We start from the raw sequence: 72,089 nt of genomic DNA, 5'->3' as shown, positions 1-72,089 counted from the left end.
CACATAGGTGGGCCCTCTGCCTGTCTCACCAAAAATCTACTACGCCTAAAAAGACGCGAAATTCGGGTAGTGACAGGTCTTCTAACCGGTCACTGGCACTTAAGAAGCCATCTCCATACTATCGGTATTGCGGACAACCCGGAATGCCGATGGTGCTGTGAGGAGGATGAAACCGTTGACCATGCAGTCGGGGAGTGCCCAGCACTCACGCGCGCCAGGTTGAAATACTTGGGTAACACTTTCAGTATACCGAGCGACTTTAAGTCCTTCAGACCAGAGAGCCTTATAGGTTTCTCTAAGGCCGTTGGGCTCTGGTAACCCCCGGTGGGGCATGACGGGTCCATCAGGAGACCTATATGCACAACTGCCTTGGCAGCCCACTGTTTCGTCAATTCCAATGCCAACATTGGCGGAATAACTCTACATTCTGCTCTGTCCTTACCAGTTAATCAATACGATGATGACTTGATTCCTTTAAGCCATGAAACAGTCAACACAATCTATTTTGCCTTATGTGGACTTAAACTAATGATAATTGACGAGTATTCCATGGTTGGTGCCAAAATGTTTGGACATGTAAACAGCAGATTGTAGCAAATCTTCAAATCTGATGAAGCATTTGGAAACATTCCCATTGTCATGTGTGGCGACAGTCGTCAACTACCACCAGTAGGAGATTCCTTTTCATTTTTGCCATCAAAGAAGAATCCCTACAAGGAAATCTGTGGCACTTATTTATGGGACCTTTTTAAGTACTTTGAATTAACCGAGATTTTGAGACAAAGTAACGATAAATCATTTGCCATCGCCTTAAATAATATGGCCTGTGTTGCGATGACCGACGACGATGTGAAGTTAATTAAGTCGAGAGAGGTTCCTACTGACTTCCAAATACCAGAAGACACCATCCATTTATTCAGTTACAATAGTGATGTGTATGCATACAATAACGAAAAATTGTCTACGTATAACACAGAGCGGTCGGTGAGTGAAGCCAAAGATGTAGTTAAAGGTAGTTGCTCTGAAAAACTAAAAACATTATTTTTGGAGCATGCGAAAGATTTTAAAAAATCTGAGAGTTTTGGCTTGATGTTGACTTTAATTCTACAAGTGGATGCAAAATATATGATCTCTCTCAACATAGATACCAAGGATGGTTTAGTCAATGGTGCAACAGGTGCCCTTCGAAAAATTGAATATGACCACAATCAGATTCCAGATAGGGTATGGATAGAATTTTTCGATAAAAAAACTGGCATAGATTGTCGAAACAAACGTAAAGCTCATATGGAAGCCAAGAACATACCGACCACTTGGACACCAATACTAAAAACTGCAAGAGCGATCAAAATCCAAAAAGGGAGTAACGTCCACGTCGAAAGGCTACAGGCTCATCAGTGAGGGATCACCATCCATAAGAGTCAAGGTGCTACCTATGAACAAGTGGCTGTTCATATAAGTAAACGAATGTCCAGAAGCAGTGTGTATGTTGCCTGCAGCCGAGTTACCAAACTTAGTAGATTGTACATCATTGGACAATTCAAGGATAATTGGAATAATTTGTTACAAGAAAAAATATTTAACTGCAAAAATAAGTTCTATAACTAAGTACACTAAAAATTTCTCAGGAATAGTTTTTCAAGCTGTAACATTTCTTTTAAATGATATTTTTGTTATGGTAGTATACAATCCTCCAGTTTTACAATTTTACAAGCCCAACGTGGTTTAAGTGACATTATTTTTGGTCAGCAAGGACGTATATTAATTATTGGTGATTTTAATATTGATAATTAATATTGTGACCAACAAATATTTTTAAAATCATTATAATTTGTTTCTATAATACACTATGATTGTCTTATAGCTTAGCTACAGCGCCACTTGACATTAATAGCGACATAAGTAAATAAAAAGGCTTAAATAAAAGTACTAAAACAGCTAAAAATGCTAAAGTACCAAAAAGCCCAAAAACATTACAAGCAGCTAAGAAATGCCCAAGTAATATTGTGCTAAAATATTAATCCAATCAGGTACAAATACTAATATTTTTTCGTTGGGTTGGTTAACCTTATTAAAGATTTTTGTTTGGCATTACTAGTTCTATACGGAACTAAAAGTTTTTCACTTGGCTTTATAAAAATGTTTATTGAATATCAATAATTACATCTTTGCAATATATTTAATGTTATATTAACAAAGATATAAATTTTAATAACTAAGGTGCAAGGAAAAGAAAAGAAAAATACCTGATAAAAAAATTGTAACATATGTTTTACTGTTACATGCTTTAATCCTTTTAAGTAACTACCAAAAAAACCACAATAATATTATACATATAATGGTCAACAAATAACAAACCTATTACAATAATTGGCATTTAGAGAATTAGAGTACTACATAAACGCTGATACATAAGTACCAAACTAGCTAAAAAAAGCTTACATCATTGTACATCATTGGACAATTCAAGGATAATTGGAATAATTTGTTACAAGAAAAAATATTTAACTGCAAAAATAAGTTCTATAACTAAGTACACTAAAAATTTCTCAGGAATAGTTTTTCAAGCTGTAACATTTCTTTTAAATGATATTTTTGTTATGGTAGTATACAATCCTCCAGTTTTACAATTTTACAAGCCCAACGTGGTTTAAGTGACATTATTTTTGGTCAGCAAGGACGTATATTAATTATTGGTGATTTTAATCAAGACATAATAAATGAGACCCAAAATGGCCTTAAAATGACTTTGAATTTCAAAGGTTTAACATCTAAACTTAGTGTAGATGAATCTACTACAAAATCTAATACTCAAATTGATTGGCTTTTCAGTAACTTTAAAAAATTTACAACATTTTATATATAATACCGTTTATAGTCATCATAAAGCCATAGTGGTTAGTATTTATGATAAAGATTTTATTTCAACATTGCCAAAAACTGTTAATGAGTTTAAAAATGTATCTGAAAAATTACACTTTAATGTAAAGAATACTAATAATAATAATCAATATTTAGCAACCCAAGCATCCTTACAGGAAGATGAAGAAAGCATTAATAATAGTGATGACATCATTTTAAGTTCTGATGATGAGAGTATTCCTAATGTTTATAGCACACCACCTTCATTGATGAATAGAGATAATGTTTCGTGTTATGCTAATAGTGTTTGACAGTCACTTTTATGTTCACCAGAAATTCGTGATTCAATTTCAAAGCGAAACACCAACATTAACTCTAGGATTCATGACATTTTGCTAAAGAGAACAAATTCTGCAATGGCAGTGCGACAATAACTAGGAGGCATATTCCTACGGCAAGAGCAACAAGACGCTAAAAAATTCTGTAGAAAATTATTGAGAAAATTGGACGTAGACGATGTTCAAATCTACATTAATGCTCGAGCCCATCTGGATGTAAAACATTGTGAAAACTGCAACATTAATGAATATGGAACTAACGATATGGTCAGTATATACATATATAGCATATCTTCCGGAAAACTGTGGAAATAATATCAATTCTGAATTGATGTTTATCCCTAGACAAAGTGAATTAATATGTCAAAATTGTAGTAATAATTTAACAACATTCTTCAAACTTACCTTTGTTTCTAAATATTTAGTTTTACAACTTCAAAGGTCTCAGATTAAAAATGGTCGTTCAGTTAAAATAAAAACCACCTTCTCAAATTTTAATAATCAAAATGTAGTTTTAGATAATTTCAGATTTAAGGTGAAGTGTGTTATCAAGCATCATGGTCAAGAGATTACTTCTGGCATTTATACATCCGTGGTCAACATTAACATTCAATGGTGAAACTGTGATGATAATAATATAGGTAAAGTATCTAATTTTGATGACACATTAAAAGATGTCTATTTGATGATATTAGAATTAATTACAAACTAAGATTAACTAATGCTTATATTATATTTTTTTAATTAACATATTTTAATTTTTTGCTTCTTTTACATTAAAACTCTTTTGAATTAAACAAAATTATATGCAAGCATTTCATAATTTTTAATAGACAATGTTCATGATGAAATAATAGATACTTTGAATAGAATTTTTTCTATACTGTATTTATCAAGTCATATTTATTATCACTGATTTATTGTTTAAAGTAAAAAAATATAAAACATATTGTAAATATGGAATTTCAGATAGATATTCTAGAAATAAATTCCGTATTTTGAAATAAAAAACGTTTTTGGTAAAACTAAATAATATGAGAAAACGAACAAAATAAATAATAAATTTATTCATTACATAGAATGTATAGAAACATAAAAAATTAAATAAATTCTTTGGTCCATATATTTTTTGATTATATAATTAATATTTATGTATTGCAAAATATTGATATTTCAATTCGAAGTTATACTCTCTTAACAGTTTTTATTTTTTAAACTTCAGTAATTTCAAGTAAAGTCTTAATACAACACATTTATTATGTTGCAAGAAATAATAAACCATTTTGGTATTCGTAATATGATTGAAATTGCATTAATATGTCCAAATGTTTCTATTTGTTAAGATTGTTTTACTTATTTTCCAACAACAAAAATAACAGGTTATTAATGATAATATTATTGATAATTAATATTGTGACCAACAAATATTTTTAAAATCATTATAATTTGTTTCTATAATACACTATGATTGTCTTATAGCTTAGCTACAGCGCCACTTGACATTAATAGCGACATAAGTAAATAAAAAGGCTTAAATAAAAGTACTAAAACAGCTAAAAATGCTAAAGTACCAAAAAGCCCAAAAACATTACAAGCAGCTAAGAAATGCCCAAGTAATATTGTGCTAAAATATTAATCCAATCAGGTACAAATACTAATATTTTTTCGTTGGGTTGGTTAACCTTATTAAAGATTTTTGTTTGGCATTACTAGTTCTATACGGAACTAAAAGTTTTTCACTTGGCTTTATAAAAATGTTTATTGAATATCAATAATTACATCTTTGCAATATATTTAATGTTATATTAACAAAGATATAAATTTTAATAACTAAGGTGCAAGGAAAAGAAAAGAAAAATACCTGATAAAAAAATTGTAACATATGTTTTACTGTTACATGCTTTAATCCTTTTAAGTAACTACCAAAAAAACCACAATAATATTATACATATAATGGTCAACAAATAACAAACCTATTATAATAATTGGCATTTAGAGAATTAGAGTACTACATAAACGCTGATACATAAGTACCAAACTAGCTAAAAAAAGCTTAAGTACTAAAAGCGCAAACAGTACGAAATTTACTGAATCATGCCGATTTTATTGTGTCGAACGATTAAATCAATTATGTGCATATTTATTTAGAAGCACTTTTTCCAGCATGACCAGCTTTGTAATATTATGGCAGGTTTTAGAAAAGGAACAACATATTGATATGTATATTAATGAGGATATTTAATGATTCTCTTTTTGGTAAATAAATACTTGTAATAATAATAATATTTTCTAATATGTATCTATAAAAAGAGAATATAATTGGACCATAAAACATATTTTTATTTTCACACATAAAAATATGTTTTGGCAAATGTTGGCTCGGTGACCCCGCAGCAACAATTGTCTATTGCTTCCGAAAAATAAATTATTTTTTGGATATGCAATACTGATGAGTCCATAATGAGGACGAAACAATATGTTGCTCATCAGATGGCAATATGTTTTTCTTTAATCAAATTTTCTTACAGGCACCATTTTAATCGCGGCCAACCAGGTGATTGTAACCAGATTTCAATTTGAAGGAAACACGTTTAAAGGGCTTGACAATGACAAGTCCATACACCAAACTTTGACCAGAAGAGTACAGATTGAGGGAAAAATTACATCTTCCTGGAGTTTCGGATTGCTCAAAATTTAATTATTGGTAAATAATTATATTTACTTGACATTTCTTCTAATGAATCTTACTACCGTTATAAAGTAACGTAAAAGATTTTATGATCCCAAATTCTTTCTTCTATTTATTTGTTTATATTATTTCAGGTCATTAAAATGCAAGTAAGACATAAAAATTACACCCGTTCTTAAGGAATAGATGTACAAAGATGTCAGCAAAGCAGATATTCTCTTTTTGTTGCACAATATTTGGTAAGTTTGTTGTAATAATGTTAATAAATTGTCTTAATATTATTTTTTATTGAAAACCTAAGTTACATTTTCGTTTCGCAGCTTGGTCAACTGGTGCACTATGAGAACCGCAGGGGCATTTTCTGTTCACAGATTTATTTAACATAATATATATTTAAACTTTTCACTTAATAGTTTCTCGATTATAGAGCGTTTAACGTTTTTTTTAAATTCATGTTATGTTAGTTTTCTTCGTTCCGGTTGGTACCATTCTTTTGTTCGTCATTTTATCAAGATAATGCATCTACTAAATTATCAGGAATAGATCGAGAGGGGTGGTTCACCCTTATGAATTTATAAATAATATTTTTTTTCTAGTAGGCAGAAATCGAGTTGTATAATTGTATTAATTCATAGACTTTCTTTAACATAACGAATTTTTAATCACCATCTTCTGCACATCCATGAGCAGGCTAGTTTATTTATTATGAACCGAGCTATTTTTTATGCAAATTTATCTAGATATAAACATGTAGGTATAGTAGAACCACAGATCTAAGAAATTGATTATAAATGGTAATCCCTAAACCCACATTTTACAACCTACGACTTATTGTAAAATGTGAAATTCGATCCCTCCGTGGCCGACGTGGTGAGTTCTGGTACGGACCTAGAAAACTTAGAAACGGGTCCGTCCCTGTCACCATTTTGTCCAAGCCTGAACTTATCAGTACTTCCTGAATATGAATGACTCTTTTAGATGTATGGCTATACTATGGGCGGCAGACCTGTGATCTACAAAAAATACAAATGTTAAAAAATGCAATAAATGAAATTTGTATAGTAACCTAAATTGTCTTTATACAATCTTTTTAACCACCGTTTGCCCAGACGGCTCCGTGTCTCGTCTATGAGACAGGTAGGGATGCATATTTTCCCCGGATACCAATGATACAATACAACCAGATGACAATGTTGACCAGCAGAAAACAGTTGTTCATAAAACGTTGTTTATGTTAGTCCTTCTTTTAAGACATCGGAAAAATTGACAGTGCTAAAATTATACATAAATCAAGAATACTGCTATTTGGTGAGGACTGTGTGCATTTCTGGATGCAGAATAAGCGCGTTTCTGCTGCAAACTTTATACCTGGTGATGGTAGTGATATGTGCAAAACCTCAAGTAAGTGCAAATTATTTATTAGTTTGTGGCTCTAACTTTCTTTTAGCTATAACTAGTTTAGTAAGAAATTTTTATTCTTTATCATTACATAATTTTTTCATAAAGTGCATTTTCTATGTTTCCACTGTAAAATAACTAGAATCATTTTACTGTTATATAAGAAAATGTGGTTTATTTAGTATTTTGAAGTACACACCTATCCATTAAATGACAAACATTTTTCTGCAGAAATCCATCCATCATTTTCCAGCTACCTTTTTAATAAAATTGAAATTAGTTACATGAATTTTTGATTCATATTATTTATATACATATATTATATACATTTTTTTGAAATACTTGTTAAACATTTTACAAAATGCATAATTTTTTCATAAATATCAAACAATAAAACAATAAAATATGTAAACAATAAAATTAGGACCCCACGGGATGGGAATACCGTGGGTTGGGTCATATGAGCCGAAAATTATGTGTAATTTAAAATTTTAAAGTATCTTTTTTTTATTATAGATATTTGGCAAATTTTTTGCTATCCTTTTAACCAGAAAATGAAAAGGATATTTTTAAGAAATGTAGAAAATATAGTGGGAAAAAGGCATTTAAATGTTCGATGGACACAACATTAATAGCGCTAAAAACATAGAAGAAATTAATAAAAAATGTAGCTTTATTACTAGTAGTAGATACTTAATGTATTTATTTATGTGAAATTAATTGGTGTACAAGAAATTAATTTAGCCGCCAAGTTACCCTGATTTACAAATCACCAAAAATGCGGAATAAAATTTCCAAGCGTGTGGCATTTCAAATTATTTCAAAAGTATTCTATGATAAAGAACCAGGGAACCATTGGTAAAATTAAACCAATGAAATAAAACGTGATATTTTGAACGAAATTTGTTTGAAATTAATTAATACTAAATATGGTTATAAGTCAATTATACTTAAAATAATCTTTAAAATAAAATCTTTGGCTAAAAATAAAGGCTTTGAGGAGCCCTTCAGTGTAGAGCAGTGCATGGTCTCTGGGGTGCCCACTGCTGAAGACTGGGCAAATCTTGAAGACCCAACTCACCAAATAGCAGATGTCAGATCTGTCCTGCGAGTGATTAGATTCATCGCATACAAACTAGGAGCACAGCACACACTGTCCGGTCTCGATCTTTTAGTGGGCACTGTCATTTCTATCGCAAAAAGAGGGACTGTGAGTTTAGAGTTCATTCAGAAAATCAATCTCGGGATGGAAACAGATATTGGGCAGACGGCAAAACTGACCCCAGAAATTGTGTCAAGATTTTACCAGCATTTTGGGAAACACATAAATGATGAGAACATTCAAACTAAAATATTTTTCACTAATGGCAATTTTTCCTTAGGGAAAATATTGTCTCAGCTTCAGAAATTAGCTAGTGAAAATAAAATCGAAAAAGTGAAATTAAAGATAAATGACGAAATATTTAACACGTATACGATAAATGATTTTAAATTAATTGGACAAGATTTCCTAGAAAGTGCAACTATATATTTATACAGGGAACCAGAAAAAATTACTAGCAATGAAGAAAAACAAAAATTAATTCAGCAATATCACGATGATCCATTAACAGGAGGACATTGCGGCCAAAAGAGACTTTTGAAAAAACTTAGGTTAAATTACCGATAGGTAAATTCTAATAGCCATCGCCATATATGGATTTATTTAAGTTCAGCTTTTTTTTAATATATTCATAGAATGCACCCATACCATGTTAATTTACATCAGGCATTGGAAGAAGCAGACTTTGACCGTAGGTTGGACTATTGCCATTGGATATTAGGCATGATACGCGAGGACAGAGATTTTTTATTTAAAATTCTTTGGACCGATGAAGCCACATTTAATAGTGACGGTAGAGTCAACCTGCATAACATGCATTATTGGTCTGCAGAAAATCCGCATTGGTTGCGTGAAGTTCAGCACCAAGGGCGCTGGAGTTTAAATGTGTGGTGTGGTATACTTGGAGGCAACATTATTGGACTATATTTTTTTGAGCAATCTCTAAATGGCAATGTTTTTTTCGACTTTTTGGTAAATCAATTACCGTTGTTGCTGGAAGATGTGCCACTGGAAGTCCGGCAAAATTTGTTTTTGCAGTTGGATGGTTGTCCAGCACATTTTGCTAGGAATGTGCGAGAGCATATTAATAACATTTTTCAACAGCGGTGGATTGGAAGAAGAAGCCCGTTTCCATGGCCTCCGCGATCCCCAGACTTAACCGTCTTGATTTCTATTTATGGGGGCGGTTAAAGGACATTGTATTTCAGACTCAGCCTACTACTAGAGAAGATATGAAAAACCGCATTCGTAATGCAATACATATCTTCTACTACTATCTTCTAGTTCTATCTACCCATGAGAGAGGCTTCAGCAATGCATAGAGCGTGATGGTCAGCATTTGGAGCATTTACGGGGGTATTAAAACCCTTTCTTTTTAAAATCGGTCCTTTATAGGGCCACAACTTACATTATAAAACAAATTCGAAATAAATTATTTTGTAGTTTTTATAAATATTAAGGGATTTCCATATAAAATTTTCTTTGGCCTAAATTTTAGGTTAGGAAGAAGATATTAAGATGCGGTTTTCGCAAGCATATTTAGGCGTCATTAAACTATTTTTTTGTATAAAAAAATTTATACCATTGCATTTAAGTTTTTTGAGAAAATTAGTCATTTGTGTCAGAAAGCCGAAAAAAGCCCTCTAGCGGCGAGACGTAAAACTAAAAAAACATGAAATATAATAATATTCGTAGCTTAATAATAGCTCTTTTCAACTAGCCCAAGTTTGATAAAATCGGCTAAGGCGTTTTTAGTATACAGGGTGTGTTTTAAGCCAACTTTTGAACACCCCCCACCACTTTATTTTTAGAGATACAGCAAAACTATTCAAATAAAAAAGGTTCGGATTAGTCTCTACTTTAATAATCAGCTATTTTTTTGTTAGGTTAATTCAGCAAAATTTACAGAAACATTAGTTTTCTAGATTCAAGATTGCAGTTGCGCCCCCCTAGCGGCCATTTTAGAGACTTGAAAATATTTTCCAGGGACCTGTTTCATAAACCATACTGATAATATTAGCTATTAATATTAGTCTCATAAATTAATAATATTAGTATGCTTTTTTCTGTTTCATAAAAATATATATTAGACTAATAAAAGTGAAGACTAATAATATTATTTTACTAGTCAGCTGTTTACAAGTTAGTGAGGTTATGTCATAATTTGCGGTGCGGTTCCATTAAGTGGCGTTAAATTTGCATAATGTCTAAAATAAGAAGTAAAAGATCGGAAAAGCAAGTTAAGCAACAAAACTTTCTCCGAAAAATTAAAGACATGAAAGATAGTCTATTTGGACAGTTTTCTACCACACTGACCAAGGAAACAAAAAGATCCGCATGGATGGAAGTTAGGGACTATGCGGTTTCTATTGGATTGATTACATGCGAGAAAGACTACACCTACGTGCGTGATGCTACTTGGCCTAATATTCGGAACCGAACAATGGTAAGTAACTTATTACTTCCACATTATAATCCGTTTGTATACAAACGGATTATTATAGTGTATTAAGATACACTATAATAATCCGTAACCATATAAGTGGTTTAGATATCTCACAAAGTCCTAAAACGTCGTAAAAGTCGGTTTAGAGGAAAAAAATCGTGTCTGTTTTTTTCTAAAAATCTAGTATGTGCGTGTTAAGTAATAACTTTTAAACGGCTTAATATTTTGCGTTGCCTATGAGTAAAATCTCAAAAGTGGGGTGAGTCGAATCAGATCCAGTTCATGAGCTTTACGTACTAAACGCAAGGCGCAAAGTTTATGAATTGGGCTTTAAGAGGAAGAGAGGAAAAATTTATTTTATTCATGATAAATAACGAAAGTGATAATACCATTTTTACCCAAAACAAAAAAAAATTGTTTTTTGGTCCAAAAAAACGGGAAAAAAACAATTTTTAAGTTATTTTTGGACAATTTTGTATATTTTTTTTATTTTCTTATTTTGAAGGGATCGCATGATGGTATTAATTTCATTAGCATCCGTTTTTTTTCAATGTAGGCACTTAAAAAAATAGAACTTTATTACTCTTGCTCAGCAATTTTATTAAAAAAATATTCATGCAATTGTTTTATTACGCTACAATGCAGTGCTAACGCTCTAATTTAAAATAAAAACTAATATACTTTGTATTTTAATTGAAGATATTTTTTAGATCAAACTTGATAACGCAAAAAAAACTGGATCAGATGGCGGCCCCGATTCGAAACTTGATGACACCGACAAGCTAGTAATTGAAATAATTGGAAAAAACTCTCCAGTTATAGAAGGAATCGGGGTCGCGGATTCAATGGAGGAAGAGGTTGTAACCCAAACTCTACCGACTAATACTGAGACATTACCTGATGTAACAGAAATAAAAGAGAATGTGGGAAATACATTTGAAGATGTCGTAAGCCCACCGCTGAAGTCCCAAAAGTTAACAAGAGGTTATTATCGATAGTTCCTAAATTAATTTTCAATTCCAGCTGGCTTTGGATAGAAGGCTACAGCTGGACAAAAATACATTTCCATTAGATAAATACCTCGATAAAGACTGTCCTCATAAAAAGATTATTACTTATATTTTTTATTTTTCCACCAAAAAACTCGTTTATTTTTGTGCATAGAAAGTAACCTTTCCAAGTAAGTTTTCCAAGCGTGTATTTATCATTCCCTACACTGTCCTTTTTCCATCATTTGATTTGACCTTTTTACTAAAATTAATTGTTTTCGGTTGCAGGATGTCTTAAGAGAAAAATCATTGTCCAAAATTCCAATGAAACAAAATACCTCGAGGACCTCAAGAGAAAAAAACTTGAACTAGAAGTCCGAAAATTGGAGTTGGAAGTGTGGGATAAAGAAAGGTCACTTAATGTAAGTCACTGTAACCTTACAAGCCATATTGAAGAGCAAAAGGACACACAAAATATTACTGAATATATTTTAAATGAAGAAGGTGATGTAATCGGTATTAATGAAAAACTATGACTGATTTAAAAAAAAATGTTATCTATCTAAATAAAAAAGGTAAATAAAGAACAATTTTGCATTTAAAAAAATATATTGTAGTTTCTTTTATACGTCCTAACCTTTCTTTTATTGTCCTATATTTTAATTAATTATTACGAAAATAATTGTAAAAATAGTTAAGTTTCTCCTCAGTTCCTATATCTATTTCATCTTGTTCTTCTGCATCTATGTTGTCATCATTGGCATTTTCTTCCTCCTCTATGTTATATTGTTCGTTATCTGCTTTTGATATGTTGCAAAGAGTGACGCAACATTTTATTATTTCGCAAGCAAACACTGTATTTCTCAGTCGAACATAATTGAGGCAAGGAAATTTTTCTTTTAAAATGCCTATAGCACATTCAACTACTCTGCGAGTCGTTTTATGAGCTCTTAGAAATCGCATTTGCGAAGCGTCACCGTCATTTCGTAAAACAGGTGGAATAAGCCATGATTTAAGTGGATAAATGGAGTCTCCCAGCAATACAGATCCTGGAAATGGTCGCCAACCGTTTTCCATTCTTTGGAATAATGAACTAGTTCGCAGAACTCTCGCATCACTTACGCTACCAGGCCAGTTAGCGGAAACGTAGTAAAATTTTAACGAAGGACCACAAACAAGCATAATATTTAAAGAGTGGTTTCCATGGCGATCAACAAAAGCTGGTTCATGTAAACTAGGTGCATCAACTTTAATAAGTGTTCCATCAACTGCTCCACAAACAAGCGGCATACCAGCAATTTGTTTAAATTGATACATAACTCTTCCAATATCATCGGGCCAACAAACGGTTTCTCTAAGCATGGTTCTGTTAATAGATAGAACAACTTTGTGAACTATACGGCATACTGTAGCTTTTGAGATGCCATGCATATCTCCTGCACTGTGATACTGCATGCCACTTCCAAGCCAATGTAAAGCAACCATTAGTTGCTGTTTCGGCGTTAACGCGTAATTTCGCCTTGTATCGTGGGCTAGTTGTTGTTCTATTCTGTTTAAAATTACGTAGAACTTCGCACTAGGTAACCTAAATCGTTCATTAAATTCATAAGTATCTTCTATATAAAAATAGGAAATTCGTTCCCTAAATATTCTTGGTCTTCTCACAAAAACTCTCTCTTCCTCGTCACTTGATTCAGAATCGCCCATTTTGTAAACTTTTGCAAATTAACTCTATTATTCTAACTCACATTATTATGCTAAAAACACTCATAAAAATACATCAATTTTATTAGTAAAATTTATGAAGTCTAGGTATTTATGAAACAGTTCTCAAATTATCCTAATAAAATGTACTAATTTATTAACCAATACGCTAATAATTAATAATATTATCTAATAAGTTTATGAAACATAAATTGATAATGTAAACTAATATTACTAGATTTTTGCCAATAATATTGGACAAATATTTTTTATGAAACAGGCCCCAGGTCATTCTCTTGGCCATTTTAGTAATAATTTTTTTTATCGCAAGCTTCTACGATGAATAGTTTCCCAGATACAGTACCTCGCATTCTTATTTGGCCACCCTGTACAAGTTAATATGCATGTTTTTTTATTTTTTCAGTATTAGCAAATAAAAACAAAATATAAACTGTAATAAAAAACTTAACTTAATCCGTGACATGATAAAAAGGTGATAAACAGGGTGGCCAAATAAGAATGCGAGGTACTGTATCTGGGAAACTATTCATCGTAGAAGCTTGCGATAAAAAAATTTATTACTAAAATGACCAAGAGAATGACCTGGAAAATATTTTCAAGTTTCTAAAATGGCCGCTAGGGGGCGCAACTGCAATCTAGAAAACTAATGTTTCTGTAAATTTTGCTGAATTAACCTAACAAAAAAATAGCTGATTATTAAAGTAGAGACTAATCCGAACCTTTTTTATTTGAATAGTTTTGCTGTATCTCTAAAAATAAAGTGGTGGGGGGTGTTCAAAAGTTGGCTTAAAACACACCCTGTATACAGAAAACGCCTTAGCCGATTTTATCAAACTTGGGCAATTATTATATTTCATGTTTTTTTTTAGTTTTACATTTCGCCGCTAGAGGGCTTTTTTCGGCTTTCTGACACAAATGACTAATTTTCTCAAAAAACTTAAATGCAATGGTATAAATTTTTTTATACAAAAAAATAGCTTAATGACGCCTAAATATGCTTGCGAAAACCGCATCTTAATATCTTCATCCTAACCTAAAATTTACGCCAAAGAAAATTTTATATGGAAATACCTTAATATTTATAAAAACTACAAAATAATTTATTTCGAATTTCTTTTATAATGTAAGTTGTGGCCCTATAAAGGACCGATTTTAAAAAGAAAGGGTTTTAATGCCCCCGTAAATGCTCGAAATGCTGACCATTACGCTCTATGCATTGCTGAAGCCTCTCATGGGTAGATAGAACTGCAGCTTCAATTTCGGGTCTCGGTATGGTATGTATTGCATTACGAATGCGGTTTTTCATATCTTCTCTAGTCGTAGGCTGAGTCTGAAATACAATGTCCTTTAACCGCCCCCATAAATAGAAATCAAGACAGGTTAAGTCTGGGGATCGCGGAGGCCATGGAAACAGGCTTCCTCTTCCAATCCACCGCTGTTAAAAAATCTTATTAATATGCTCTCGCACATTCCTAGCAAAATGTGCTGGACAACCATCCAACTGCAAAAACAAATTTTGCCGGACTTCAAGTGGCACATCTTCCAGCAACAACGGTAATTGATTTACCAAAAAGTCGAAAAAAACATTGGCATTTAGAGATTGCTCAAAAAAATATGGTCCAATAATGTTGCCTCCAAGTATACCACACCACACATTTAAACTCCAGCGCCCTTGGTGCTGAACTTCACGCAACCAATGCGGATTTTCTGCAGACCAATAATGCATGTTAAGCAGGTTGACTCTACCGTCACTATTAAATGTGGCTTCATCGGTCCAAAGAATTTTAAATAAAAAATCTCTGTCCTCGCGTATCATGCCTAATATCCAATGACAATAGTCCAACCTACGGTCAAAGTCTGCTTCTTTCAATGCCTGATGTAAATTAACATGATATGGGTGCATTCTTTAAATATATTTAAAAAAAAGCTGAACTTAAATAAATCCATATATGACGATGGCTATTAGAATTTACCTATTGTCCTTCAAAATATTTTGAATCGTTCTTGATATGCCTAATTCAAGGGATAATGCTCTTGTGCTAACATGAGGATTTCCTTTAATATATCCCAGTACGCTGTTAATATTGTCCACATTTCTTCTAATTCTTGGCCGTTGAAACCTAGGCCGAAAACTACCATTCGCCGTAAGTTCGCCACTAATCGGGGAAAACGGGGAAATCGGGGAATAACGTAAAACTTTTGACAACTTACTATTGACAATTTGAGAAATGTTTATAATTTGAGTAGACATTTGTTTTGTTGCATTCCATGGCCTGCTTTCTAATAATTATTTTTTTCGTATTATATCCATTGTGAATATATAACATAAAATAGGTCTGATTTTTGATATAAGCATTATTAATACTTACCTTTTAGTGATATTAGGTAATATTTTCAAAAATGGTAGATTTTGTTTTCAAAGGTAGTAAATTTTAAAAAATTCCAAAATAATTAGTATAAAAAAATTAAAATTTAAGGGTATAAAATATTCTTTGGCCTATATTTTAGGTTAGGAACAAGATATCGAGTTGCGGTTTTCGCAAGAATATTTAGACATCATTTAGCTATTTTTCTATGAAAAAAAAATCATATCAACGCATTTAAGTTTTTTGAGAAAATTAGTCATTTGTGTCAGAAAGCCGAAAAAAGACCTCTAGCGGCAAGATGTAAAACTAAAAAAACATGAAATATAATAATATTCGTAGCTTAATAATAGTTCTTTTCAACTAGCCCAAGTTTGATAAAATCGTCTAAGGCGTTTTTAGTATACAGGGTGTGCTTTAAGCCAACTTTTGAACACCCCCCACCACTTTATTTTTAGAGATACAGCAAAACTATTCAAATAAAAAAGGTTCGGATTAGTCTCAACTTTAATTTTTTTGTTAGGTTAATTCAGCAAAATTTACAGAAACATCAGTTTTCTAGATTCAAGATTGCAGTTGCGCCCCCTAGCGGCCATTTTAGAAACTTGAAAATATTTTCCAGGTCATTCTCTTGGCCATTTTAGTAATAAATTTTTTTATCGCAAGCTTCTACGATAAATAGTTTCCCAGATACAGTACCTTGCATTCTTATTTGGCCACCCTGTACATATGAATTTGTGTTATATCTAGTCATTATTAATTAATTTATTCATAATAAGAAGCCAGATTTATTTCAAGAAATAGGTACAGTTTCTGTTGTTATAAGAGTTTATATTTTGTTTTCTATAATATGTGGATATATATTATTTCGTTACAATTGTATAGATGGTTAAAATATATATATATATATGTTTAATTTTTTATTTAGGTATGTTTGTTATATTATACATGTTTCTTATAATGTTTTAAACACTTAAGGAAACAAAAAAAAGCAGGTATTTTTTTTTCTGAAAATCCAAAAATTATTAGGATATTCAGTTAAAATATACTTTATACCTGCAACAATTCCATTTTTTACATAAAAGGTCTTATTAATACAGTACTTACAGTTAACTGTATTTAATTTATAATTTATTGTAACTATTTTTATGCATTTTAAAAACCTTTGTTAAATTTATTTTAATTCATCTTAAAATAAAATAATTAAAAGACAATTTAGCTTTTTTTTTATTTGAAATTTGCTCCCATACCTATCGTGCCAATTTGAAATTCTTGGTAAGTATCTATATCTAAAAATCTTAAATGTCCTAAATAAACAATATCTTGAGAATTAAATTTCAATCAAACAGTATTTTAGTTGATGTGTTAATTCTTGAATAAAGTGATGAGGGATGTCTAATAAGCAATATTTATTTTTTTCCAACCTTAAATATAAAATAAAACTTTTTTTTTCATTAAAAATGGGTATGGTAACATTTTAATAAAATGTGGGTATTTTATTAAAATTGTTTTTAATAAAATATTCACATTGAAACACAAACTGATAAGCGTATTGTTAATTTTAAAATAAAATTCTATTTAAATATATCTCTCATCACTCATCAGTTAACGCATCAACTTCTGTAATTCTGCAAATTACTTTAAATTTAAATATCAACCAATAAATCATGCTTAAATTTCCCGCCATATGCCACCCAAGATGGTCCCCCCCGTCTTTGTCAACAACGTCAATATAGCTGTCAACAGAATTTCTGTCTGTTTATTAGGCAACACGCATTTCTCTATATTTGTGTTCTGTGGCAAATAGCTCATATTTGGGACTTTAGTAACGATGCCGCAGTACACGGGAGAGCAGCGTGCTTTTTGCGTTCGGGCGTGTTATGAGAATAATCATGCGTACGTAGTTGTCCGTCGAATTTTCCGTCGACATTTTAGACTGCATGACATTAATGAGGCTCCCAGTTCAAATCTAATTAAGCAGTGGGTTAGAAGATTTGAGAGAACTGGTTCAATACAGAGTTTTAGAGTAGTTTAGTTATTTATAGTTAGCAATTTAGAGTATTTAGAAAATGAAATCAAAATTACCAGCCCATTTTCACGATTGTAAAGTACTGCCAGCTTATGTTGAAAGTGCGTGGATTCAAGTACAAGTCAACATACTTTCTACCGGCAGTCTTTTTTATATTAGCAATGTTATAAATATTTTAAATATCTAGAGCCAGCCCGTTTTGACGATTGCATCATATAAAAACGTCAAAAATGTCATTCCTGTAAGTGCGAGCGAGACAAACTTACGTGGATGCGAGCGCGCGAGAGAGAGCGTATCCACGAGCGTCGTTCATATGCTGTCTCTCTCGCACGCGCTACTTCTACGTTTTCTCTAGCATTTTTGAATGGTGATTCATCAGTGACCATCTGCCTGCAATAGGGACGGTCTTTCGAGGACGGTTCTTCGGAGGAAGGGTATCTCGATCTAAAATAAGGGGTCACGTGTACGGTTAGTTCTTTCCACAGTGTTGGCCAGTGAAGACTAGATTATTTTTATAGATTATTTTGCTGTTATTTAAAAATGGAACGTTCATTCCCATGCGTTTTTTGTGGCGACAATCGTACAGGCGATAAAGTGGTGCCTTTTACTGTACAGACGTTACAAAAGTGTCTGAATGTGTTAGCTGCTCGCAAACAGTTTAATTTAAAATATAACGACGTCGCTTTACCCGTGTCAGAATGTGATGGCAGCTATCATGTGAAATGCCACAAAATCTTTCTCGCGGTTATGAAAAAATATTATGAAAGAAGAACGTCTACATCATCGGAAGTAGTTTCAGTACAAACAGGTAATGAAAATATGCAAAATTGAAATGAGACTATAATACTAAACTGCTGGTCAAATGAAACGCAAATGCATTTTTTTAGGCAATTTTTGACTTTTTATTTTTCATACACGGTGAGCGAAATTAAAATGCGTTTCATTTGACCAGCAGTTTATAAGATTTGTATTTTTTTTTGTATTTAAATATATTTTCACAGATGAACCAACACCAAGTACTTCATCTGCACACGAAACAGAAGAAACACCTCAAGAATGTGCATCTGATACATTGGATCCTTCAGGTGAACAAATATCAGAGACAGAGTTAAGTGTGAGCCTGGATATTTGTATATTTTGTAAAAAAAAAAATCAAAACTCACAAAGGACGCCAGGTACTCGTGGAAGCCTTTGCAGAATATTCAGACTCGTATAAAAATACTGATATAAAGAAACTGAAATTTTGAAGACACTCGAATCTCCGGAGCCTCCGTCTCTTTGCTATCATAAACTCTGCCGTGTTAACTATTTTGATAAATTAAAATCCAATGTAAGTCCGACATCAAACAAAGTTCCACATAAATCGAGAATTACATAAAAAAGCTGATGATGAATTTAAGCAGTTCGTCCAAGACAATATTATTGTTCGTGGCAATTGTTACTTTTTAATATCTTTGGGTGAAATTTACAATGATATCATGAAAAAATTGTCTGAAGCCGAAGGCCACAATTATGATAGTTGATGCAACCTTCACCACATGCTCAATAAAATGCTCGAAAAATTCGGTGATGAAATTAAAGTTGCAGCTTTCCAGAATAAAAATATCATTTTACCGAAAAACAGGACAATAGATGATGGCCTTTTTTTGTTATTAGAGGAAGAAGAAATTCTTCAAAGGGCGGCATTCATTTTACGAAAAAGAATTTTTAATAGAAAAGAAGCCTTTACCAATGAATGTAAAATTGAAAGACTTGATGACACGAGAATGTACGATACAAAGTGATCTGCTGAATTTTTATGTCACATTATTAAGCGGTGCCCGAAATCGACGTAAAAATACTTAAGATTTGTACAGAAAAGTACATTCAATTTCGGCTGATACAATTTACGCTGTAACCAATGGGAATATTAAGCCTGGAAAGCATATTACATTGGAAATGGCTAAGAAAAGTTTGACCAGTAGCCGTAAAGTCATTGATATTTTCAACAAATATGGTCACTGTTGCAGCTATCATGTTCTCGAAGAACTGGAAACAGAAGCTACATTTTCTTGGATAGGGAGAACTCAAGAATGCCCGGAAGGTATCACTTTAGTACCAAACTTAAATACTGAAGTTGCATTTGATAATTTCGACAGGTTTGTCGAAACTACCACTGGGAAAGATACCCTGCATGATACAGTTGGTATCATATATCAAAATTCTGTATTTGATGATAGCTATGACTATGGTGAATGTCAACGTGATACTACTGCCGAAAAATTATCTAAAAGAAGACGCAAATTTGATGTAGTCAGTACAGAATTGACACCATATACGAAGAAGCCGAAACTCACTAACATATTACAAACATCTGGTGATAACCAATGTACAATAAGTTCATCTAGTCTACAGACAGTACAACAATTAGATGCCCTTTGGGTTTTGTCACACGCTTTGAATTTTCCAGATGCCCCTATGTAGGTAGGATTCAACAGCCGATATTCTGAAGACATTAATGATACCAAACAAAAAATTGTCTATCTCTCACCAATCAATGTATCGCCAACTGATATCTCCGTTGTTGTGGAAACAATGATCCGCAGTCAAAAAATAGCAGCTGAATTTCAACAACCTCATATTGATGTCACCTACGATTTAGCTATAGCTAAAGTAGCAATGCAGATCCAACCCACCGAAAAACCACGATTTGATTATTTATCCATCTAGGTGCCTTTCACATCATGCTCGCTTATTTTAAAGCCATAGGCAAATACATTACCGATTGCGGTCTCACGGACGTTGCCGTTGAGAGTGGAATTATTGCCGGTGGTTCGGTAAATAGTTTTCTAATCGGAAAACATTTCAATAGGTGTAAAAGAATACACCCAATGATGGCTCTGGGCTTGGAGTGCCTTATGTTCGAAGCATTTGTGAAGCACGAAGCTATCAATAATTGTGATGAAGTACGTTGCGCTTTAAATGTATATGTCGTAGTCCTATTGTGAAATCCGCCTTTTTGCGAAGATCCTAGGACCTTCATGAAGTGCCGGCTGATAGTGAAAAATGATCATTTTACACAATCAGCCGGGCCTTTTCCCCCATATAGTGTAATTTCGCTTGTTTCCCAATCAGACTAACTTAAATAGACGCCACTTCACGAAGAGCCGGCTGAATATGAAAAATGAGATATATTATTACAATTAGCCCAAATATTAATGTAATAAGGTGATCCGTCTGGAATTAAGCTTTATTTAATCTGATACAGATACGTGCGTGTATTTATAACAAAAATATTTATTTAAAAAAAATAACAAAATAATACTAAAATATAGTAAAACATGAAGTGTAAACAAAATTTACTTATTTATTCGCACATGGACCACTTTTGTGACACCGTGAATTACATTGCATATTTGCTTTAAAGCACTGACATCTTTTGCTTTTACATTGAGTTTTAGATGGTTGGCATGAACATTTAACGTAACCTTGTCCTTTAAAAAGAGATTCTAAAGATACTGCCTCCCTTACTGATATAAACTTATTTTTATTTATTTGATCCAAAGTAATAAGCCCAGCTGTTGCTTTTTTTATATCTGGTCTATTTAACCACGATTTAATAATACCTCTGACAGTGTCAACCTGATACACTCCATTTTTAATGTCCGTTACGACAGTAATAAGGTTTTGAGGATCCCCTGGACTGCGATCAACTTTATCAATGTTAATAAGGACGCATTCCCCACATCAACATTAGGTAACATTTTTTTTGTCGCAGCTGCCATTTGATCAGCCTGGCGCTTTTGACCTGCAAATGCTGATAACTGTTACGCCTCGATTGTTTTCGAATTATTACATATATTACACATCGTTTTATTTATCGCGCATGAAAAATTTACAGTAAAATTACACATTTCACATACAATTGCTGGCGCATTATAAATTAGCTCTTGACATTCTACACATAAATCAGAACTCTGCAATTCACCAATTTCGCTTCTCATTGGAATATCCGGTTCTTCGGGTATAAGGATATCATCGCAAACTGTGTGTTCTTGACTGGTAATATTAAGAGTAATTCTGATAAAATATCATTCATATTTTTCCCATTATTTTGATCATATAAAGCAGTATTATTTTCAGTTTTTTTTAAACCATAATCTGAATCTGCTTTTCCAACGTTTCAACGTTTTCAACCATCGGTTAAAGATGTGAAAACTGCCCGAAAAAAACGTGTATGGAGCCCTTAACGCGGTAAATTCAAATTTCACCTCGTGATCTCGGCTCCGCGGGCTAGCCCATCGGTCGTATTCGGCTTTCAGCATTTGGGCCATTTGACGGGAAGAGTGAGCGTCGTTGAAACTTTAAACCTTGCCTAAAGACATTTTCGCGGTTTCGAGTAGTTTTTTTTTTGTAGGTATGTAAATTAGAATAATTATTATTAAACTATAATGGCAGATTTAAGTGCAAGTGTAAGTGTTCAGCCGCAGCCAAGTTCTGTTCGGGTCGCCGTAAGTAATAAAGTGGATTTGGTTGATTTTTTGCTGAAGTGTAAATTTCATTTCCTTAATTTAGATGATAAATTATTTGTTCACAAATTAATGCCGCGGCCGGGTATTAAAAATTTAATTATGAACTATAAAACAAGGAATAGATCATTTAATACCTCTTGGTTCTATAAATACGAATGGTTGACGGGTAGCGAGACAAGAAATAAACCATTTTGTTGGAATTGTTTACTTTTTGCGGAAAAAGCGCAAAGTCCGTGAAATTCGACGGGATATAATGATTTAAAGCATTTAGGTGTATCCTTGCAAAAGCACTGCCAATTCGAAGACCATACTTTTTCATCACTTAAATTTAAATTATTTAGAAAAAATAATTATAGCATACAGTGCGCTATAAATTCAGCATATCGCGAGAATATATTGAAACACAACGAGTTAGTAAAGAAAAATCGCGACGTATTACAAAGACTAATTGATTTGATAATTTACTTAGCAACGCAAGAGCAGGCATTTAGGGGTCATGACGAATCTCAAGATTCATTAAATCGGGGCAACTTCAAAGAACTGGCTTATTTACTATCTAAATTTGACAACAATTTTAAAGAATTTTTAGATGAATCTTCCGTTTTTAGCGGTTTGTCGAAAACCATTCAGAACGATTTAATCGATAGTATTAATTCAGTCGTTCGTGATGTTATTTCTGCTGAAATAAAAGATTCATCTTGTTTTTCTTGGCAGATCGATGAATCTACAGATATCACGTGTTTATCACAATTGTCAGTCACATTTCGATTTGTAAGAAATGATCAAGTAGTAGAACGCTTTATGGGCTTCTATGATGTAAGATGTAAGTGCAGAACGCAAAGCTGATGATCTGTTTAATTTGTTAATAAATAAATATCAGGAGTTCGATATTGCAAAAAAATTAATAGGTCAAACGTATGATGGAGCATCCGTTATGTCAGAAGAATTAAATGGTTAAACAGAAAAAAAATAAAGATATAGCACCTCTAGCAATATTTGTGCGCTGGCTACGCTCACAGAATGAATTTAATTTTACAAGATTCCGCTACTAAAGTAAAAGAATGCCGGATCTTCTTTGCAAATCTTACGGGTATATCAACTTTTTTTTCGAAATCTACGAAGCGTCCCAGAGTTTTAGATGAAATTGGGTCTAAGCGTGTGCCAGGAAGTTCGGAAATGAGGTGGAATTTTAAATCGCGAATTATCGATACTGTTATTAACAGTGGCGGCTCGCGCCCTGTAATCTAAGATAGGCGACATATTATTATAACAGTGCGCACACCGAGTAGCCCGAGCTCCCCCTCCCGCCGCTTTTTCGGGATTTAAAAAAAAAAATTGTGGTGCCACGGCCACTTGTCATTAATAATTTACTAAAATTAAGAAAAAAATAACGTTTTCGAAATGTTTTAAGAAAAATTACCTAAAAATATTTTTTTTTTTAAATTTAGATTTCAATAAAAAAAATGCGGAAACAAAAAAAAAGCAAAATGAAACACACCTTTACAAAGTTGTATGAATTTAAATTATGATCGTAATTTTTGTGTTATATCCATATTTCATTTAATTTCACTAAATCCTTAGATATATACACTACCTACTGTTATTGACAGATACCTACTATAAGATGCAAAGATGCAGTAAATATTCTTCTATATTATAAACAAATACAAATAAATTAATTTTTATTAACATAGATCTTTTTTACTTACTTACCAAAAATGCATGGTTATTTAATTATGCACCTTTGAGCTTATGTAGTTTTCTTCTTTTTAATACTATTTCTAAAAAAGATTAAAGTTAAATACTATATAACTAAAAGATATCATAATATTCTTATACTTAACATAGATTTTGTTTTTAATTTTTGATTTTTTTTTTGTTTTTTTTTTTTAGTTTTTTATTTTAGTTGTAAAACAACTAATTTTTATAAATAAGGTTTATTCTTCTTTCCTTTAAAAGTGCAAACCTACTTATTATTAAATCTGTAAAATTATCAGATCCCTGTAAAGAGCAAAAGAGTTCCTTTTCGATGGAAATTAAAGCAAGTGATGATAAGCGCTCATTACCTATTTTATTTCGGGAATATGTTTTTATGCGTTTAAGGCATGAAAAATATCCTTTCAACTGATGTACTTGTGATTGGTATTGTAGCAATAAGCGTAAAAAGTGTAAAAGCTTGGAGAAATATTTCTTTAAGACCATTATCTATAAAATGTTTTTAAAACGACTCAACATGCGACTACATTGAATGTAGGCGACTACAACGACTACATTTAATGTTGTTAGTTCTTCATCGTGAAAAATTACACTTAACTCATTAATTAGTTGCTGTTTGTCAAAAATATTTTTATAAAGGTTGGTGACACTTGTAACTAAAAAAGTTGGAAAATTTTTCTCATACTCTTAGAACTTATAAGAATCAACCAATGCAAAATAAGTTAACTGCAAAAGATCTGCAAACCGAACATCTATTTGCGTCGAAATATTATCAATAATCTCATAAAATAAAATTCGCAAAGAAGACTTCATCCCCTTTGATAATTTTATTCTTTTTGATGGTGTAGGATTATCCACGCTATCTATCATATCGCCTGAAATTCTAATTTTTGCTTCTTCAAAAAATTGTTCGAAGGTTAATTCATTCCGCAAGGACTGTAGACGATCTTTTGTTAAAAATACCTGTTTTTGACAATAAGCTATATCTAAAGACTTTTTTTGCAAAATACTAAATAGTGGATCCGTAATATCAAATACATTTTTGTAAGCCGCGGTTAAAAAAGAAAATTCTAAACCTTTCATAAATCTAAGATATCCCTTTGCCCCCTTAATTGACTCGGATAATGATTGATCGTCAATAATTGTTTGAAAAACTTTTTTTAAGTCATTCCATTTTGAATCTAAAAGATGAACGATTTTTGAACGTGAAGCCCATCTGGTATCTACAGCAGTCGGTATCCTTTTTCCAACTATAGAGTCCAAAATAAATGTTCGCTTTGCAGATTGATGGAAGAAGCCGGGAATTGAAGTTACGCTCGCAAAAAAAGTTCGGCATTTTTTAATAGTTTTTGCTCCATTCTGTAGAACTAAGTTAAATCGGTGCGCACTGCAATGTGTAAATAAAGCTAATGGAGCATCGTCTTTAATTTTTTTTTGCAAACCATTTAACGAACCAGCCATTACGCTAGCGCCATCATAACATTGACCAACTAAATTTTTCTTATAATCAAAAGGACTTAAAACAGAAACAATTAATTCGTACATCGCGTCTGCCGTTCTATCTTGACTTACATAAAAAAATCCCAAAAATCTCTCTTTAATGTCACCAGATTGGTTTACATATCTGACCGAAATAGCGCATTGTGATTTTTCTAAAATGTCAGTAGTGTCATCAGCTTGTACAGAAAAAAATAATGATTCTTTTATTGCTTTATGTATTGTCTCCAAAAGATATTCAGAGATACAACCTATTATATCGTTTTGGATAGTCTTAGACAAACCAGAAAAATTATTGCCTATTTTTTTTAAATGGTTTTGCATTTCGATGTCACGTTTAATTAACAAGTTAAATGTTTCACGAAAATTGTCAGTGTTAAAAGAATCAGATTTTTCATCGTGGCCTCTAAAAGATAGTTCTTGTTTTGCAAGATGACAAGTGACATCAATCAAATAGCTCAATCAATTTCTATTTTTTCTTACATCCTCGTGATAGGATGTAAGATATAGGATTTTAAAAACAAAGAAGACTGTATTTTTAATGCATCCTGTATAGTGCTACTATTTTTTTGCAAGCGCTTTAGACTAAGGTAGCTACTCATATGCTCCTTTGACGATTCATGTTTTTTTATGCTAGCTGACAGATTTTTTAAATCGCAAAAACCCTGAGACACCCAAACATTATTTCTATTACCTCCGAAAAGTATACAAGGCCAACAAAACAAACTTTGTTTAAAATAACTACCACATAACCATTGATGGGTTTCGAACCACTGGGTCTTAAAGGATCGCGAGAATGCTTGGCCTTGCTTTTTGTCAGGTTTTAAAATTGAAAGGGGGGGTGTATATTGGTCGCCCAATAGAAATTATTTCCCTACGATCATTTTCAGTTAGGCGGGAAAATGAGTTTCTTGTAAAGAACAAATTACATCATGCACAGGGGTTTCGGCGAGATTATTGGCCATTCTAAAAAAAATAGTAGAAGGATCAAACAACTAGGTTAGGTATGCACCTCTACTTCTACAAAAATTACCTACTTTCTACTCAAAAATATACAACCCCTTAATAGGTACCTCTACTACCTCTACAAACTTTAATAGCACAATTATTATTCTAATATACTTATACTTATCTAATATAAACCAAATTCAAAATTCAATGGAGAAGCAACCATACGACGTACGACAGCAGAAAAATCGTTCAAAGCAAGAAAAGGAAGAAACGGAAGAAACCAGCCACAAACCGTTAATGAATAAAAACAAAACCCCGCCAAGAAAAATCTGGAATTATTTTCCTCCCATCATATTATTAGTATTAATTAGTACCAGCACCATCTTTATTGCTCCTATGTAGTTTTAAATAAGTGCAACAAAGACGCCACAGAGCACAAAATCCCGTCCCACCATTGATTTTCCATTGAACGAGGGCTCATCTCATCCGTGATTTAATTATCATACTGAAACTCACCCAATTGTACTAAAAATTAAATACGTTATAAAAATCGTAGTCATTGCTTGAAAATTTTACAGCAAAAAACCTAGACTGCCATGAAGAATGTACATTTTAATATTTTTTACATTTAAGTAAGAAAACAGAATCTGTACTGCGTGCTAAATTTTTTTCCACTTGTGCTAGATTTAGTACAATCGTACTCTAAAATCACCAGCCCTTTCCCCTTTATTGATCGACGAACGAGCGCTTCGACGAAGACGGTCGAAGGCGCCCGAATTGTCCGCCTAACAGTGCACTTTTTGTCGCATAGAATAATTTTGTTTCACGTCGGCCGCTGTAAGTTTTGTATAGGAGATTGCCGCCGTAGAGACCATTAAATACAGGCGGTTGGAAATATCGCCTTCCCATATATATCGTATTTATTTGATTTTATGAGGCCAGTCGCTTTAGGGTAGAAACATAGTGGAGCGGCGAGTCAAGAGTCAAGCGGCGCGTTTTAAAATCTTCCATACAATCAAGTTCATGCGCACATAGTGAGGCGGCGAGCAGTGCTGCATGCATCGACATAAATCTTGACTCATCGCTCGTGAAATCACCAACGATTTCTTTGAAGCGCTGCTCCAGTTGATTTGGGGCTTCCATTGCAGGTGGTACGGCGTGTTTGTTGTTTTTTGTTCTAGTTTTTATAATAGTTTAAACAACATGAACGTGGAGTTGTTTATTCTGTCAATACGGAATCGAGAACCTATATGGAATCAGCAGCTGAATGACCATCACAATCGTTATACATTGGACAAACTATGGAAAGAAGTAGGTGAAGAAAATAATTGTACAGGTACGTTTGTGTATACTAGGTAGGGCAATAAACAATTTTCTACTAATGTAATACTTCTAAATATTTATTATTTATATACAAAAAATAAATAAATTGTTGACCTAAAGGTAACTTTACAAAAGAAAAAATGTTTAAATTTGTTTTATAGGTTTTCCAAAAACGTTTTTCTGATTGTTTACACAACGAACCGTTTTTTTAATGAATGTTTCTTTAGTCTCTTGAGAAATGAATCATATTCTCATTAAAATATCGTGTGAATGTGTCCCGCACCAAAAGAGCATCACTTGATTGGCGTCCTCTTCGACGTCGTCCTATTGGTACTTCAATGTTCTTGGGTTCAACTGTTTGAACCTCTGTTAAATGCCTCTCAAATCCCTCCTTATCTATGATAGTGTTTTGAAGAACACACATACATTTTACTATTATGTCTACAGTTTGATGATCAGTTTCAATACTTTTAAACAAAAGTCTCCATTTAGAGAACATGATTCCAAACGTACACTCTATACTTTTTCGATCCCGAGTGCCTTTTATTGAAGACCATTTTTTCATCATTGAGATTCTCTACGTTGTGAGGTGTCAGAACACGCACAGATAAGGGAAAGGCTTCATCTGCGAGAAATACCAATGGCGTCGTAAAATTAGTTCCAGGCAAACAAGCATCATCCGGAATATCAACTTGATTGTTTTTTATCATGTGGTAAAAGTCACAGGAAGCAAAAGTGGCTCCATCACTTTGCTTGCCAAACCCACCAACATCTATTACAAGAAATCTATATTTTGCATCACAAACTCCTAGCAAAACAATGGAGTAGAACTTTTTGTAATTGTAAAACATCGTGCCTGAATGTGGTGGGCACGAAATTCTTACATGCTTTCCATCGATGCATCCCATGCAATTTGGAAAATTCCACAAGTGACTGAATTCCTTGCTTGTCTGAGCAAAGATTTCTTTTGAAGGATGTTGCATATGTAGGGGTTGCAAAACATTCCATAGAACATTAACGGTTTCTTTCACTATCCTGCTAAAGCCCTGGTTTCCTCAAAAGCGGTACCGATAAATTGCGACCGCAATAATGCGTTGAATGACGTCATAGAAAACTGTACTATGCACATCATTAGCAATGGTTTTTAAGGATGCGTTGGTGGTCGCCGCAACGCAATATGACTGTACCGGCATAATGAATGCGGCAGCCATTGCGGCGAGAAACAGTTCGTTGACGATTTATTACTGTGTTGATGTGGTGACTTGTTGTGATTTCGTTTATTTTTTTATTATAAAACTGATAAAATAGGTATTTATGTTTTATATTACAAAGTTAACGTTATATAATGGTGTTTTTTTTAGCGTAATGTGTTCTGGTATAAAACACCATGAATGGACAAGTGAGCAGGATGAAATATTGATAGATTTTGTTAGAAATCATGAATGTTTATATAATGTTCAATGTAAAGATTACAGAAAAACCCAATTAAAACAGAGTTTATGGACGGAAATAGCCCATATACTACAAATAACGGGTAATACAATAATACAACTTCTCATTACCATAAAAAAAAAATATATATATTTTTAATATATTACATTGTTGTGATTGATTTAGTTTTCTCGGTAATGCTGTTCCTGCCATGCTACAGCACCGGGTCCATTAAAATACGTTTTAAATGTCTCACGAATTTGAACTGGTATATTTGCCCCGCGTATGTTGTTGTGAATTAGTGGAAGTAAATTTTCTGTAGGAAGTGAGTATTTCTCTGTCCTATTAGTCACTGTCGGAAGAATATTTGCTTCTCGCAGAAGATTATATAAAATACAGGCACACATTGTTTATCCGTGGTTTCCGGACGCGTAGCAATTGGCTGAAAAAATATCCGAAAAAATGCACGAGGAATGCCAAAGGTATTTTCAGTTGTCCTGCGAGCTCGGGAAAGTCGGTAATTATAGATTGCTTTAGTTTTATCAGAACTGATTGATATACTGATTACTGAATTACTGATTGATTTCGTGGATATGGTTTAATGAGATGCTCATGAAGAGCAAATGCCTCATCGCCGAGAATAACATGGGGCACCAGCATATTCATGCCAGGCAATTGTTGTGGCGGTGGAATATTAAATTCTTTTTTCAGAATTTTTTTTCCAACTCTACTTTTTAAATATATGCCTAAAATAAAATTTATTTTATTAGAAAAATTATAAATTATATTCCTTGTTTGCATTTTACCTGCATCTCCTTCTCTGCCGTACGATCCTATGTCTACTGCAACAAATTTATTATCTGCATCTACAAGTGCCAACATCACTACAGAATGAAAGTCCTTGTAGTTGAAGAAAGTAGATCCACTATTTTTTGGAGCCTTTATCCGAATGTGCTTACCATCAATTGCTCCAACACAGTTCGGAAAATCCCAAAGAGATCTAAATTTCGTAGAGATGGTTTTGAACATTTCCTCTGTTGGTTGTGGCATTACCAAAGTAAGCATTCTTGCAACAATGGATTCAGCAACCTGCCTTATTATTACACTAATCCACGAATGGCATATTCTAAACTGAAACGCCAATGATCGAAATGATTCTCCTGTAGCCAAAAACCTAAAAAAATAACATGTAGTAATTTAGAACACTTGCCTCTTTATTTTTATTTTTATATTTATAGATAATGACTGCAGCAAGAGATGGGGATATGTAAGAGATTATTACATAAAGAGACGAGGCAAACCTAGCACGGGTTCGCCTGGGGAAGCAGCAAAGAAAAGATCTGAGCAGCTGTCATTTTTAGATAGTATCTCTTCAGGCAAGAGAAGGTAAATTTATGTTACCTTATTTTGCTGATAATACAAACTTTATTATATTTTCAGCACTCTCAGCAACATAGAAAATTCTGAATCTCAGGAGAGTGTAAAAAATAGCACGGCTCATTGCAGTAAAGAGAGCAACAACATAGAGCAACAACAGTCTGAATTACTTACTGTAGACGACACTAGTAGCAATATTTTAGATATTCCAGAAAATTGAGCTGAAACTGAGAAAACTCCAAAAGTTACTAAACGTAAATGTTCAACTACATACACACCTGCTGATGAACGTTTGAAGATATTAAGACAAATAGCTGAAAGGCAAGATCAAAACAAAATGGAAAAGCAGGATGAAAATGATTTATTCTTTGCATCCATAGCAAAAATAACTAGCAAGCTGCCAAAAATCGTTCAGGCTAGGCTTCGAATGCAAATTGGAAATTTAGTTGGAAATGCAGAGATAGAACATCTATCACCATTGCCAAGTGCTGACTATGGGCGTGGACCATTATCAGCAGGTAGCTCAACATCATACAGTACATTTGTTTCCGATGATTCTGTAACACCAATAGGAGCATCCGCTACTTTAGTATTGGCGGAGCCCAGCCAAGAGTATTTTATAAATTTGTAAATTTATCAAAACATGTGTATTTACCAAAACATACATGCTACTTTACTTTACTGTATTTGTGTTTGATGTAGTTAGTATTAATGAAATACATACCTTAGAAGCAGGCATAATTTTTGCTCAGGACTCAATGGATTTTGAACACGATTTGTTGGTTTTGAAAAAAGATCATCTTTTATATATCCCAAGACATAATCAAATAAGACTGGTGTCAAACGAAAATATTCCCTGAACTTATTTTCGTTAGTATATAGATGGCGACAAATCAAAATTTTGTAAGCACCCTCTGTAGTTATTTTCTTAAAAAGGTCAGATTCACTCCTTTTATGTATCTCTTCATCTAATTCCTCTCCATTTAACACTACCAAAAGAGCAACATCGAGATCGTCCATGTCGATTGTTTTTAACGCAAAACGGTACTGGCGACGCTTTCTGAGTTTACACATTTATTTGCCGCAATTAATAACCCTGATTTTTCCACCGCAATCTGTCGTCATTCAACGCATTATTGCGGCCGCAACTTATCGGTACCGCTTTTGAGGAAACCAGGACTTAACTGTAGAAGCTCCAACACGAAATGAGAATGATAAACTTTTGAATGAAGAACCAGTTGCCAAGTATCTGCAACAAAATATCATATTATGTAATTTTCAGTAATATTTAATATGATGTTTAAATTTAGTTCTTAGGTTCTCTTCTTTCAGTTAAAGAAGCTCAAAGCAAGTGGAAATCGCTACGGGACTATTACAGGAAGGAAGTAAGAAAAATGCAAGAGGAAAGATCGGGATCCAGCTCTGATTCTGTGTATAAATCTAATTGGCCATATTTTTTGTTGTTAGACTTTATGAGGTCTCAATTCAAGACTAGGCCTATATCTGGAAATATAAAGAGAAACTGTGAAAGTGGGCAGGAGCAGACTAAAAAAACATTTCTTGAAGAGCCAACTGGTAACGACGAGAATGTTGTGGAAGAAAACGTGACAGAAGATCTAAATAAAAGTAATGAGGGGAGCGTCGGTGGCAATGCCAGTGTCACAGGTTCATCAACTACCACAGACAAAATTACAAAGGAAGGTCTTGTCCACCCAAACAATTTCAATAAGAGGAGGGCACAAAGTCAGGACTTAAAGAAATTGATACAGATCGAAGAAAAGAAGATGGCGATGTTAGAAGAAAAGCGGACAAGACGAGCAGAAGAAAAGCCAGATGATGAAAAACATGCTGTTTTTTCAAAGTCTTTTGCCTCACATACAAAAAATCAATGGAGCCGATAAACTTTTTTTTCGAAATGATGTTCAAAATGTAGTGCTGAAATATGCGTACAAAAAGGACGTTTCTAGACCGTCTACGAGTAGTTGTGGTTCCACTCGTCAATTATTTGTGTCTACAGGCATTTCTCTTCCAGAAGTCCAACACCTCAGGACAATAACATCCTAGATCTGGATCAGTGGTCTCGTGGTTATGACTACTCATATGATAGAACTTAAGTTTTTATAAAACAATCTCTAGTTTTATCTTTTGTACTGCGTAACCCATATTTATTTCAATATTAGCCATTAAAATGTGTTACAATTTTTTATTATCTAGTCAGTTTCTTACCTCAATGTTATAACCAGCTTCTCCTCAGGTTCAATAGGCTGCTTGACGAAATTGGTGAATTTTGTTACGATTTCAGGTTGTATGAGATCGAAAATATACACAAAGGTACTGTGCTCCATCCTGGTGTATTGAAAAAACCTATTAGGGTACTCCTTTAGTTGTGGAAATAGGTCATGGTATTCGCCTAATGTATGACGTTCTTGGTTCAATGGATGAACAGCATAACTTCTAACACCTTTAAGACATAACACTTTAAGAGCACTATTTTCCAACAAGTAATCATCTTCACTGCCAGACAGCATTTTGCTGAATGAATTCATGACATGAAGCTCTCTTCGCAGCAGTTCTCGTCGCTCTACTATGTACATGTGAAAGCGACGCTTGCATCTTGAATCAAAAACGCGCCGCTCCACTAAGTTTTTACCTTTAGACTAGCTCAGGTTTCACTTAAAGTGGCGATAGATGCATGCGTATTAACATTAGACTAGGAGGTTTATCAAATATTTTAATATTACATTAAGAAGAATGATTATATTATATAAATTATAATGGTCATTTTTTTTCAAATTTACAAGTGAATTTTATAAGGTAGGCGGCGCTTACCTTGCCTACCCTGACGAGCCGCCGCTGGTTATTAAACAGAGGCATCAACTGGTGGACGTTTTTGAATATATTGTCAATAGCCAGAATTTCGCTAAAGACCATGAGGCAATTCGGCTTTAAAAAGATTTTAAATGATTTTTACGTTTTTATTTTTATTAAATGTTTTTAATCTCATTTTTGAACAGACGGAGTTAGTTATTTAATATATTACAAAGCAGATTATCTGACATCTCGTACTGTAAAAATCGAAGTGAAAATCTTCTGGGAACTTTAAAGAATTATCGGGAAAATGATATTTTCTTTGAGAGAATTTTTAATGACATATCCGTAACTATAGGGCCGCCACCAGAAAAGAAACGAAAAAAAGATTACGACGAGCTGACTGATTCAAAATTATATTTTAAACGCGTTTATAACGAAATATTAGATTTAGTTGTCAGTCAAATTGATGTTCGATTTAAAGATCTCAAAAATCTAGTTTTTTTAGAATTATTGGATAAGATTAAATTCCCTTCTTATAAATCTATATTTCCCCAAAATTTGCTTAATTCGTTATTTGCATCTTACCCAGAGTTTTTCAATAAACAAAAATTACAAAGCGAGTTGACGGTTTGGTACTCAGATGCTGATATATTAGGAGTTTCTTGAAAATATACAGATATTCTTCAGTTTTTTTTGCACAGACGTTTCGGAAATCTATAAATTATTATGTTTGGTACTGTCGCTCCCTACTACATCCGCTTCGGTAGAAAGAATCCATGACTCAAACGAGAGAAAAGGGGTTAATAAAATATTTACAAGAACATCCTGAAATTTCAACATTTTATAAAAAGGTCATTGATCACTTCGCGTTAACAAGAAATAGACGAATCAAACTGATTATATATAACATATAATATGAACTAATAATATATATATATATATAACATATAACTATATAACAGGTACCCTAAAAACGAAAAGTTTTGAATATTTAAATATTTTATAGGGTGTTCCACCGCGAATAACCGCGATCTATATATAGAAAATTACACATAGAAAAATTTCCCTATGTGTAGTTTTCCCATATACAGATCGCGGTGGGTTTGTATATAATATGTATATAATTATTATGAAATAAAATGTTATGTTATTCAGAATTTATATGTTTTGTTTTTGATATTTTCAAGAAGTTTTGTTTAAGTTTATTTTTTTTTTCATTTTACATATAATCTGCTAATAGTCCTTTAGTTTCAGAATTTACGTTTTGTTTTTTGATGTTTTGTTTTTTATGTTTTTTAAGATTATTCGACTGTGTAAGCGGCACCTAAAAAATTTTTTAGAAAAGACTCCGGCGAGACGCCTGCGGCGGGATTTTTTACACCATTCATACTCACTTGCTCATTCCTCATTTCATCTGCCCACCCATTAATAATTCCCACGAGCCGCCACTGTCCCCACTATACGGCTTTTTCCTAGGAAATTTTTTGTAAAACTCCTCGTAGTGTTTTGAGAATAATAATTCATTATTTGGTTCCATTTTGGCACCTACACTGAGACTTGGACACACTAAGTGAACAAACCAAAACAAATTAAACACGGAAGCCGCTTTATTCACTATAAGCCGGCGCTTCATGAAGATCCTAGTATCTTCGCAAAAAGGCGGATTTCACAATAGGACTACGACATATATAAGAACGTAGACATTTGTTTCCTTGATATAGTAAAAAACCCCGATGTTTCAATGATGTTGACGAAATTCTTCAAATACCAACAAGATTGCCCGAGTGGAAAATTTGGAAAAACCCCACAATTTTACACTGTATACATAAATCTCGTCCATTATTATCTGACACTAAGCCGGAGTATTAGGACTGGAGACTTCTTACTTTTCAAATACATACTACCGAAAATAGCGAATTTATTTTTCGTATTTAACCAACCGAATTATGCACGTTGGCTAGTCAGATATATCGATAATTTGACCATTATTGAGCAAACGCACCCATCGTTGTATGTTGCCATGAAAAATGGCTTCTTCGGTATAAAACGGACCAATAAATCTTTTTTAAGACAACCAGTTGATATCACCTTAGAATAGACGATCAATGCCGATGGGGCAAAACGATTAACAGGAATAATTCATTTCACAAATTCCATTTCTGCCCGGCAACGTTGGGCGAAGAGTCATGCTATTCGTGCTGCTATCATCTCTCATGTTTACGAGACTGCTGGTATGAAGAAACGTCCAGACATCATAACACAACTGGAGCCTCATATAATCAAAAGAGATTCTCAGCAACTGCAAAATTTTATAAAAACGTTTGATAAATTTATGAATCCCTTCGATGGTAACATTGATAGAAACTTTCTGTTCAACATCACAACAGGAAAGGCAGCATCATTGACGGTTGGGAATTATTTATTAAAAGTGGAGCAATCAGGCCATCAGTTAAGGAAAGAATTTATTTCTCAATGCTTTATAGACCCAGAACGATTTGAGAAAGCTATCACGAGGGTCGATATTCAGAACTTCTCAGCAAATGCAGTGAATAGCAAAATAAAGTTTGCAAACAAGATTTACGAAATACGTATGCAACGAGATTTATTTGCATGAATTTTGGCATTATCAATGAATTTTAATATCGACGTTGAAAAGGTATTGTCGTACCCAATAACACCTATTCCGTTATCATTATGTCATTCAGACGGAGTAATTTGTAAAACTGAAAAATCGGCTATTACTCAAGTTTTACAAATAAAGACGATAATATACCGCAAATATTTGACATTGTAATCATCGATGGGTTTTTCCTTCTTCACTGTATGAAAGAAATCCCAAATACATTCGGAAGTTTATCAAAAAAAATTATATCATTTATGCAGAAGACACTAGCCAAACGATACGAAATAATTTTTGATCAATATTTCACTCCATCTATAAAAGATTATGAACGCCTACAGAGAAGAAATATCAGTAATTTAGGCTACAACATTAAAAGACCCGAACAGACACGACCTAAAGATTTTAATAAGGAACTCAGAAATAGCAAATTTAAAGATTCACTGGTGAGATTTCTCATTGATCATTGGGGAAGAGCGGAAATGTTTATTAGTCAATCGATTGTGAAATTAAATTACGATGTATGTTATACATATGAGAGTCACGGTGTCTCCGTATTGAAAATCATCGATGAAGACTTATCATGTGAACTGCAGGAGAAAGCAGATACAAAAATTATATACCACGTATGCAAAGCAGTCTGTGAGAATGTAGTAATTAAATCTTCTGATACTGACATTCTTATCATCATGCTGGGAAACATGGACCATCTATCTTCTGATCAGTTGCGGATTTTGATGGAAATGGGAAATAATAAGCGGCGCATCAACATCAATGACCTCACTGAGCAACTCGGCCCATCATTATGCCAAAGTTTACCAGGGAAGCTGAAGTTTACCAGACTGGGAAATATGAATACGATTCAAACAAGAAATCAGCTTTTTAAAGTTTTGGAAAAATTCGTTTGCGAAATGTATAATTTGAAGTATATCTCTGATCTGAACGTCGGTCGCTTCTCGAAATTCTGGGAAACTTATAAGGCATCGGATGTCAACGAGCCATTCCAGAAACGGCTGAAAAGTTTCGATGTATCATGCATACCACCATGTACAACGGAGCTCCATCAACATCTGCTTCGTACACAATCTATTGCAAATATATGGCGAAATGCATATTTAAAATATCCAACATGCTATCCCCCAGAGTCCAATGGTTGGGTGAAAAATGGCGAATTTCTCAGCTTCAAATGGTTTGATGGCGACCAATTCCCTCCATCAGTTCTTGGAGCCATAGTTGAACCCCCTGCAACGAATGCCGACAATGAGTCAGGTATATTATTTCACGATTTCATTCATTGCCAGAAATATTGCCATTTTTCAGGTATTTTACATTTTATTTTTTTTTCCAGATACTGAAGCTAAGGAAACGGAATCTGATTACTGTAATTCAGATAACGAATCGACATCCTCGGAAGAAAACTGAATTATTCAATTAAAAGTAGAAAATGGACTACTGTAAATAATGTAAAAATTATATATTTAACATCTTGCTTTTTCAATAAACAGAAATACAGTACTTTCAATCTTTTCATAAAAAAAGCTATTACTAAAAATCCTATTCCATTTTTTTCATTTCAGCAAGATTATGCGGGGAGACAGCATGTGAACGATATACGCTCTCTCTCGCGCGCTTGCATCCACGTAACTCTGTCTCGCGCGCACTTACAGGAATGACATTTTTGACGTTTTTATATGATGCAATCGTCAAAACGGGCTGGCTCTAGATATTTAACATATTTATAACATTGCTAATGTCCTGTAAAAAAGACTGCAGGTAGAAAGTATGTTGACTTGTACTTGAATCCACGCACTTTCAACATAAGCTGGCAGTACTTTACAATCGTGAAAATGGGCTGGTAATTTTGATTTCATTTTCTAAATACTCTAAATAACATACTATGAAAATTTCAACTGGTAGGAAGTATGTTAAGTAGTCTTCTTTTATTAACAACTTTAGAAAATAAAAAAAATTAATACCCAGCGTTGTTGAGCAGCCAGCCCGGCGGATTTTGATTTATAAATTAGTAAACTAATCTCACAAAAAATTTCAACCGGTAGGAAGTACAATGGGTTTTTTGGTCATGAGCTCTTAGTCTATTCGTGCTACACCAACAATGTCGACTCGCAAACGGTCTTCAACTCTAATGATTTCGAGGACCAGTCTGCAACGAATGTTACATCTCGATTTGAAACTACACCCTTATAAGATCCAGCTAGTCCAAGAATTAAAAGCCTCGGACCTGGAAGCAAGAATAACTTTTGCAAATGTAATGTTGGATACTTTTCAAGACTTTGAAAATATGCTCTGCTCCGATGAAGCTCACTTTCATCTAAATAGATTTGTGAATAGATAAAACTGTCGTTATTGGAGTTCCGAGAATCCGCGCGTGAAACATCAAAAACCACTTCATTCTCCGAAAGTTAATGTTTGGGCTGCAATTGCTAAGTGGGGAATTATAGGACCTTTCTTCATTGAAGATAATCGAGGCCGAGCCATTACTGTGAATTCGGAAAGCTACATAGCAATGTAAAGAAATTTTTTAGCCCCAGCCACTTTGCAAACTCGCACCACTATAACCTCAACCCAATACTGTACTTTTGATAATCATGGCTAACTATTTAGCATTGGCTGACCACACTGACAAACTTACAAAATCTTGCAAAATAGGATGTGGAAACGTTCTGAAAGTTAAAACTAAATTCAGCCAAATCAAATATCTTGATGAGGTATAAAAGCACTGACGAAAAGAACAGCGCCCAAATCAGTTAGCGTGTGGATACTAACAAGGAGAAAGTTTGCGATAATGCATGACCCAATTTAGGAGTAAAACCATATTACTTAGATGAAAAAAATGTGTTGCCGGACATTCTCGAATCCATTGAATGGGTCGAGAGAAAAATGTGTAAAATAGGCAGAAAATGCATGGCTGTGGGTGAAAATTTGTGCTGGGGATCAGACCTTGGAGTATGTAAAACAGATACAACTAATACTTGGGTTAAAGAGAGTACCATCACTCAAAAAGGGATATTCCACACCAAGCATTTCAGAGATGTCTGCATTATGGACTGGGCTTGTTCTGTCAAAGAGTATAAAAGGAGAGTGCATCACGCACCTGATGGAACCATATACATTGTTATTAATGACATGACAGTCCAAGTTGAAGAGGAATTCCCTAATCAATATATCAATTATAAAAGAGAATTAGTTATATTTATAAAAGAAGAAATAATAGTTAAAGAGGAGCAAAAACCAATAAAATGTTTCACGGAAGAAAATAGTTTATATTGCATTGACTCTGAAAAAGATAGAGCAGAATATATTAAGATAGAAAAGAAGAGCAAATGTAATCATTGGGGTTCCAACAATTACTGCCTTAGAATCCCCACGCTAATACGCACCTGCCATACTTTCAGCTTGAGTATTGCAGTGGTAAGATAAATGTTTCCCGCAAGACTGATTTCTCGCAGAGGCGATATTTCATGGCCTCCTCGAAGTCCGCACCTTACTCCAGCTGATTTTTTCTTAAGGGAACACCTTAAGAGTAAAGTGTATTGTAATAATCCTACAACTAAACTAAACTACAACTTAAGGACAATTTCCGACAGGAAATTGGATTAATCTCACAAGTTACTAAGGTATTTCAAAATTTTCCCACACGATTGGAGGAGTGCCGTCATCGTGGATCATCATTTGGACGATTTAATTTTTAAAACATAAATTCCCATATACTCTCTATATATTTCAGTCAATAAACAATACCAAAACATTGTCGTTATTTTTTACCTAATTTCTTAAAAATGAATTTTCTTATGGGCCACCCTGTATAATGAAAGAAAGCTAGAGTTACTACAGATAATGTCAAAAGTAGATGCAGTTTGTTTAACGACAGACGGATGGACTTCCATTAATAATCAAAGCTTTATTGCCCTAACGGCCCATTTGATTAAAACTTATGAAGGAAAACATAAGCTTGATTCCTGTCTTTTAGGATGTATACTGTTCAACGAGAAACATACGGCAATAAACTTGTCAGACTTTTTGAAGTCTCAAGTACATGAATGGGGCCTTACAAATAAAGTTTCCTGCATTATATCAGATAATGCTGCAAATATCACTACTGCAATAATGATTACTAACTGGCGTTTCTTCCCTTGTTTTGCACATACTCTTAATTTAGTGTTACAGAATGCCATAATAGAACTCCAAGAGGAAATCCATAAAGTTAAAAAAATTATGCAATATTTTAAACAAAGTTCCAGTGCACTGTTGAAATTAGAAAGTATGGAATCACAAATGGGAAAGTCGATCTTTAATATCAGCATTTTTAAAAATGTAATTTTGAAAGAAAGACCCAGGTGTTGTTTACGCTCGGACCGGAAAATAATTTTGTTTTTTCAATTTTTTAAGAAAATACACTGAAATTAATATGTCCATGGGGAAAAAAATGTTGGAAATGCTGCAGAAGTTAGAAACTCATCCTGATACGGAGGTAAGTAAACAATTTAACATAATTTTTAATTCTTAACCTTAAATTCTGCTGTGTATCTGGTTCCTTTTTAAAAAACGGAATTTTAATGCATGTGGCATTTGGATCCGTTATAAAGTCGTTTGGATCTTTTTTAAATAATGCATCTTTTAAGATTATACATTTTTTGAATTCACTTTCTATTATATATATTTTAAATATTTATTTGTTTTAGGACGTAACTGACCTATACACTGAACCAATGGAAGAGGAGACCTCACAGATAATTTCTTGTAATATTGAAGCACAGGTTAAGATAGAGAGAATAATTAAGTTTTTTGAAATAACATAACTCTGTTTTTAGGCTTTTCCCAATACTTCCATGGAAAAATGTAACGAAACAAATCAGGAAAATTGCTGCTCTAATAATTTAGTAATGCCAGATACCATCAACCATCAGGTTAATATTGTAGTATAGTGACAATATACCATATTAATAAGGAAAAACATGTTTATTAGGTGTTCATAATAAATAATTTGTTGTATCTTTGTCTTCTAGGATCCTTGCTTCAGTGTAGAACCCTTTTTATTAGCAAAGGATGACCAAGAAACTTATAATGCAGAACTACCTACAACTGATATTCAGATAAACGTAAGTACGCAGGTATTTACAATATAATAAATATATAATTATGTACATAATAAGGTATGCAAATAGAGCGTCGTTACAAAAAGTATGATTTTTACTTTTAATAAAACAATATAAATATGACCTACTTATTGGTAAACAAGTAAATATTTATATATTTTTTTCATTTCTTCAGTATCCATCTACGTCGCGCCTTCACTCTAATAGAAGATGAAGAATTTGAAAATTTTTAAGCTGATATAGAAGATGATAGAGATCCGGACTTTATTTATTCATCATCGGATTCTTCAGAATTTTTAGGTGAGAGGCAAGATCTTCAAAATACAGTTCCGGTAAATAAAGGAAGGCCAAGAAAGGGTCGAGGACAAAAGCACCCTGGACAAATCGATAAGACCCGAAAGTTTTTGAAAAACTCTAACTCACCTCATATTTCGAAAAGAGGCAATCGCATAGCAAAAAAAGAGTTTGTAGATTATCGATGCAACTGTTTAGATAAATGCTATGAAAAAGTAAGACAGGATGGACGTAAATCTCTTTTTGAGAATTTTTGGAAGATTGGAACATATAGTTTACAAAATGGAATAATCTGTGCTTCAGTTAAGGAAGGGCAAATAAAGAGAAGACGCACAGAAGGATGCCCAAAACGAAATTATACTAGAAGGTACTATTTAGAAAACGTTTCTCTCTGTAGCGACATGTTTGTACGAACCTTTAACATTTCAACAAAACGGGTTAATACTGCACTAAAAAAATTTAAAACTCTTGATGTACAAGACAATCGTGGTAAACACCAAAAGCATTTTAAAATTTCCGATATTCAAAGAGAAGAAGTAGTGTATCACATAAAAAAAATCAGAAGTATAAGTCTCATCTTCCTACCGATATGACCATTGAAACTATGTATAACCTTTATAAAACAGAGGTAAATAATTCGGTAAGCCTATCAACTTACAAAAAATATTTTATACAGATTTCAATATTACAAGAAAAAAACTAAAAAAAGATACCTGTAACAAGTGTGATCAACTAGGTGCTCAAATATATTCTGGCAATGTAAATAATAATTAAAAAACTGAACTTAAATCGCATTTAAAAGCTGCTGAAACTGCTAGAAAATTAATGAACAATGATTTTGAGCGCGCTAAAGTAAATGATCACATACAGACATTTTCATTTGACTTAGAAAAAACATTACCGCTTCCACGAATTCCTACAAACATTATGTTTTATAAACGACAGTTATGGCTATACAATTTGGGAATACGAGCGGCAAAAGAAAGCTTTGAAGCTTGAAAGCTATTGCTTTCTCTGGACAGAAGGCACTGCTGGCCGTGGGGCGCAGGAAGTAGGATCTTGCATTAAAAAATACTGTGAACTCTTTTTGGAACGCGATGAAACTGATTTAATTCTATGGTCAGACTCCTGCGGTGGGCAGAACCGAAATATAAAACTTTGTTTATTACTTAAACACATTTTTAATAACTCATCAACCTTGGAAAGCATAAGCATGAAATTTCTTATATCAGGCCACAGTTGCCGAACGATTCTGATGTCGGTGATATCGAAAAGGCGTTGAAATATCAACAAAGGCTGTATACACCACAAGACTACATTAACATTATTAGTAATTCCAGAAAGAAGAGCCCATTTACAATACATCAAATGAATAAGAACGATTTTATCTCATCTGAAATATTAGAAAAAATATAGTTAGTAGAAAAAAAGACACTATTGGTGAAAAAATAAACTGGCTAGAGATCAGAGAAATTAAAATAAAGAAAAACTCCCCATACAGCTTATTTTTTAAATCCAGTCATGACCAAGATTTATATGTTGAGGTTGATATAAAACCAAAACAAAAGGGCAGACAGACAGACGTTTTTAACACAATTAATTTGCCAGTACTTTATCCCAATGGAAACCGATATCAACCCCCAAACTTAATGACATCAGATCGGTTATGCATTTAATTCCTGAGGCAGATCAAGGATTTTATTTACACCTTATAGCTGGTGAAGAAATTGTAGATGATATTGATGGGTACAACGGAGATTTGGATCTCGACTACCAAGAAGACCGAAATCACTACAAGTTAATATGTTTACTGTTTGCACTAATCTGAAAAGATATTTTTTGTATGTTTTTTTTTTATTCGTCCAAAGAAAATGCCAAATAAATGTTTAAAGTTTAATTAATTTTGTTCTTATAAAATTTAAAATATCTTTGTAATTAAATATGTTTGCAAATAACAAGCAGTTTTTCTCTTTGTTTCGTAAGTTTGCGCCAGAGAACTACAAAACGAAATCAATTTTTTGCTTTTTTTTTAATTTTTTAAAAGGAACCACCCTATTTTCCACTTACAATAAAAATCAAAGTTGCAAAAAATTTAATATCATTCTATTTAGAGTAAATAAAAAAGATCCAAGTGTGTAAATCATGTATTTATTACAAGATTTAAAAATGCATTCTGGTGAAATAGAGATTTTTACGAAGGAACCAGGCGTCTGGTTCCTTCTTCTTTGCTGCAATAATATAATAGTATATGTGAACCAACCCTAAAAGTGCTAAAAAATAAATATTTACTTAAAAATTTGCATGTATTTTAGTTATAATTGCCTCTCTGGAAGCTCCCATAAGCTGTACTTTTATGAAAACATCAGCAAAATTATTTACAAAAAATGTGTGTCTGACAAACTATTTTACCTAAATTTCTGCAATTTATAATTTGGCGCTTGGTTCCTTGTACGCTAACTCTATCCAAATAATTACGGACTTATCTAGTCGGACATCTGTTATATAATTGCATTACTGCACGGATTTAAATCCAAGGAGAATCCCCGAGTGCCGACGCTTCGTCGCCCGGGATTTCCAGCTGGGCTATTGGAAATAAGTCAAACAAAACAAACAGGTTATTTTACTTTCCGATTTAAGTGTGTGCGTATGTGCTAAGTGGAAAGAGTTCAACTAGTGACTGGAAACGATTTCTTCAGTTAAATAAATTACGTATTACATCGAATGTAATCGCTAAAATGAGTGTCAGTGTGGTTTATAAAGAGAATAAAGGCTCAAGTTTAGTTTGGAAACATTTCTTAAAATCTGAAGATGGTTTTACAGCTAAATGTAAGTTATGCCCAAGCATTATTAAAATCTCTGCTCGTTCTACCAAAGGTCTTCACACCCACTTACAAACGAAGCATAATATGAATTTAAAATCCAAGAATACCAGCGAGAGTGATGTTATTGACATTGATAGTGCCAGTACTGCCAGTGCTCGAAGAGTTCGTTTACTAGTTCTACGCTTATTTCTAAGCGCTTAGGCTCAGATGAAATTAGTTCTTCTATGCTACCTAAGAAAATAAAAATCACGGAATATTTTCAATCTCAGAAAAAAATGTCGATGGAAGAAAGAGTGTCCCGAATGGTAGCTAAAAATGGTATACAAAGTATGCAATGTTTATCACATCGATCGATATGCGCCAACTATTTGAATCAGAGGGCCACAAATTGCCTTCTTCTGCCGGTACGGTGCAAGGTATGGTAATGGCCTACGGAGAATCAATTAAAAAGAAAACTATGGAAGAACTCGAGGCTCTAAAAAAGTCCAAACAGTGATTCACAATAACATTTGATGAGTGGTCATCCTTAAGAAATCGGCGCTATTTAAATCTCAATCTGCATGCTTATACCGCTGGATCCGTTAGTCTTTGGAACTTAGGACTAGTGAGAATCCTCGGTAGCTTTCCTGCTGAATCATATGTAAGAGAAATTGAAAAAAACTGAAGGAGTTCGGCATCCACCTTGAACGAGATATTGTCGCAGCAACGACAGATGGTGCTGCAGTCATGAAGAAAGTGGGCAGATTATTATCAGTACATCAACGGTGCTATGCTCATGGACTGCAGCTAGCTGTTTGCGACGTACTTTACAAAAAAACGAGTGGATCAGATTTAACTTGTAGTAGCAAGCCTGACAACAGTGACAGCGAGGATGAAGAACACTATCGCTACTTCCTTTCCGTAGATCAAGAATTTCCAGAGGTAGATTTACTACCAAGTAACAGGTAAAAAAACTATTTCTCAACTTAAAATAAACTTAAATAATATATTTGTTTCAGGACGCTAATTCAGAAAGTACGACAAATTGTAAAATATTTTAGTTCAAAATCTCCCATGAGAAATGACTTATTGCAAAATTATATTAAAGGAAAATTTGGCAGAGAATTGCAAATGGTCAAAGATTGTAAAACACGTTGGAGCAGCCTTGCAGCAATGATTTCAAGGTTCAACCTCGTCAGAGAGTGTTTATTCAAAGCTCTCATTGATCTTAAAATTACATCATCTTCATATTCATTTACTGAAGATGAATGTAATACGTTGACATATATTGAACGTGCATAAGAACCAGTTAAGCTGGCTGTAAGCGTTTTGTGCCGCGAAGATGCAACACTAGTTACTGCTAAAACTACACTGCGATTCATGATCAGCAAATTGGAAAGTCATCATACAGCGCCGTTCATCACTGACAAGTATGTTACTGTATTTGGAAAATTCAGGCAAATATCTGGAATTTCTGGAACAACAGTCAGCATCTACCAACGGTCAAGAAGATACATTTTTACTTCATAGCAAATCAAGACTACGAACAGAAATAAAGAGTTTGATTGAGAGGCTACAAATAGAGAAGTCTTTAGAAGGCCAAACCGAAGCCCAGACCACTTATGTTGAGGTTGTTGAGGAGGATGAAGAGGATAATATACCTTTATATAATCTAACAACAAGACATGAACTATCGGCATTAAATTTAGAAGAGGAATTGAATTGTAGTCTTCGTACTGCCTGGGTATCAGAATCAAAGGCTTCTCCTATGACTGTACGAGCACGAGTAACACTTGACCAGTTACTAAAACATGAAATGACCCCGTTTGAATGCGGAGGGAATAGGGATATATACTTGGAAGCTGTTTACAACTGTGTGAAGTCTATTCCGCCGACAAGTGTAAAAGCTGAGCGTGCGTTTTCAGCTGCAGGATATATTTGCAATATTGCAATAAACTAAGATCAAACTTAAAAGATGATACCTTGGATATGTTATCTTTTCTCCGAAAATACTTCCAAAATCAATGTGACAAGTGACCTTTAAACTAAGTACTTGAACCACTAACTAATGTATTTTGAATATGAAATAAACACTTTTTTGCATCTACCATAGTTTGTTTATAATTGCATAAGACATATGACCTTTTCTTAGCAATTAGCATGTTTAATAGGTTTATTACAAAAAGTTATATATATATATATATATATATATATGTATATATATATATATATATATATATATATATATATATATATATATATATATATATATATATATATATATATATATATATATATATATCAATCCCGCATTCTTGCGGATCAATGATTGAATGGAAACAATGATTTTTATCACGCAGGTTTGCGGGATTGAAGTTTTGGTGCGGGATTGAATTTCCTAACTGTAACTTATATACTTAATACACTTCAAGTCTAGATTCAGCTCAACATTTAAGAGAAGTGGCTGTACGAATTTGATTTTTCGTACTGGACCTCTTAGGGTTAGTGATGGGACCGGCAGGTCATAGTAAGTAAATGGTTCTGTAGAATTATCCTGCAGATGAGATCTTCAATCTCTATATCTAATTCCCATTAGAGTGGTTTTTCGTTCACTCTACCAGATATTGTTTTATTTAATATCACAAATTGCAGTTTATATCCAAACGGAATCGACAATTTATATTAATATTTCATCCTGGTAAGGTCAATTACAACATCAAATTACCTTATTTCTTTTATCAGAAAACATCACAGGACTGTGAGATAAATGAATCTGAAAAAATATACTACAACACGTCCTACAAAGTGTTACTTGACATATACCCTACTCAATTTAGGCTCTACACTTTAAAGGCTGGTGTTCATGGTTATTTCATACTATCTGGAAAAGTACAAAATAATATCAAATGATTGACAATTGTTATTCAATTTCCGAACGTTTTTAATGTAGTTTTTCGCTTCGACATTAACCAAAAAGAAAGTCATCACCTATTATAATACCTAATAACACACCTTACAAAGTGCTTCTGCAAAGATGCCTTACTCAATTCAGGATCTTGCACTTTGAAAGCTGGTGTTTTGGCATTGTATAAACTAATAAACATAATACAGCAGTGATGACCTTTGGTGAAATTAGGCTTACGATTTCAAGTTGGTTTAAATTTTCAAGAGCGTGCATTTTAGATAGGAAAGCGTAAGAGACAAACAATAATTCTTTAACCTTTCGGAATAGATACTTTTTAAAATTTTTCACGCTCCATAAATTCGTCCCAAAGATAGTGACAAAGTACAAAATTAAAACACAATAAAAATTTAAATGGGAAAATCCTGAAACCGAAGCATTTGATTTTCTGTTACATCTAATTGGTTCCTAGATGTCGGTGTAGAAAATTATCGTCAATACCATTTATATGTATATCCTCCCTATTGATTATCACCTCACTTATATTTCCTCAATCCAGTAGCCAAGTATTAAACCTATAAGGGTTGAAAAATTAAAACACAAAATCCAGTAGTAACCTTTTATTAGTTTATCCCATTAATAATAAATAAGCGACAGAATGTTGAATGAACTTTCACAAGCCGAAAATGATACCTGCGTTTGCGGAGAATATAAGAATATAATTGATTTATTATGTGCTCGTGACAAATCGAGCGATTTCCGGCCCTACGTTACATAAACGCTAATAACTTTGGTTCTATCGCGAATTTTTTTTTTCGTATTTTTACCGTTTTATGTACGAAGGATGAGCGTATATAATGGTTAAAAAATGTTTTTCGCCACATCCACCCGAAGTGACGTGGCAAAAAACGGATTTTGACGAAAAAATGTTGATTAAGTCGTTCTGGAAAACTGACCAAGCCGAATTTTCTAAGACTCATTGACGTTAAAGGCCTTTTTATAAAGCAGCTCTGAAACGGCGCTTTTTAAGATAAAGCCTTTAGAAGTCGGATTTTTCTGTGAATGAATTTTGAACTTTTTGCGCGGTACCTCGCGGACTTAAACGGTTGTGGGGCCTAAACGGTAACGTTCCCGATAATGCGAACAAAACAGCCCTTTTCTACGTAAATGCAGCTTTCGTTTTTGTTAAAACTATTTTTTTCAAAAAGAAACTTCTTCCGAGATAAACGAGCTCAAACTTAAATTTTTTTTTTCGAAAAAAAATATAGTGAATTTTTCGAGAAATAAATTTGTTTCTACTTCTAAAAATTTTTTTCCGGCGCTATGTATTATACAGGAGGAGCTGTGTTAACAAATATAAACCCCTTTTTGAGCCTTTTTTTGACCGTTTTTTCTACTTTTACTTACTCTTTATTGGCGGCACCTAGAGATTTCAAACTTTCAGCGTTTTAAGAACTTCTTAAATCCTATTTTTCGACATAGTCTACAACCTTCTACGTAGCTTAGTTTTTGCTCTACACCTTTTTTTAACTTTGACGCTTAATACCGGCATATACCTATGATACCTATGAAAACCATTTTTTTCAAATCACCGAACACTATCTGGCTATAATCCACTAAAAACCGTTTTTCTTCAAATGTTACCGTTTTTCCACAACGCGCTGTTATTTAAGAAAAACCCCAAAAAATAAGCCGGTCCAACCAGTCATACCCCAGGAGACATAGGGAGCCAGCTCATTGGCGGTCCAGCACCCAATGTAAAAGCATACGGACGACGTCACTATCGAGTCGCACATGGCCAGATGACGCAACCGCGGGGTTTTCGGTGTCATGGCGGCAAATTGTACGTTCGGGCGGATCCGACTTTTTCAATTCGAGAATTAGCGGCTTAAAATGGGTGGAAATGATCAGAAATTGGTAGTGACGATATCAGGAAACTTAAAATTTTCCGAATATGTGCATATCTTTTATCGAATGGTTTTTATTGCGGCGGGAAAATTCGCCGCGCATCTGACGTCTCATCTTATTTACATTTTTTACGGGCCCATTTGCGTTTCAAATTAGAGTAGGAAAGCGGTTTTAGAGAAAGATGGGAGATGTCTGGCAACAATTATAAACGTGTCGTGTTCGTCTCGTGACATCAGAGTTATTTTATTAATGAGGTATTAATATTATGGGGACAATTTTGAAGGGATTTTTGATAAATTACTAGGATAAATAAAATGAATACAAATATTAATAAATATATAGTTGAAATATACAGAGGGTATTGATATTACGGGATATTTATGCGGATAATAATAGTATACAAATAGAATTATACGGGGAGTTCTTAAGGTTGAGGGCATAAATAAGGAAAATATTATTTATAATTATAGTAATCGTATTATACAGGGTGTTTTAAGGTTTAAGGACATTTACAAGAAAGATAATATTTATAATAATAGTAATAGCAGCATAAAGGTTAAGACAAGGTATAAATAACTGAAAAAAAATAACATTAATAATAGTTTTATTTTAGTTAGGGTTCTTTTAGTGGGAGTTGCTAAATTGGTAATAAATTTATATTAATATAGTGTATTTTTTGTATTTTTTTACTATATTACTGATATCACGGCTTTTATAGCTTCAATTCAATAAGTTTATAAATTTTTTTATTCGTTTTTTTCCCTTAAAATTTTCTTTTTCCTAAAATTTCCCTAAAAATTTTTCCTATCCTAATACATTGCTTCTTATGGGACCTGATCTTTCTCTTTAGATTGTGATACTCGTATGAAACGTGGATAAATTTGTCGTAAAGCTTTTTTACTACTTTTTAAGTTGCCTTTAAGCAAAAAAAAAAATTTTGAATTCGGAGCATATTTTGAAAAAATGCTCATTGTTAGAGTTGGGAAACATATTTGTTTAACGCCGGTCCTGATGGATTACGCCGAATGCATCGCGCCGTCTACGTGACTTCCCCACCACCTTAATACCGAGAAATTACACAAGACCGCGACACTACCCATTCGTTTTATTGACTGCGCGCGTCTTCTCTTTTTAGTCAACAATACGCATTAGGGAGAGCGTTTATCGCTCTAAATATAATATAGTCCACTTTATTTTACGTAGTTAGTAGTAATATTATTTGGTTAATAGCTTTAATAAAGCTACAATTATGAAAAACTACACCAATCTTTTATTTCGGCTTATTGGACTCAAACACTCATTTTGACCCGGATTTTGTTCGAAAATCGAAAAATGCAAAGAAATAGGCTTTCCGCTAATTTTAGAGTCAAATCGGTAATAATCTTTTTTAAAGGTACTCTAAAGTAGTACAGGATAGAAAAATAAAAAAATAATTTTTTTCCATAGGGCTCATGATAATTCGATATTTATGTTTTATAGTTTTTTTTTTCAATTTTCTCCGATTCTATGATAGCTAGAACCGATTCGTTTTGACATACGTATACCTCGTAATATTCCTGAGAACTTTTGTTTAAAACAAAAAGTTATCAGACTTACAGTTAATTTAGAAAAAAATAAAAATAATTTTCTCGAAATTTTTCGTAAGTACCCCTTTCGATTTTCAAGCAAAAAAAAATTATTTTTTTATTGAGTTTTTTTACTGGAAATTGTTAGGTTGGGGCATACTTCAAATTTTACCAATAGTCATTTTAGGAAAAAAAAAATGGTACGGTGGGAAAAAAAAACAGTTTTCCTTTGTTTTTCCCACATTTTTACTTATATCTCGGATTCTATAGTTTCGATTCATTTCGTTTTTGGTTTCTTTTATTCCTTATTCTCCTCCTGTCAATTTTTTTTTATATCTTATTACTATTGGCTTTAAAAAATAAAATTGAAAAATTAAAAAAATCGACATAAAACCCGGTGGTCTTATCCCAATACCCTAATAAATGGGACCCTCTTTTTCCTTTATCTTATGGCACGTATAAATCGTGGAAAATTTACGTATTAAACTTTTCTACTAAATTTTGAATGGCCTTTAAAGTAAAAAAATAAATTTTGAATTTGGAGCATAATTTAAAAACGTAAATGAAATTGCTTTGGAAACAGCGATTATCTGCATACTATGGTGAATACGCCATAACGTTCGCCAATACAACAGTGTATTAATTGAGGACTCTGTTTTAGCATATTTACCCTAGATGCCACTAGCGTATTATTATAAAATAAGAAGGTATTAAATATTGGTTATATTTATACGAGTTACTTGAGAGCAGAGCGTAAATTAACATCTATATATTTACTATAGATATTAATTTTTTCGAAGTACTAAAAAAAGAAAAAGGTCGGTAGAGCACCATGCCGAGGCTAAGGTTTGAACTCAGAGCCTTATGAGGATACGGCAGGTCTCTTCCCCACTGCGTGTTTAGGGCACTTCACGGGATAATTGTGGAGATTTTTTTTTGTAGTACTGACAAAAATTTCTACTGGTCCCCACGGACCAAAGTACTTGTTATAAAGGTGTAATTACGTATGTCTTAGATAACATAGTTAAATGATTCTAAATACTTCGGTAAAAGGCGCGGTTGCCATATCTCTTCTGGAACTTTCAAGATTATTTTCTCTGTGTAGGTATATAAATAGAGTGGAGCCGACTATTATGACCTTAAAAGAAAGTCAAAACAGTAAAAAAGTATCTGGAAATATATAATTGCTGAGTGCTTTTCAAAACAAAAACGATGGCTTGTGACGGTTGTGCATTTAGAATCTGCGAATTTTTAGTGATAAGTGTCAATCGCCGAATACTGGTGGATTGTTTAGTGAACCATGGTGTGTTAAGATAAGATCTACGAACTGTTACACCTGAACCATTAGGCACATGACCTACAGTCACATTATTAATACACCCACAAAAAATTTTGAAAAAATGTTTTTTATTTTTTTATAAATAAACTATAACTCTGACAACTTTTTGTATGTTATAAAAGTTCTTGAGATTTTTAAGAGATATCCGTCTGTCAAAACGAATCGGTTCTAGCTATTATAGAATCGGAGAAAATTGGAAAAAACTATTAAACATAAATATTGAAATATCAGAAGAAATGACAGGAGGAGAATAAGGAATAAAAGAAACCATAAACGAATTGAATCGAAGCTATAGAAGCCGAGATATTAGTAAAAATGTGGGAAAAACAAAAGAAAACTGGTTTTTTCCCACCGTACCATTTTTTTTCTAAAATTGGCAAATTTTAAAGTAAGCCTTAAACTAACAATTTCTAGTAAAAAAACCCAATAAAAAAATCTTTATTTTTTTGGTCGAAAATCGAAAGCCACGAAAAATTTCGAAAAAATTATTTTAATTTTTTCCTAAATTAACTGTAAGTCTGATAACTTTTTGTTTCAAAAAGAAGTTCTCAGGAATATTCGGAGGTATCTGTATGTCAAAACGAATCGGTTCTAGCTATCATAGAATCGGAGAAAATTGAAAAAAACTATAAAACATAAATTGTAGCGTTTTATTTTTATACTCCTATTTTCAGTAACGCTCCATTGAAATTTCATTAATTTCAATAATTATATTAATAATTTTAGTCAACTTCTTTTATTCATATTTCTTTAAATTCACACTGTCAATGACACATTACTACTGTAACGCATCACTCTCCTGATTTAATTATTCATGCTTTCTGTTGACGGTCCGTCACTCTTCTGGTTGGTCTTAATTAATGTTTTCTCTGATTGGCTGATATTGACAGCTCATCGGTACTGCATCGTCGGTACTGCATCCATTTTTCGAGAACTTGTGTTCCCGTGTCGCAGGTAGAAGCACACGTAAAAGGCCAGTTTTTTATTTCCGAAGTTTGTGTAGCAGGAAGTGGCGCAGGAAGTGGTCAATATGGTTTGTAATTTATAGTCCTTAATCTTGTTCCTTTAGGGAACTGTTTATTTCATAATTCTGGTGCAGGATGCCCAAGATTTTAATGGATAGATAATGAAACTTAGCAAGGGTTTTACTTTTCCGTTTTCCTCTTTATTCTTCTTCAATTGTTGATGGCTGCAGGCTTTTGATTTCCCGAGAAATTGCTGAAAGCGGTGGAGCTGGAGCCAGAGTTAGAGCTAGTATTAGCCGTTTATTTCTTATTCATTTCTAGTTTATTCCATTTATTTAAATATTATTAACCATAGATTTGTCTCACTTATTTAAATTTTTATTAATATACCTTTAATTTCAATTTATTGCTATAAATATTTAATCAATATCATAATTTAATACGTCAATTTCTTATCTATAATATTAGTTATTTTTTGTTCAGTATTTTTCAGTACCGTTTTTGGTAGTTAAGTAGATATAACTCGGTTAAGGCTGATATGCCTTAGGTAAAAAGGTTCATGAACGTTCCCCTGCGTAATACAAATATATACTAAAAATTGTAATAATTGCAATTTATTTTTCAAGTGCTGAAATCTACCTAGTAGCGAAATCATAATTTAATTGTTACTTTTTTCAAATTTATTTTAATCATATCAACATTATTCATATTTTAAGTCATAATAAATTATTAACATTTAACAGATTAGAACAGGAGGTGTGTACATATCTTTGATGTAAATATAATTTGGTTGTATTGTTAAGATATTTTTTTTGCCTCTTTAAATCTACTTTATCCAGGGTCATTTAATTGTTATTGAAACCTATATACCAAGTCTTTTTCTTAGTTTTCTCTCATTTATAAAAAAAAAGACTAAGTGGCGCCCTCTTATTTATTAGTTATAATCAAGTTTAGATTCTTTAATAGCCAGTCATAAGTGAACCTTCCAACAATCCCAAGCCTCCAATAATTCTGAGCTACTGTCTGCAGACTCTTGGCAAAATAGTAGCACTGTAAAGTTAACGCCACAGAATATCGAATTATCATGAGCCCTATGGAAACATTTTAATTTTTTATTTTCTATCCTGTACTACTTCAGAGTACCTTTAAAAAAGATTATTACCGATTTGACTCTAAAAAGAACGGAAAACCTATTTCTTTGCATTTTTCGATTTTCGAACAAAATCAGGGTCAAAATGAGCATTTTTTCAAAATAAGCTCCGAATTCAAAATTTCTTTTTTCTGCTTAAAGACGACTTAAAAAGTAGTAAAAAAGCTTAATGACAAATTTTTCCACGATTCATACGAGTGCCACAATCTAAAGAGAAAGATCAGGTTCCATAAGAAGCAATGTATTAGGATAGGAAAAAGGGGTTTAATTCTTGTTTTTTTTTTGTTCGTCATTTGTTTTGACCTTCGACGTCTCCTTGACTTGGAAGACTCTTTGGCCTTTCCATATTCAAACGGTTCAACATCTTTAAGAGGGTGATTATGGCTTAAGGGTTCAATTTTGCGAATGGATCCAACAAAATTAAGGCCTACATAAATACTTTTTATTTAGCGATGAAGCTCATTTTACCCGCAACGGAGTTAATAACCGACACAATAAACAGTATTAGATGAGCGTCTAATACTGGAGGATATTTACGCTTTTTGGAAGACCATTTAATACACATGTTGGATCATGTTGCGCCAATTGTTCGACACCGAATGTATTTTCAACACGATGGAGCCTCGCCTCATTTTAGTCGCCGAGTTCGTAATTTCTTAGATAATCGTTTTCCTGATCGTTGGATTGACAGAGAAGGACCTCAAGTTTGGCCACTGAGGTCACCAGACTTAAATCCACTGGATTATTGCCTCGAGAGTGGATGAAAGCACTAGTGTATGAAACACCAGTAGAAATCGTAGGACTCCACAAGGCAATTTGAAATGCTTCAAATATTATTAAAAACAATCTCCAATCAATTAAACGTACAACACGAGCGCTTAACAAACGTACTGCAGGTTGCCTTGAACTTAGTGACGGTGTTTGCGAAAACATTTTAAATTAGTGGAATTTTGTTTTTTACTAGTATTTGTTTGTGTTGCTTTTAAAACAAAAAATCTTACAAAAAAACTGGTTCAGAATCGGATTAAAACTATGTTCCTAAATGTTCCTAAAATATTTCCGTTTCCTCCCAAAACACCCTGTATATCTGATAAATAGTGTTGACTTTACCATAGTAAATCTTAATTGTTTTTTGAGCAGTTTTGAAATAATAATCGGAAACCATTGATCACATCATGCACCGTAACGATATTTAAATTTTATGTATTCTTTTAAAAGAAATTATTAAATACAATTTTTAAAATATTGCTCTAGTGTCTCAAAACGACCCTACTATTTGAATGAACTTATATTAGGTAAATTAGGTAGCGTATAAAGTAGGTTTTGCAAACAAAATTTGTTTGTAAACTAATAATAAGTTGAAACGTCAAAACCATAATTTAGAATGTAATTTAACTTTAACTTGATTCAAAAAGACGTTTTTTTGCCCTGAGTATATATATACAGGGTGGTCCAGTTCAAACGTTATTAATTTTAATATGCGATAGAGAATTGAAAAAGAAATAGACTTTCATTATAAAATTTTTCTCAGAAATGTTTAATAACAAAGATATTAAATAAACATTCTTTCGTTTATTTATCATAACTTTTAAACTACCAGCTTAATTTTAACTAAATTTCGCATGCAGGTTATTGTAGTGAATTGTCAATTACTGATGAAGTCAATTTTTAAAAAAATTGCCAGTGGCGTAGCACACGGAGGGACTTGGTCCTTTTTTGTCTCAAATCTGCGAGCTGATAAAATATTTGTTTATAAGAAGTCAACTGTTTTTGAAGGTGGTAGACAATGGTACAGTGAAAACATCTTGTCGGACTTGAAGGACGCGTCCAAATCAAATCAGAGACGAGGCCACCACGACAACCAGACTTCTACCCATACCTTACATTAGGGGTACATCGGAACAAATCCGACGCATTGCCAGCAAGTACAATATTAGAACTGCCTTTAGATCTAGCACCACTATCAGAAGCGTGGTTTCAAAGACCAAACCAGATGGCATGGTGGATACCAAAAATTGCGTCTACCGGATCCCATGTGAGTGCGGTGACTCATACATAGGTGAAACGAAGCGCCCCCTAGAAATCAGAGCGAAGGAACATCGCAGCTGGACCCAAAGAGGAGAGGTTTCCAAATCCGGGATAGCAGAGCACGCGTGGCATAATGGACACAATATCCATTGGTCAGAAGCCAAGATTCTGCACAAGGAACAGCACTGGCGGAAGAGGAAGTTCGTAGAGGCAGCTTTCATCTCACGGAATCAGAGGATCTTCAGCCAGCCAAGCGTCGATATACCCAACATCTGGAAGCCTCTACTCTCAGGACAGTGTAGGATCTAGAGAGACGCGTGTCCTTCCCCCCTCCAACGCTTTTTCACGGATGACTTTCCCTCCCTTCCCTCCCCTTCCATATCGCTGCACACATCTAGTATATAAGCCTATAGAATAGTAGTTTGCTTTCAGTTTACACTTGATAACGGTTGGAGATACTTACCAACCGAAACGTCGTGTTACAATAAATAAATAAGACAATGCAAGTCCGACAAGATGTTTTCAAGAAGTCAACTGTTAGATTCTCCATTTAATTTGAAACGAAAAGTTACTTTTGCAAAATTATGATTTAAGGCACTGTTTTCAAAATGTTTTACTTTAATTAAAAAATTAAAAAATGTAAGATAACTTTTTGAAGAGACCAATCTGGCAAACCCTCGTGCAAAGTTTCAAAAAATTTTAATAAGCGAATCTTGAATTATTCAATTAAATGTAATTGCAAAATTACCAAATTTTCGGTTCAGGTGAAACCAGACACCAGCCACCAGCAAACAATTTGTTATAAAGCTTTGTCAAATCTGACATACAGCCGAATACAAGAAATGTAATTTTTTTTGTTTTATCAATCTCACAACCATACATTCAAGTAAGACTTAATTATGACTATTATTTATTAAGTAATTATTTATTAACTTAATTATGGCTATTTTTTCGTCGATTGAATAATTCATACTTATTTTCAAATATCGACTGTCACTAATTTATTGTCACTTTTCCTCACGTCAGTGACAATATTCATTTTACTGGTTTTACCTGAACCAAAAATTTGCAAATTTAGCAATTAATTAAGATTCGCTTATTAAAATTTTTTTAAACTTTGCACAAGGCTTTGCCAGATTGGTCTCTTCAAAAAGTTATCTTACATTTTATGTATAAAATGTACAGGGAAGCCAATAATTGACCCCCTTAAAATTTACATGGGTTTTCCTATGTTCCGCTCGGCGACGCACCACCCGATATATACATCTGCTTGTCAAAGACCCACTTGCTGTAACTGCACTAAAAAAAGCAATAAAACAGATAATTTAAATATTTGGAAATATGTTTCTTTATATTTTTCCTAAACATTTTAAAAGAATTTCATATATTAATGTTCAATGGAAATTTAATTACAAGGGTCTCTAATTCTTTGTTTTAGTAATTCCCTGTCATTTGCTAATGGCTCTGAATAAACAATTTGTCTGAGCCGGCCCCATAAAATAGGAATCAAAAATGGTTTAATCAGGTGACCTTGGCGGCCACCCAATTGGGCCGCGTCTTCCAATCCATTGATTTGGAAAAGTTCTATTCAACCATTTTGCTACTCAAATAGTGGAGTGCGCTGGACAACCATCGTGTTGAAAATAAAGATTTATTCTTTCATCAACTGGTAAAGGTTCTAAGTATTCTTCAAAAAATCTTTCCAAAATTTGAAGATACGTTGATTAAGAGATCCTTCAATAAACTATGGTCCAATAATATCTAAATGGTAAGATATGGCGCGCCATGCGTTGACTTTTTGAAAATATTGCCTTTTGCCATGGATTACAAAGTTTGGAATTTTCATTGGAAGTACCTTGGTTTAAATGCTTTAATATTGTTGGCATTATAAATGCTTTGTAATTCAGATTTACTTATGTTCAGCACCGTCGACCTCAGTAATTGACTCCAAAGCCAGGATTCTAGCAGCACCGTTGTCATCGTCTTTTTCTGTTTTTTGTTACATAACTTTGACAGTGACAATGTTTTAGAGTAGCTGCTACATTTAATTGAGAATGTTTACATTTTAAAAAGTTCCACAAAAACTCGTAAATGCAGCAAAAAAGAACCCAATATAATAAGCGACATGCATTCCACGAGCCCCAAAAAAATTAAATAGTCGAAAGTAGCGAATAGTCCAAGGGCAATAATTTTTAAAATAATTTTCACTATTTTAAATATTAATATTGAAAAGTAAGAATAAATAATTAAATAAATAATAATTTAAACGTAAAAATCAAAGTAGACCTATGGGTTTGAAATTCGGTATTCGGGCATAATTTTACATTCTAAACAACTTTTTCTTATAAACTTTTTTTTATATCTTCCCCAGATATACTACTTTACCATGCTTGATTTAAAAAAAAATAAAATATGCAAAATTTTATTTTCTAATTAAGCAGGGCTGGATGCAAAACTGTCAAATTTTAATACTAAAATTTTTTGTCACTTTTACGTATAAATTCGCTTATTCTGGGACGCACTGTAGACTGATCAGCCTACTTCCAAGTTTTTCAACTGTTAATTGTTTGCAATCAGCTTCTCAGTTTTTTAAAAGAGTGCAATATTTTGTCTGATAATCAATATGGATATCTTGAGAGTAAATCTACAGAAACTGCAATATCTCAGTTCACTTGTGCAGTCTTTAGGAATTTGGAGAGGCAAATGCTTTCATTGGGAATATTTTTAGATCTTTCTAAGGCATATGATTGTTTAGATAGAAATTTATTAATAAAGAAATTAGTTATATGGGGTGAGAAATAATTCCTTAAAATGGTTCACTTCTTATCTCAACAATAGAGTCCAACAAGTAATGATAACAAGCAAAATATCACAAATTTAGATTATTTAATTAATGGTGTTCATAAATGACTTGCCTTTTGAAATTATTGACAATTTTCAATTTCGTGTTTGTGACCCAATATCTTCAATATTGCGGAGGGTTGTTGATGATTGATGATCTAAATGCAAGTTACTATAATTTAATTAATTTACTACCAAAAAGATAAAACTAAAACATAAAATTTATTTTTGTCAAAGAGTGTATGTCCCAAATTTAGATCACACAGTGTATTAACAAATTAAGTTTCTGGTTTTGAACGTATAGATACATAAATCTTCCTTATCTACTAATCCTTAACTTATCAACATAACATTGAATCATAAAAATTAAATAAATAAACTCTCGGAAGAATAAAAACATTTGTTTCTTGGCTTATTGCTGATTCTAGTTTGCCCACAATAACACCTACAATTTAACCCATGTTAAAAATAATTCTACGCTCCTATTATAAATGTGTTTTAATTATAACTTAAGAAACCTAGACTTAGGTAAGAGGTGTAATGTATATAAAAAAAAAAAAATAATTTTATACTGTTTTTTTTTTATAAAATTTTTTTTTAACGGATTGTACCTGAATATAATTTTAACTGTGTCGTGGTTTTTGTTTTTTGTTTACCTAAGCATGTAAACTTATATGTAGTAATGTCAGGGAGATGTTTTTTTTTTACTAAATAGGCCTTTTTTAGTGATATCATTTTATTTTATATAAGTTTTCATATATAATGTTACTTGATAGTACTAAATAAAGAAATATATTATTATTATTTCCTAATATAAGTGTATCTATATAAATAACTTCCAATGGTTTCAAATGTTTGCTATTATATTTAGATTTTCGACAGATTTTACAATTATCAATAAATTTTATAATAACATTTTTCATTTATTTCCAATAATAGCTTAATTTTATTAGAGTAAAATTTCTTGAATTCTGCAATGAATAGTTTTTCCTTTATGAGAAAATTAAATTATTTGATTTCTTTCTTCAGGTTTAACATTATTTATTACTCGGTAAAATTAAATTAATGTCAATTCATTAAAATGGTTACTTAAAACCTGTTGGAAAACTGAACATAAATCTTGTGAGAAAAAGGTAACGAAATTTTTTTTTCTAAAAAGAAAATCCTAAAGTCATTATAGGAAATACTCTTTCAAAGACGCTCATATGAAGACTATTAAACACCCCCAAATCCCTCAAGCAACTTTTGCAACAAAATATTGATGCTACATCAAAAGCCTTCTTCAGATCAATGGACACTGCCACAACCACTTGTTTTTTATCCAAAGCTCATTAAACATAATCTATGAAATTAATTATTAGATTTATAATCTAATAATTAATTTCTTTAATTATTAGATTATAAATCTAATTTATTAATTAAGTTTATAACTTAATCTAAGTTTGTTTAAACAAATGATTTTCAAAAAGAAATGAAACAGAAATGAAGGAGACAAAACAAGGGACCAGTATTCCAGAATATGTCAAACCAGAGATAAATATTAGACATCTTACAAGTAGATATCGAACACAACCCTATATGTGACTGATATAATCTGATTATTATGACTGGACTGAAAAGTGTGATTTTAAAATCCACAATCCTAAGATAAGAAATCTCAGATTTAATATGGTCTTTTTGCATTTTAATTGTATAATTTGATAACTCTTGGTTATTCAAAGTAAATACATTCTCCATGCACCCCGCAAAAAAAAAGAATATAAATCTCTCTCCAGACAAGTGGTATCCAAGACAGTCCTATCTCTATAAAAAAATGTCACATTAACTGCAAATATCGACCAAACCGAACAAAATATCAAAAGCCACAGAGAGAGCCCCCAATCTTTACTTGTGATCTCCCAATATTGGATGATAAAGAAAGCATCAAGTTTACAATAAGTATCACATGATTGACCTGGTCAAAGAAATGCCCTTTTCCATACACTGTCACAGATTTACAGAATAGTAGAACAGTATTCTGTAAATCTGTGACACTGTAAGCAAGTGCTTTGTTTACAAAACAAGTCTTTTAAGTAATCTTACCACAGCAATCTCACCATTTTAAGAATATAAGAATATTAAAAAATTAAAGGATACAGTCCATCTGACTGCTGCTTCCTTTGATCTTTTATGTGCTAGTTTTTTGGTAATTATTAAATTGCGAAGCTCTTAACTAAATGAGTTGGCAAAGACAGATATACAGTATCTTCTAGTGAATTAAAAATTAGTTTTTGTCATAGGGTTAATACTTGGTATCTGTTTGTTAATACTATTCCAAACCTTTTACTAATTTCATTATTATATTGTTCCATAAGTTTTATAATGATAGAAGTAATAAATGGTACAAGTTGTTTATTTGATATAATAAATAATATGACTTAGAATAGGGCAACAAAAAGCAAATACCTATACTCTCAAAAATGTTATAAACTATATAATTAAATTTTTAATTACCTAAGAGAAACAGGGATATACATTTCTTAGACAGGTAAGTGACTGCTCCCTTACCCGATTTATTCAGCAAGTGTCAAACATTAAATCAGAAATATTTTAACTTACGCTATTTTAAATTGCGGTGTAAAATAGTAGTAGTCCAATATAAATACATGGGTCCTCCTTGCATGGATCCCCTTCGCCATTGCTGCCTCCTTATTCAGGAAGAGAGTTAAAATCTCATCTACCAGCCCTATGCACGCCACTTTCTATCTTGCCGTCTTCCATGAGTGCGTACACGATATGCTGGAATTGTCAAAGGGTCTTTTCTGGAATTTCACACTTATTTTCTGACCATTGCCTACAACGTAAAAGAAAAACAATAGAATTAACGGTTAGTATTCAAGAGGTTTGCCGCCTTCTCACATTTAACACTGTTGTTACTGACAGCTGCCAATGTTGTCTGTCAATATCAAGTGTCAAACGAAAAGAAAATAAACTAATGCTTCATCCAGATGTTACAGATATCGACGCTACCGGTCGATATTCATTTGGGATTCATTCTTCATTCCCTCGAAGTATCGTATACTTTTGTATATATATGTTACCGCTAATATCCAAAATCCGCTAATATGCATAATAGCTAGACATATTGGGAATTATGCGTAAATACTAAAACCGTTGGTAGTTATGCAAAATAACGGCGCGTATCAGAAATTATCGATAACTACTAAAATCACTTAGATTCAATTAGAAATTAAATTATTTATAATTATTAAAGATTTCTTAATAAGTTTTTATTATTGTACGTTTATGGCCACGGTTGCTCCTGATTTGATGTTATGACATAGTATATGAGCAAACTATAAATTATATGAGTGAACTTGTGAAAAGATCGGCTTAAATCGCATTTTTTCCCATAGTGCGGGACAAACAGCACAAGTTTTTACTATCGCAATGGTCCACAAAAACACTCAAATACGTCTTTTTTCAGCTCATACACTAAAGAAAAAATAGAACTTCACAAATGCCGTGTTACCATTTCAAATTTTTTTTAAGCGGTTTTAGGAAAAAGAATGTTAATAACTTTTTTTGCTTTGAAGACCTTATTTTTGAGCTTAGAATAACATATATCTTGTTCTACTTTTTATTTTTAATCCAAAATCTAACATGAATAAGCTAAATTAATACTATTCATTTTTCAATTTATCTCTTTCTTTGAAGAATTTTTTGTTTTGTTTATTACAGGTCGCAGGGCCAGACTCAAAGACAGCAGAGATTGATTTGAGACAGGATTGCTTTACGCATGGATAATTCTATGTAGCCTGTTCTAGAACAAGTTCACCAAAAAATTTATCAATTCTGGCACAAGAAGGCAAAACAAAAAAAGTTGTTTACAAAGAAGTTCTTCAGTAGAACTTTTCTTTTATTTTCAAATTTCACGCGAGCAACGCCGCGGGCATTTAGCTAGTTCATAAAGCGTTTGTTGACATTTAGTAGAATTATTTATTTTTATTATTTTTTTATTTTGCTTTTGGTCTCTTTGGGATGCAATTCTACTAGTAACTTCAAGTATGTCGATCTGGGTATCTGTGTCTATAGGTATCTTGTATGGACTTCTCAATTTTCGGATCTTCTGGCACCGTGATTACCACTTTGAGTATCTGTTGCAAGAGGGCTACCTACTTTTATAGCTGTGTATACTGTGTCGGCCAATTTTAAGGCCTGCTATTTTCTTAAAATTATCTACTTTACGTAGTAATAATAACTAACGTAGTAATAATGTCTTTGTTCGGGACAGTATTATTTTCCCTTAATTTCATAATGAGTTTAAGTGTAGTGGCAACAGCGCTCATCTGTCAATCTATTTATAATTACGCCTTGTTATTTCCCCGCTCCCCGGACAATAAGTTAGTCGTCTATTGTCATCCATTCGGTAACAATTAAGTAATGTCGCGCGGCCGCCGTGTTTTGGCCCTCTGTAATTATGCGGTTACTCATGTAAATTTTAAGTTTAATGTTTGTTAAATACTCCCGATAACTGTGTAAAAAGTGTTTATTTGTTTTCTTTATCATTTGAAACTCAAGTATGAATAAATTACGTTCTGAGTACGAGGAATTCGTAGTTTATCATTTGCCCTATATCCGAGTATTTTAAGTGGATAAAGCAGCTAAGACGGGTGGTTTTAGCTGGCCCCCACAGTCTTCTTCTCCCGTTTGTGTTTTCGCATCTGTAGATTCCTTAGCTACTATTTATTATATAATTATTTAATCTTTTTTCATATTTTGCGATCTTAACGTTTTGTTCCTTTTTTGTCTGATGTCTTTCGTATTTGTCACTTTTATATTCTGCAACCGTTTAGTTTTGTTAAGCTTATTTGCTTTGCTAAAGTTTTAATATTTTTGTGTACATTTTGCGTCTGGTCAAAAAACTTCATTAGTTCGTCAACCCTAGTTTTCAGTACTTCAAGGTTTCTCGATATGATCCAAAATATATTCTGTTCTTCTGGAGTAGCGTTTCGTTTCCTTTTTTTGTTGTTGTTACATACTGCGTCTTCCTCTTCACTTGTCTGGTGTTTCTTTAGCTCCGACGATATGGTCCCCTTTGCAAATGGGGGTGTCCTGGATATACTGTTTCTCGCTGAAAAGAATCCATCTCTAATAATTCCTTTCTCTTTCCTTTCTCAGTCGCATAGGACTGCTCCCAGGCCTGGTTCCCTGCCAATGGAAATGAGCAGTTTTTTGGTTGACGGTCGGACGCGGCCTGCTCAACCGCATCACCGACCGGAACTGGGGATCCGTGCCGCTGCTCCGTAAACTTTTCTCCTGTAGTTTTACCCTGCTATTATTTATTTATAGTTCTTGTCCATAGCCGAGTCATTATCATGTTATCAATTTATTTTATTTTAATTTTTTTTGCCCTCGAAAACCTAATAGCGCCGGGATCGGAAATATCAAGGGTTGACCAAGAGCGGTCGAAATAGAAAGACGAAAAGAGTCTCGCCCCAAGTTTAGAGGAAAGAAGGCGAGGGTGAAGGAAGGAAAGTGAGTATGAAGGTAAGTACCTGAGCCGCTCTTTGCAGACAGTGATCCAATCTCGCCGTAGAAGCATTCGAGATTGGATAACTGGGAATCAACTCGTTTATTACTTCCGACACTCTATCATCTGTCAATTTTATTGGTTCTGTACCGCATTCTATGTTTTTCCTGACAATGTGATAGGCTTGTCTTCACAGGTCGTTCTCCAGTTCATTACAGAGTTCTTTCCACATTTTTGTTTTTTCCTTTCTAATTTCGTCCTTGAGCGCTTTTCTTGCGTTTATGTGTTCTTCATGGGCAGCACTTCGCTGTTCGACTGTTGCCAAGTCAAATTTTGTTTGTATGAGACCTTTGTTTTGCCCTGCGACTTCTTTGGCAGCTCTTTCTTAGTGTCTCTATTTTTTACTCCACCAGTATGGGTTCTTTGTCTGGTCCATAATGTATATCTGTAGAATCGTTGAGAATCTTTTTGACCATATTTGTCAGATTGTAGTGATTTTCTGGTTTTTCTCTCGGTTAATTCATTCCTCTTCTCGCGTAGCCTTTCTCTGTTGATTATGGTTTTATTTTTGAATGTCATGCTTGATATAATTTTTAACGAGAATTTTAACAGCTATATGTAGATGTAGTGATAAGGGCTCGTGATCCAAAACCCTCCACTCTCTAATTTTTTTAGCTATTCCTTGCGTAGATAGAGTTAAGTCTATATGAGATCTCGAGTTTCTCCTTACGAATGTGGGGGTTCCGTCATTATGAACTGCTAGTCCAAGTCTTGCCCCGGGCTCCAAGATATATTGTTCTTTTCTATCAGTTTCCGGCGAACCCCATTCTTCTGCTTTCGTATTGAAATCACCAGCTACTACTGCCTCTCGTTCTGTAGTCTCTACCATATCTAGCAGTGTATCAATGTAAGTTTTATGTTGTTGCAGCAGAATATTTGGAGATGCCTAAAACCCATAGATTTTCTGAAGTCCCAGCACTCATAACCTTCTTTCATAACCCTCTTGACATTAATGTTTGTGTTTAAGAGTTTAACCAGGCCACCCACCTTGCCCTGTCTGCACTCCAGAGTGACTTTTTTGTTAATTTTATATTTGAATCACTCACTACTAAAATATCTGTAGATTCTTTTGCTGCAACTTTCGCTGCCATATCGTGGGCACCAGCGGAGCGGTCGGCGTTTGTTTGGAGCATCTTCAACATATTTAATTGGATTTAATAAATAAGTAAAATATGTAAAATTAATTAGGAACTAGTACTAGAAAGAATATATCACAGTCTTTTTACAGTCGGTCAAAGTTCATATCACAGTTTTATCACATATTAGGTTTCTCTTTATGACAGTCGTATTTTCTCTACTTCTTGGCTTGCGAAATGGCTCTCTTAAAAGCAGTTCATCGGCCTGTTCCCAATTTGTGTCCCTTATTGCAGAACACAATCTTTAGAGAGGTGACTGGTCTTGAGTGGTCCTTACCACAATTTATGCATATACTACGTTTTTATGTTTTCCATAGTTTCTTCTATTTTTTGCTTAAGGAATTTCACTGCTTGATCGTTTTTATCCGTCACCAAGAGAACACTGCCACTTTTTGCCTCTTGCATTTTCTGAATTATCTTTTTACTGTGCCTCTTAATTTGGCTTTCAGTTCTTTTGCAATCTCTTCAAAGGGGTTGTTGCCCTTCTCGAGGATTATGACAGTTGTGCCTCTCTGCCATCTCCTTCTGTCATTTTCTTTTATTTTTTCTTCTTTCTGCAGGTCTTTCTCATTGTTTGTATAGATGGTTACGTATGTATTTTGGCCATAAAAAATGGCCTCAACCATTTTTTTAAACCTGTGAATTTCCATTCCTTCTATTTTATGGATTGTCACTTTATCATCATCTATAGTTTCCTGTCGCAGTTCTATTAAACGATCCCAAAGTTCCTTCTCACTAGTTCCCTGGTTTATTCTAATGATCTTTTGATTTGTGATTTCTTGTGATCTTCACTGCTGTGCGGTTGTACACCTCAAAATTGGCTTCCGTGTCGATGATTTCTCGATATCGCTCTTTAAACAGCGCCTCGATGCTCGTACACATTTCTAATTCGTTTGCACATACTAAAATGACTTTAACCGTTGCCTCTTTTGTTTTGAGGGGGTTACCTACTTTTATTTCGGTGTTCAGATAAACACTGTCCTTCCAGTCCCTTTGAGGTTCCGTGTTCCATACATCGTAAGATGTTAGTTTTCCTGTGTCAAGTAGATCTCTTTCACCTTGCTGAGTCCACACTGAAGTTTGTGTACCTTCATCTACCTTCTCCCTTTTTTTATTAGGAAACTATTAAAGTTCTTGTAGAGTTCCCTTTCCACTTTACTGGCCGCTTGATTGATAGTCTGTGCTAGCCCTTTTACTTGTTTGTAGACATTTTTATTTGCTCGTCCGAACTCTACTAATTCGTTTATGTTTTGCAATAATTCTGTAATATTTTATTGCATCCTTTGTTGTGCTTCCATCTTGTGGCATTCTCTTTCGGGTTTTGGAGATGTTTCTGTAAGCGATACATCCGTACGTTTGCTCTTATCCATTATACTTGTGAGAAAAACGACTCGCCGATGCGTTTGAAACTCTCCTTACAACATCAGGTGAATTAACGGTTCCTCTTATTGATCTTCTGCGTTATTCAAGGTCTTCAAGTCTTAGTAGTAGTTTACGTTAATCTTCGTCAATACTTTGGCTACATAGTTCGGTGTTAGTGCTACTTAGTTTCTTGGATTCTGTGTTCCGTAATGGTAGATTGTCCCCCCCAGAATCCGTGGAATAGCCCTCCATAGCGGAGGAGTGGGATTCCCCAGTATAGCACATACCATTGTGTTACAGCGTTACTCGTACGCCACCATTCGCCCCCGGACTATAAGCAATCGAATGACCTCGGTTTGTCGCGCTGTTTCTCGTGCTCGTGCGTCGACGCGTACTTCGGAGAAAATCGTCTGGCTCTCCGAAGTTTCTGACGAATTCGAGATGATTGGATGGTTGCTGGTATAATATAAAGGAGGATTGTTTGGCGCGGAGAATTTATAAATCAAGCAACGTACCGCAAAATTTACTCACACTGGGCACAGTATTTTATGTTTGCTTGTCTTGTTGGTGTTCGTAGTGGTTGTAAAATCTTTTATTTCATGCATCAAGAGATACTATTTGTTATAAAATTGACCAAATCAAATTAGTGTTAAAGAAGAATGGAGTGCTGGCTTAAAGGTGTTGCAAAAAATGTGATTCGTTTGAATGATGCGTCAGATCAAGGTGATATGAAGGCGTCAAGTTCTAGTTTTATGGTCTCAAGTTCAAGTAGTAAAACATCTAATAACACACTGAAGGTGAAAAAAACGAAAGTATGACGAATCATACCTTAATCTCGGATTTGTTGATTCTAACGGCTCACCTCTTTGTATGTTGTGCAGGAAACTCCTTCTTAATAGTTCGATGGTACCTGCTAAGATGCCCTGACATTTAGGAACTGTACATCCCGACTTCAAAAACAAAAGTAAAGAATTTTTTCTACGTAAAAAAGAACAATTAATAAGAAGCCAAACAACTATGACGTATGCGACTCAGACTGTGAATGAAAAGGCCACGGAGGCATCGTATTTGGTTAGTTACCGCAGTGCCCAAGCAGGAGAAGCGCACACTATAGCTGAAAAGCTAATAAAACCATGTGTGGTAGACATAACAAAATGTAGGCTCGACGAAAAATCTGTAAAGCATCTTTCTACAGTACCGCTTTCGAACGATACAGGTACGCGCCGAATTGGGGATATCTCAGCAAACATAAAACAAGAACTGGTTTCACGGCTTCAAAATAACAAATAAAAGGGTAAAATTTTGAGAAGGCTTTTTGAACTAAGAACAGAATTAGAAACTTTTCTAGACTAGACTAGCATTTTTAGCAGACATATTTGGAAAACTTAACCAATTAAATCTGCCACTACAAGGAAAACAGACAACAGTTTTATGTTATGCGAACAACAAAATAACTGCCTTTAAAAGAAAATTAGATTTTTGGATTACTTATTTTGGTAAGAGAGAAATCGGAAGCTTTTTATTGCTAAGTTAGTTGCTTAGCCACCATAGTCTTAGTCATACAGAAATAGTTCAAAATGAAATATTTGTTGGATTGGTGCAATATCTCAATTATCTGCAAGGGACTTTTGAATCTTACTTTCCTGAAGAACAGATACAAAACTGAAAATAAACTCATGGATTTAAAACCCTTTTTCATCTAAATGCAGAAGCCTGAAAATATGTCAAATCAGATCAATGAATCATTTCTAGAAATGACATCGGATACAAGCATGGAATCATTGTTCAAAACAGTTTTACTAAATGATTTTTGGTGCAGGTTTCGTGATGAATATCCACAATTTGCCACAGAAGCTTTGAATGTTCTTCTGCCGTTCCCAACAACGTATTTGTGTGAAACGGGATTTTCAGCATATACAGCTACAAAAACAAAATACCGCAATAGACTGGATGCCGAACCAGACATGAGAATTCAAAATTCTTCTATCAAGCCTGACATTACCCAGTTGATGAGGAATAAAAAACAATTACATGCCTCGCATTAAATGAACTTAGTGTTATCATTTGCTTACTAACTCACTACTTACTGAATCTATCTTTTTTTGTATGATTATTAATAAACAATTCACTTATAACTGCTTTTGCTTTTAGTTTAGAGTCTAGGGTTCCGTTAAAGATTTATTTTTTTAAATGGGTTCCGTCACGAAAAAAGTTTGAGCAACATTATTCTATTGAATAGCAATACCACGAAGAACGTTCTAGCTGGAAAGGAAAAGCAGTGAGAGCAAGTATGAGACAAGGATGGAAATAGAGTCGAGAGTCAGTATTTTCTACGTATTTCGAGAGCAGGAATATTTCAATATATAAGCGGGATCGTGAGGCAGAGCAAGGCAATTCAATTCGACGGGACGACGAGACAACGAATACAATTCAATTCAGTTCGGAGCTTAATACAAGCCAATATTTCATGCGCCATAGTGTTTTAGAGTTTTGTTGCGCCGACACAAATTTACGTTTACTGCGCAACAATTTGATACTGAAAATATTACTTTGTCAAATTGATATCAGGAAATTCTTCGAAAGAGGTAAGTCAACACAAAACAAAACCTAATATGACTATTTGATTTCTTAATTCAAACCACAAAGTTAACAAATTTTGAATATAGCAATATTACTTTAACTGATAAGTCCGAAGTAAATGATATTTGAATGTAATGTTATTATATTTATTTTGATCTCTTTTTTCCGTATTTTCATGCTATGCCTAAACACCGTAATAGAAATTTTGTGTATCCATTTTTTACGGACAACACGCGAAAAAAGAAAAAAATGTCGGAAAAGTAGCAGTGGAAGTGATGAAAATAACAGCTATAATAAAACTACTCATTTAATGTCAAGATCATTACATGCTAACATTGGACAAGCGTCACATTCTCCAGAAGCTGTTATATATCTGTTGCCGACTATTCTTCTCCATCGACGTCCCAACAAACTTATGACATCAACGTCGATCCTGAAATTATAGTGGACGATGGATATCATGGAAATGATCTGGGTCGTCATGTTGGGTTGGCTACCCAGGTATCGACGGAAAAGAAGAGGGAGTTGGATAAATAATCCTTAAATCCTGCCCAGAAATTACGATTTTGAAAATGATTTGAAAAGAAAGCCATTTGAAAAAAAAATTTAATCATGCTTGGTTGGATCAATCTTCGAATATATTAGCCATGGTGCATCATGGAGGAATTTTGGGATCATTTATGGTCAGGCCACATATAAAAAATATGCATGGAGACTGCCGAAAGTATGCAACGACCAACCTTCATCTAACAGAGACAAATGATGCAAAAAATTTTCTTGAAAATGTTCCTGTAGACATCTAACTGCAAAATGGACACCAAAAAGAAATCGATGAAAACAGACAAATATTGTCATCAATTATTTCTTGTATAGTATTTTGCGGTACACATGATATGCCTATTAGGAGAAAACAAACAGATGAGGGTGTTTTAGTAGATTTATTGAAGTTGAGAATCAATTCAGGGGATGATAAATTAAAGAGTCACCTAGGAAAGTGCCGTCGCAATACAGTTTACACATCTCCAAAAATACAAAACGAATTGATAAATTTATGTGACGAAGTTATTAAGGAGAATATAATAAGTGAGGTTCAGAAGACCATGGCTTACTCAGTCTTAGCTGATGAAACAGCAGACCTAGCTGGGAAAGAACAGCTGTCAATAGAGATGCGATTATACGACGAAAGCAAAAGGAAAATCAGAGAAGAATTTGTAGAGTTCATTGAACTAAAAGCACAAAATGCTTCAGCAATTGCCGAAGCAATTGACAATTTCTTGATTAAAGCAATTGACAATTTGTTGATTAGTTCTAACCTCCCAATCAAAGATTGCGAAAGGTGTGGATTCGATGGCTGTTTTACAATGGCTGGGAAAGAGGGTGGCGTACAAGCCATTTTGAGAAAAAAATATCCTCGTGCTTTATATTTTTATTTTTCAAGTCACAAACTTAACCTTGTTGTGAATGATGCGAACGAAATGCCAGAAATTAGAAATACTTTTGCCACTGTAAAAGATGTTATAAAGTTTTTCAGAGAATCGTCTACACGTCGAAATTACGCTCCAAACCTATCACGCATGTGTGAGACGAGATGATCCGAAAAATACAAATCATTCAGAAAGTTTTCTCAAAATTTCCCAGAGCTTAAGAAATCTCTAGAAACGTTATCCGTAGAGGAAATATATGCCACCGGAAAATCTGCATATCAGTTGCATTCAGCCGTTACAAAACAAGTGTTTATTATTGCTCCACAAACAATAGCCAAATATTCAGCAGTTTTAAAACCAGTAGTTAGCGCACTGCAAGCTAAATCGATCGACATGATCTCGGTGGGAGAACACATCTAAAATATCAAAGATATTCTCAGAAATGACCACGAGTTTCCTGATAGAGTAATGAGTAATTAAATGCTTCAAAAAGCGCGAGTTTTTGCAATGGATTTGAACATAGAAATGTCGGTTCCACGTCTTGCTCAGAAGCAAACACATAGAAGTAATCCGCCATCAGACAATGATAACGAATATTGGCGGCGTGAGTGCTTAATCAATAATATTGTTGATTATTTTAAGTGGGTTACAAACCTTAATGAAAAAAAACAATGCTAAGAATCTCATTTATTTTATTTAAATTATTACAGCTAAGCCAACCACCAACACTCACATTTACAGATTTTTGCGTCTTGATTTTTTAACTGCAGAATCACGGATAAATTCTCAATGTATTAACAGAAACAACTCTGACTACTATCAACAACTGAATAGTTTTCCTTCCTCAATGAAGATCAATGATAGTTTTAAGCATGTTTCAAGGCAGAACATGATCTTTCAGTAGTACACTTTGAAATAGAAAGTTGAAAC

General features: G+C 33.4%; 3 protein-coding genes and 1 long non-coding RNA gene across 6 annotated transcripts; 1 reads left to right on the top strand and 3 right to left on the bottom strand.

Annotated features, from left to right (window-relative positions):
- Positions 1–10,010: 10,010 nt before the first annotated feature.
- LOC126748657 (uncharacterized) lies at positions 10,011–12,393 on the top strand. 2 transcript variants are annotated; one of them, XR_007664791.1, is made up of 3 exons: positions 10,011–10,835; positions 11,546–12,015; positions 12,113–12,393. XR_007664791.1 is itself a non-coding variant. In XM_050458029.1 (2 exons), the coding sequence occupies exons 1-2, from the start codon at positions 10,593–10,595 to the stop codon at positions 11,831–11,833; spliced, it is 531 nt and encodes a 176-aa protein (XP_050313986.1). In that variant the 5' UTR covers positions 10,011–10,592; the 3' UTR covers positions 11,834–12,393. The 2 variants fall into 2 exon arrangements, 1 of the variants encoding a protein (XP_050313986.1); XM_050458029.1 differs by having other exon boundaries at positions 11,546–12,393.
- A 381-nt stretch (positions 12,394–12,774) lies between these two features.
- Positions 12,775–13,531, bottom strand: LOC126748480 (putative nuclease HARBI1). Its single transcript, XM_050457731.1, has 2 exons — positions 12,947–13,531; positions 12,775–12,873 (listed from the first exon to the last, which is right to left on the bottom strand). Exons 1-2 carry the CDS (start codon positions 13,529–13,531, stop codon positions 12,775–12,777), a joined length of 684 nt encoding a protein of 227 aa, XP_050313688.1.
- A 15,935-nt stretch (positions 13,532–29,466) lies between these two features.
- Positions 29,467–31,972, bottom strand: LOC126748731 (putative nuclease HARBI1). Its single transcript, XM_050458134.1, has 2 exons — positions 30,177–31,972; positions 29,467–30,116 (listed from the first exon to the last, which is right to left on the bottom strand). Exons 1-2 carry the CDS (start codon positions 30,433–30,435, stop codon positions 29,935–29,937), a joined length of 441 nt encoding a protein of 146 aa, XP_050314091.1. The 5' UTR covers positions 30,436–31,972; the 3' UTR covers positions 29,467–29,934.
- Positions 31,973–47,894: 15,922 nt separating this feature from the next.
- Positions 47,895–62,046, bottom strand: LOC126749126 (uncharacterized). 2 transcript variants are annotated; one of them, XR_007664901.1, is made up of 3 exons: positions 61,984–62,046; positions 61,684–61,918; positions 47,895–59,530 (listed from the first exon to the last, which is right to left on the bottom strand). It is a non-coding gene; the product is annotated as an uncharacterized LOC126749126 (long non-coding RNA). The 2 variants fall into 2 exon arrangements; XR_007664900.1 differs by lacking the exon at positions 61,984–62,046 and having other exon boundaries at positions 61,684–61,977.
- Positions 62,047–72,089: the final 10,043 nt, after the last annotated feature.

The sequence above is a fragment of the Anthonomus grandis genome, chromosome 22 (genome assembly GCF_022605725.1).
Source record: "Anthonomus grandis grandis chromosome 22, icAntGran1.3, whole genome shotgun sequence".
In the NCBI taxonomy this organism is placed as follows: Eukaryota; Metazoa; Arthropoda; class Insecta; order Coleoptera; family Curculionidae; genus Anthonomus; species Anthonomus grandis.
This window is presented reverse-complemented; position numbering and strand designations above follow the sequence as displayed.

Coding starts and splice junctions, on each gene's coding strand:
- LOC126748657 (XM_050458029.1), top strand. CDS start 10,593: ATGTCTAAAATAAGAAGTAAAAGATCGGAAAAGCAAGTTAAGCAACAA. Junction 10,836..11,545: donor ATATTCGGAACCGAACAATG/GTAAGTAACTTA, acceptor GATATTTTTTAG/ATCAAACTTGATAACGCAAA.
- LOC126748480 (XM_050457731.1), bottom strand. CDS start 13,531: ATGGGCGATTCTGAATCAAGTGACGAGGAAGAGAGAGTTTTTGTGAGA. Junction 12,874..12,946: donor CCGCTAACTGGCCTGGTAGC/GTAAGTGATGCG, acceptor GACCATTTCCAG/GATCTGTATTGCTGGGAGAC.
- LOC126748731 (XM_050458134.1), bottom strand. CDS start 30,435: ATGCTTACTTTGGTAATGCCACAACCAACAGAGGAAATGTTCAAAACC. Junction 30,117..30,176: donor CGGCAGAGAAGGAGATGCAG/GTAAAATGCAAA, acceptor ATTTTATTTTAG/GCATATATTTAAAAAGTAGA.